At 36.4% G+C, this 72,089-nt stretch overlaps 2 protein-coding genes, 1 long non-coding RNA gene and 1 pseudogene across 4 annotated transcripts; 2 read left to right on the top strand and 2 right to left on the bottom strand.

Moving 5' to 3' along the window:
• Positions 1 to 33,420: 33,420 nt before the first annotated feature.
• LOC149222917 (cysteine-rich receptor-like protein kinase 44) lies at positions 33,421 to 36,246 on the bottom strand (annotated as a pseudogene). Its single transcript, XR_016248937.1, has 7 exons — positions 35,311 to 36,246; positions 35,023 to 35,169; positions 34,727 to 34,866; positions 34,424 to 34,634; positions 34,095 to 34,329; positions 33,804 to 33,954; positions 33,421 to 33,668 (listed from the first exon to the last, which is right to left on the bottom strand). The product of XR_016248937.1 is annotated as a cysteine-rich receptor-like protein kinase 44 (transcript).
• Positions 35,607 to 36,083, bottom strand: LOC149222918 (cysteine-rich repeat secretory protein 55-like). The gene has a single exon (XM_089387719.1). The coding sequence runs from the start codon at positions 36,081 to 36,083 to the stop codon at positions 35,607 to 35,609; it is 477 nt and encodes a 158-aa protein (XP_089243845.1).
• A 3,181-nt stretch (positions 36,247 to 39,427) lies between the features above and the next one.
• LOC149222916 (uncharacterized) lies at positions 39,428 to 40,399 on the top strand. The gene is made up of 2 exons (XR_016248936.1): positions 39,428 to 39,939; positions 40,199 to 40,399. It is a non-coding gene; the product is annotated as an uncharacterized LOC149222916 (long non-coding RNA).
• Positions 40,400 to 62,737: 22,338 nt separating this feature from the next.
• LOC149222915 (cysteine-rich receptor-like protein kinase 25) lies at positions 62,738 to 65,922 on the top strand. Its single transcript, XM_089383191.1, has 7 exons — positions 62,738 to 63,675; positions 63,816 to 63,962; positions 64,120 to 64,259; positions 64,352 to 64,562; positions 64,656 to 64,890; positions 65,031 to 65,181; positions 65,316 to 65,922. Exons 1-7 carry the CDS (start codon positions 62,895 to 62,897, stop codon positions 65,637 to 65,639), a joined length of 1,989 nt encoding a protein of 662 aa, XP_089239317.1. The 5' UTR covers positions 62,738 to 62,894; the 3' UTR covers positions 65,640 to 65,922.
• Positions 65,923 to 72,089: the final 6,167 nt, after the last annotated feature.

The raw sequence follows: 72,089 nt of genomic DNA, 5'->3' as shown, positions 1-72,089 counted from the left end.
GCTGTGTAATAGATGTGTATTCTGTGAGTGAGAAATAGAGAGGTGAGACTGTGAGAGAAAACAGAGGATATTACAACGGATCTATTGTAGGTTGTGTCTCTTCATTTTGCTAGATAATAGAAAGGAAGGACTAGCTGTTCAGGGTGGACGTAGCCCAAACTGGGTGAGCCACGTATATATGTGTCTCTCTTGTTTTATTCGTTTTCTGTGTTTATATTTCTGTAATATTTTATGTGTTCCATTGCTCCGTAATATATAATTTTCTAACAAATGGTATCATAGCCGAAGGTCTATTTGGCTGAGAAACTCGCAGGAAAGAAGGGTTCCTCGTTCGCGTGGGAGCAATGGCAGAAGATGGTAAGTTTAGGGTCGAGAAATTTAATGGCCAAAACTTCTCACTGTGGAAGATGCAGATGGAAGATTATTTTTATCAAAAATTCTATACCTACCATTGGGCGGAAAATCAAAGATGCCGACGAGTATGAAAGATGAAGAATGGAACCTTCTCGATAGAAAGGCACTCGGAACAATACGGTTGTGCCTTGCGGCGTCGGTTGCCTTCAACATTTCGAAGGAAACAACGATAGAGGGTTTGATTAAGGCATTGGAGAAACTATATGAAAAACCATCGGCCTCAAACAAGGTATTTCTTATGAAACGATTATTTAATATGAAGATGTCGGAAGGTGGATCTGTTGCAGATCATTTAAATGATTTTAATACTGTTACAAGTCAGTTATGTTCTGAAGGGGTAAACTTTGATGATGAAGTTAGAGCTCTGTTATTCTTGTGCTCATTGCCAGAAAGTTGGAATGGTTTAGTAATGGCCATTAGTAACTCTGTGTCTAGATCTAGTACTTTAAAGTTTGATGATGTTGTCAGTGCTATCCTTAGCGAGGAAATGTGACGGAACAGCTCCGGTGAGACATCGGGTAATGATTTGAGTGCAAAGTCTAGGGGAAGGAAAATGGAAAGAGGAAAGAGCTCAAGATATTGCAGTAAATCAAGGAAAGGCAGATCCAAGTCCAGATCGGGGATAGTGTGCTGGAAATGCGGAAAGAAAGGACACCTAAATAAAGATTGTAGATCTCGAAAGGGAAAAGAAGGAGATTCACAGCAAGAAAACAATCATGAAGCAAATGTGAAAGGTAAGGTGTTACAAGATGCTTTGATTCTTTCTTTCGAAAATATTACTCATTCCTGGGTGGTAGATTCAGGGGCCTCATTCCATGCCACACCTAATAAGAAATACTTTCATGACTATGTTCAAGGAGATTTTGGACAAGTTCATTTGGGTGATGATAAACCCTGTAAAATTGTTGGAATGGGTAAGGTTCTTGTAAAACAGCAAAATGGAAACCAATGGCTACTAAAGGAGGTAAGGCATGTTCCAGATCTAAAGGAAAATCTAATTTCAACAGGGCAGTTAGGCAGGGAAGGTTATGTGACAACTTTCACAGATAAAGCTTGGAAGGTCACCAAAGGAGCCCTGGTAATAGCAAAAGGCGAAAAGGTTGGTACATTGTATTTATGCAATGGTATTTCTAACTCTATTAATGCTTTATCTTCCAAAGGAGCAAATGCAGAATTCTGGCATCATAGGCTCGGACACATAAGCGAAAAGGGGATGAAGATTCTTCACTCGAGGAATTTGTTGCCAGGTTTGAAGAATGTTGATTTGGACTTCTGTGAGAATTGCATTTATGGAAAACAGAAGAGAGTTAGATTTCTCAAAGTTGGGAAAGAAAAGAAGAGCGAAAAATTAGAGCTTGTGCATACAAATGTATGGGGACCTGCTCAGGTATCATCTCTCGGTGGCTCTCGTTATATGTTACCTTTATTGATGATGCAACTAGAAAAACTTGGATTTATTGTATTAAGAATAAATCTGATGTATTTGATACTTCCAAGAAATGGAAAGCTTTAGTTGAGATTGAGACAGGAAAGAAATTAAAGTGTCTTAGATCAGACAATGGAGGTGAATATTGCAGCAAAGAGTTTGATAGATACTATTCACAGCATGGAATTCGCAAAGAGAAGACAGTTCCAAGAACACCACAAGAAAATGGTGTGTTAGAAAGGATGAACAGAACAATCATGGACTGTGCAAGGTGCATGAGATTGCATGCAAGATTGCCTTTACAGTTTTGGGCAAATGCTGTAGATACTGTTGTTTATCTAATAAACAAAGGGCCTTCAAGTTCCTTGGATGGTGGTGTTCTAGAGGAAGCATGGATGGGTAAAAAGGTAAACTACTCCTTTTTAAAGCCTTTTGGTTGTGAGGCCTTTGTCCATATTGATAAAGAAAATAGATCAAAGCTTGAGGCAAAGTCAAAGAAATGTACTTTTATTGGATATGGTGTCAATGATTTTGGTTATCGCTTATATGATTACGAAAATCACAAAATCATTAGGAGTAGAGATGTAATATTCAATGAAAAGGTCTTGTATAAGAATCACTTGCTCGAAAAGAAGAAAGAAAAAGAAAACAAGGAATATGCAGTTCTTGATGAAATCACTGAAAAAGTAAAGGTGCCTGAAAATAATAATAATCAACAACCACAACAACAGCAACCACCACAACAGCAACAGGCACCTCAAACACCTGAAAGTGGTGTTAGAAGATCTACTAGGATAAGTAGACCCCCTGAACGATACTCTCCTTCATTATATTATTTATTGTTGACTAATTCTGGTGAACCCGAATGTTATGAAGAAGCAATGCAGGTTGAAAGCAGGAAGAAGTGGGAGGTAGCCATGGAAGAAGAGATGGACTCCTTAATGCATAACCAGACATGGGACTTAGTCAGGTTTCCTGCAGGAAAAACTACATTGAAGAATAAATGGTTTTACAGGCTGAAGGAAGAAGATGGAGGAAAATAGAGGTACAAAGCTAGACTTGTGGAGAAGGGGTTTGCACAGAAGAAAGGTATTGATTTTGATGAAATATTTTCTCCTATTGTTAAAATGACTTCAATCAGAACTATTTTAAGTCTAGTAGCGGCTGAAGGTTTGCATCTTCAGCAGTTAGATGTAAAGACAGCCTTTCTCCATGGGGATTTGGAGGAAGAGATATATATGTAGCAACCACAAGGATATGAGGTGAAAGGGAAGGAGAAACTAGTGTGCAGGTTGAAGAAGAGCTTGTATGGCTTAAAACAGGCTCCAAGGCAATGGTATCTAAAATTTTACAAGTTTATGTCTGAACAAGGTTATACTAGATGTCACTCTGATCATTGTGTTTATCTGGAAAAGCAAAATGATGGCAGTTATATTATATTGTTATTGTATGTGGATGACATGCTTGTTGCAGGGTCTAAGATGCAGGAAATAAATGTGCTCAAAAGAAAATTGGCAAATTCATTTGCAATGAAGGATTTGGGAGCTGCAAAACAAATCATTGGTATGATAATCACTAGAGACAGGAAAAATCGCAAATTAACATTGTCTCAGAATGAGTACATAAAAAAGGTGTTTAAAAGATTTAATATGCACAATGAAAAATCAATTAGTACACCTTTTTCTAGCCATTTCAAACTTAGTAAGGAAATGTGCCCAAAGACCTAGGAAGACATGGATTATATGTCTAAAGTTCCATATGCATCAGTAGTTGGAAGCTTAATGTATGCAATGGTCTTGCACAATGCCTGATATTGCACATGCAGTGGGAGTTGTAAGCAGGTCCATGAATAATCCAGGAAAGGAACATTGGATGGCAGTGAAATGGATTCTCAGATATTTGAAAGGTACCAAAAATCAAGCATTATGCTTTGGTGGTTCAAACATTTCCATATAGGGATATGTTGATGTAGATATGGCAGGTGACAGAGATAAGAGGAGGAGCACTACAGGATATGTATTTACTATTAGTGGAACAACTGTCAGTTGGGTTTCAAAAATCCAAAGTGTTGTTTCACTTTCAACAACAGAAGCAAATTATGTTGTTGCCACAGAGGCTAGTAAAGAAATGGTTTGGTTACAAAGGTTTATGGGTGAATTGGTTAAGGAGCATGATATGGGCACGTTATATAGTGATAGCCAAAGTGCCATTCATCTTGCAAAGAACTCAACATTTCATTCTGGGAATAAACACATACAGCTCAAGTACCATTTCATACGATCAGTGTTGGAAGATGGAGAGTTGAAGCTGGAAAAGATACACACTAGCCAGAATCCTGCAGATATGCTCACAAAATTTGTAACCAGAGAGAAACTGGGAACATGCTCAGTTTCAATTGGTCTTCAAGGATGACGTTGAAGATGAGAAACAACCAGGTCCACAGAGGAGTCATTGTCCAGCAAATGAAGCAGTGGTGGAGTTGCTACAATCATTCTCCAAGTGGGAGATTGTTGTGTGTGGAGCATGATTGTTTATAGGTCTTTGTTTCAGCCGGATGTATACCCCAGGAAGTTTGTACACCCCTCCACGCGGGAGGGTGCGGGGGGGACTTGTGCCCCTCGTGGGGGTCCGGGGGGGCCGATCGTCCCCCAGCTGGGAGGTTCGGGGGCCAGCGGTCCCCCGGCGGGGGCTTGGGGGCAGCGCCCCCGAAGCTAAAAATAGATATAAAATTTCCTTGTAAAAGTATAGTAATTTCTAGTCAATCTGGGCCGTTCATTAGGCGGATGATCTGACGGTAGAACTTATGTTTAGTTTAGGTTTTTTTCCCTAGAAGGCAACCCCTCTCTTTGTATGAGGGCATTTGTATTTGACGTTGTGTAATAGATGTGTATTCTGTGAGCGAGAAATAGAGAGGTGAGACTGTGAGAGAAAACAGAGGATATTACAGTGGATCTGCTGTAGGTTGTGTCTCTTCATTTTGCTGGATAATAGAAAGGAAGGACGGGCTATTCGGGGTGGACGTAGCCCAAACTGGGTGAACCACATATATCTGTGTCTCTCCTGTTTTATGTGTTTTCTATGTTTATATTTCTGCATATTTTATGTGTTCCATTGCTTCATAATATATAATTTTCTAACAACTAGTATCATAGCTGAAGGTCTATTTGGCTGATAAACTCGCAGGAAAGAAGGGTTCCTTGTTTGAGTGGGAGCAATGGCGAAAGATGGTAAGTTTAGGGTCGAGAAATTTAATGGCCAAAACTTCTCACTTTGGAAGATGCAGATGGAAGATTATCGGTATCAGAAAGATCTATAACTACCATTGGGTGGAAAAGAAAAGATGTCGACGGGTATGAAATATGAAGAATGGAACCTTATCGATAGAAAGGCACTCAAAACAATACAGTTGTGCCTCGCAGCGTCGGTCGCCTTCAACATTTCGAAGGAAACAACGACAAAGGGTTTGATTAAGGCGTTGGAGAAACTATATGAAAAACCCTCGGCCTCAAACAAGATATTTCTTATGAAACGGTTATTTAATATGAAGATGTTGGAAGGTGGATCTGTTGCAGATCATTTAAATGATTTCAATACTGTTACAAGTCAGTTATGTTCTGTGGCGGTAACTTTGATGATGAAGTTAGAGCTCTGTTATTCTTGTGCTCATTGCCAGAAAATTGGAATGGTTTAGTAATGGCCATTATTAACTCTGTCTGGATCTAGTACTTTAAAGTTTGATGATGTTGTCGGTGCTATCCTTAGCGAGGAAATGCAACGGAAAAGCTCCGGTGAGACATCGAGTAATGCTTTGAGTGAAGAGTCTAGGGGAAGGAAAATGGAAAGAGGAAAGAGCTTACGATATCGCAGTAAATCAAGGAAAGGCAGATCCAAGTCCAGATCGGGGATAGTGTGCTAGAAATGCGGAAAGAAAGGACACCTAAAGAAAGACTGTAGGTCTCGAAAGGGAAAAGAAGGAGATGCATAGCAAGAAAGCAATCATGAAGAAAATGTGACAGGTAAGGTGTTACAAGATGCTTTGATTCTTTCTTTTGAAAATATTATTGATTCCTGGGTGGTAGATTCAAGGGCCTCATTCCATGTCACACCTAATAAGAAATACTTTCATGACTATGTTCAACGAGATTTTGGACAAGTTCGTTTGGGTGATGATAAACCATGTAAAATTGTTGGAATGGGTAAGGTTCTTGTAAAATAGCAGAATGGAAACCAATGGCTACTAAAGGAGGTAAGGCATGTTCCAGATCTAAAGAAAAATCTGATTTCAACAGGGCAGTTAGGCGGTGAAGGTTGTGTGACAACTTTCACAGATAAAGCTTGGAAGGTCACCAAAGGAGCCCTGGTAATAGCAAAAGGCGAAAAGGTTGGTACATTGTATTTATGCAATGGTATTTCTAACTCTGTTAATGCTTTAACTTCCAAAGGAGAAAATGCAGCATTCTGGCATCATAGGCTCAGACACATGAGTGAAAAAGGGATCAAGATTCTTCACTCAAGGAATTTGTTGCCGGGTTTGAAGAATGTTGATTCAGACTTCTGTGAGAATTGAATTTATGGAAAACAGAAGAGAGTCAAATTTCTCAGAGTTGGGAAAGAAAAGAAGAGTGAAAAATTAGAGCTTGTGCATACAGATGTATGGGGTCCTGCTCAGGTATCATCTCTCGGTGGCTCTCGTTATTATGTTACCTTTATTGATTATGCAACTAGAAAAACTTGGATTTATTGTATTAAGAATGAATCTGATGTATTTGATACTTTCAAGAAATGGAAAGCTTTGGTTGAGATTGAGACAGGAAATAAATTAAAGTGTCTTAGATCAGACAATGGAGGTGAATATTGCAGCAAATAGTTTGACAGGTATTTTTCAGAACATGGAATTTGTAGAGAGAAGACAGTTCCAAGAACGCCACAAGAAAATGGTGTGTCAGAAAGGATGAACAGAACAATCATGGAGCGTGCAAGGTGCATGAGATTGCATGCAGGATTTCCTTTACAGTTTTGGGCAGATGCTATAGATACTATTGTTTATCTAATAAACAAAGGGCCTCCAAGTTCCTTGGATGGTGGTGTTCCAGAGGAAGCATGGATAGGTAAAAAGGTAAACTACTCCTTTTTAAAGCCTTTTGGTTGTGAGGCCTTTGTCCATATTGATAAAGAAAATAGAACAAAGCTTGAGGCAAAGTCAAAGAAATGTACCTTTATTGGATATGGTGTCAATGATTTTAGTTATCACTTATATGATTACGAAAATCACAAAATCATTAGGAGTAGAGATGTAATATTCAATGAAAAGGTCTTGTATAAGAATCAGTTGCAGGGAAAGAAGCAAGAAAAAGAAAACAAGGAATATGCAGTTCTTGAAGAAATCACTGAAAAAGTAAAGGTGATTAAAAATAATGATAATCAACAACCACAAAAACACCAACCACCACAATAGAAACAGGCAGCCCAAACACCTGAAAGTGGTGTTGGAGGATCTACCAGGATAATTAGACCCCCTGAACGATACTCTCCTTCATTATATTATTTATTGTTGACTGATTCTGGTGAACCCGAATGTTATGAAGAAGAAATGCAAGTTGAAAGAAGGAAGAAGTGGGAGGTAGCCATGGAAGAAGAGATGGACTCCTTAATGCATAACCAGACTTGGGACTTAGTCAGGCTGCCTGCAGGAAAAACTACATTGAAGAATAAATGGGTTTACAGACTGAAGGAAGAAGATGGAGGAAAACAGAGGTACAAAGCTAGACTTGTGGTGAAGGGGTTTGCACAGAAGAAAGGTATTGATTTTGATGAAATATTTTCTCCTATTGTTAAAATGACTTCAATCAGAACAATTTTAAGTCTAGTAGGAGCTGAAGATTTGCATCTTGAGCAGTTAGATGTAAAGACAACCTTTCTCCATGGGGATTTGGAGGAAGATATATATATGCAACAACCACAAGGATATGAGGTGAAAGGGAAGGAGAAACTAGTGTGCAGGTTGAAGAAGAGCTTGTATGGCTTAAAACAGGCTCCAAGGCAGTGGTATCTAAAATCTTACAAGTTTATGTCTAAACAAGGTTATACTAGATGTCAGTCTTATCATTGTGTTTACCTGAAAAATTAAAATGATGGCAGCTATATTATATTGTTATTGTATGTGGATGACATGCTTATTGCAGGGTCTAACATGCAGGAAATAAATGTGCTTAAAAGAAAATTGGCAAATTCATTTGCAATGAAGGATTTGGGAGCTGCAAAACAAATCCTTGGTATGAGAATCACTAGAGACAGGAAAAATCGCAAATTAACATTGTCTCAGAATGAGTACATACAAAAGGTGTTGAAAATATTTAATATGCACAATGCAAAATCAGTTAGTACACCTTTTGCTAGGCATTTCAAACTTAGTAAGGAAATGTGCCCAAAGACCTAAGAAGACATGGATTATATGTCTAAAGTTCCATATGCATCAGCAGTTGGAAGCTTAATGTATGCAATGGTCTGCACAAGGCCTGATATTGCACATGCAGTCGGAGTTGTAAGCAGGTACATGAACAATCCAGGAAAGGAACATTGGATGGTAGTGAAATGGATTCTCAAATATTTGAAAGGTACCAAAAATCAAGCATTATGCTTTGGTGGTTCAAACATTTCCCTACAAGGATATGTTGATACAGATATGGCAGGTGACAGAGATAAGGGGAGTAGAACTACAGGATATGTATTTACTGTTGGTGGAACAACTGTCAGTTGGGTTTCAAAAATCCAAAGTGTTGTTGCACTTTCAACAACAAAAGTAGAGTATGTTGCTGCCACAGAGGCTAGTAAAGAAATGGTTGGTTAGAAAGGTTTATGGGTGAATTGGGTAAGGAGAATGATATGGGCACGTTATACAGTGATAGCCAAAGTGCCATTCATCTTGCAAAGAACTCAGCATTTCATTCTAGGACTAAACACATACAGCTCAAGTACCATTTCATACGATCAGTGTTGGAAGATGGAGAGTTGAAGCTGGAAAAGATACACACTAGCCAGAATCCTGCAGATATGCTGAAAAAAGTTGTAACTAGGGAGAAACTTAGAACATGCTCAGTTTCAATTAGTCTTCAAGGATGACGATGAAGATGAGAAACATCCAAGTCCAAAGAGGAGTCATTGTCCAGCAAATGAAGCAGTGGTGGAGTTGCTACAATCATTCTCCAAGTGGGAGATTTTTGTGTGTGGAGCATGATTGTTCAGAGATCTTTGTTTCAGCCGGATGTATACCCTAGGAAGTTTTTACACCCCTCCATGCGGGAGGGTGAAGGGGGGACTTGTGCCCCCCGTGGGGGTCCGGGGGGACCGATTCCCCCTGGCTGGGGGGTCTGAGGGCCAGCGGTCCCCTGGCGGGGGCTTGTGGGCAGCGCCCCCGAAGCTAAAAATAGATGTAAAATTGCCTTGTAAAAGTATAGTAATTTCTATTCAATCTGGGTCGTTCATTAGGCGGATGATCTGACGGTAGAACTTATGTTTAGTTTAGGGTTTTTTGCCCTTGGAGGCAACCCCTCTCTTTGTATGAGGGCATTTGTATTTGAGGCTGTGTAATAGATGTGTATTCTGTGAGCGAGAAATAGAGAGGTGAGACTGTGAGAGAAAACACAGGATATTACAGCGGATATGTTGTAGGTTGTGTCTCTTCATTTTGCTAGATAATAGAAAGGAAGGACTGGCTGTTCGGGGTGGATGTAGCCCAAACTGGGTGAACCACGTATATCTTTGTCTCTCTTGTTTTATGTGTTTTCTGTGTTTATATTTCTGCAATATTTTATGTGTTCCATTGCTCCGTAATATATAATTTTCTAAAAACTAGTATCATAGCCGAAGGTCTATTTGGCTGATAAACTCGCAAGAAACAAGGTTTCCTCGTTCGAGTGGGAGAAATGGCAGAAGATGGTAAGTTTAGGGTCGAGAAATTTAATGGCCAAAACTTCTCACTGTGGAGGATGCAGATGGAAGATTATCTGTATCACAAAGATCTATACCTACCATTGGGTGGAAAAGCAAAGATGCCGACGGGTATGAAAGATGAAGAATGAAACCTTCTCGATAGAAAGGCACTCGAAACAATACGGTTGTGCCTCGCAGCGTCAATCGCCTTCAACATTTCGAAGGAAAAACGACAGAGGGTTTGATTAAGGCGCTGGAGAAACTATATGAAAAACCCTCAGCCTCAAACAAGGTATTTCGTATGAAATGGTTATTTAATATGAAGATGTCGGAAGGTGGATCCGTTGCAGATCATTTAAATGATTTTAATAATGTTACAAGTCAGTTATGTTCTGTAGGGGTAAACTTTGATGATGAAGTTAGACCTTTGTTATTCCTGTGCTCATTGCTAGAAAGTTGGAATGGTTTAGTAATGGCCATTAGTAACACTATGTCTGGATCTAGTACTTCAAATTTTGATGATGTTGTCGATGCTATCCTTAGTGAGGAAATGCAATGGAAAAGCTCTGGTGAGACATCGGGTAATGCTTTGAGTGCAAAGTCTAGGGGAAGGAAAATGGAAAGAGGAAACAGCTCAAGATATCGCAGTAAATCAAGGAAAGGCAGATCCAAGTCCAGATCGGGGATAGTGTGATGGAAATGCGGAAAGAAAGGACACCTAAAGAAAGACTGTAGATCTCGGAAGGGAAAAGAAGGATATGCACAACAAGAAAATAATCATGAAGCAAATGTGACAGGTAAGGTGTTATAAGATGCTTTGATTCTTTCTTTTGAAAATATTACTGATTCCTGGGTGGTAGATTCAGGGGCCTCATTCCATGCCACACCTGATAAGAAATACTTTCATGACTATGTTCAACAAGATTTTGGACAAGTTCGTTTGGCTGATGATAAACCCTATAAAATTTGGAATGGTAAGGTTCTTGTAAAACAGCAGAATGGAAACCAATGGCTACTAAAGGAGGTAAGGCATGTTCCAGATCTAAAGAAAATTCTAATTTCAACAGGGCAGTTAGGCGGTGAAGGTTGTGTGACAACTTTCACAGATAAAGCTGGAAGGTCACCAAAGGAGCCCTGGTAATAGAAAAAGGCGAAAAGGTTGGTACATTGTATTTATGCAATGGTATTTCTAACTCTGTTAATGCTTTAACTTCCAAAGGAGCAGATGCAGCATTTGTGCATCATAGGCTTGGACACATGAGTGAAAAGGGGATGAAGATTCTTCACTCAAGGAATTTGTTGCCGGGTTTGAAGAATGTTGATTTGGACTTCTGTTATAATTGCATTTATGGAAAACAAAAGAGGGTCAGATTTCTCAGAGTTGGGAAAGAAAAGAAGAGCGAAAAAATAGAGCTTGTGCATACAGATGTATGGGGACCTGATCAGGTATCATCTCTCAGTGGCTCTCGTTATTATGTTACCTTTATTGATGATGCAACTAGAAAAACTTGGATTTATTGTATTAAGAATAAATCTGATGTATTTGATACTTTCAAGAAATGGAAACCTTTGGTTGAGATTGAGACAGGAAAGAAATTAAAGTGTCTTAGATCAGACAATGGAGGTGAATATTGCAGCAAAGAGTTTGATAGGTACTGTTCAGAGCATGGAATTCACAGAGAGAAGACAGTTCCAAGAACACCACAAGAAAATGGCATGTCAGAAAGGATGAACAGAACAATCATGGAGCGTGCAAGGTCCATGAAATTGCATGCACGATCGCCTTTATAGTTTTGGGCAGATTCTCTAGATACTGTTGTTTATCTAATAAACAGAGGGCCTTCAAGTTCCTTGGATGGTGGTGTTCCAGAGGAAGCATGGACAGGTAAAAAGGTAAACTACTCCTTTTTAAAGCCTTTTGGTTGTGAGGCCTTTTTCCATGTTGATAAAGAAAATAGAACAAAGCTTGAGGCAAAGTCAAAGAAATGTACCTTTATTGGATATGGTGTCAATTATTTTGCTTATCGCTTATATGATTACGAAAATCACAAAATCATTAAGAGTAGAGATGTAATATTCAATTAAAAGGTCTTATATAAGAATCAGTTGCAGGAAAAGAAGCAAGAAAAAGAAAACGAGGAATATGCAGTTCTTGACGAAATCACTAAAAAAGTAAAGGTGCTTGAAAATAATAATAATCAACAACAACAACCACCACAACAGCAACAGGCACCCCAAACACCTGAAAGTGGTGTTAGAATATCTACCAGGATAAGTAGACCCCCTGAACGATACTCTCCTTCATTATATTATTTATTGTTGACTGATTCTGGTGAACCTGAATGTTATGAAGAAGCAATGCAGGTTGAAAGCAGGAAGAAGTGGGAGGTAGCCATGGAAGAAAATATGGAATCCTTAATGCATAACCAGACTTGGGACTTAGTCAGGTTGCCTGCAGGAAAAACTACATTGAAGAATAAATGGGTTTGCAGGCTGAAGGAAGAAGATGGAGGAAAACAGATGTACAAAGCTAGACTTGTTGTGAAGGGGTTTGCACAGAAGAAAGGTATTGATTTTGATGAAATATTTTCTCCTATTGTTAAAATGACTTCAATCAGAACTATTTTAAGTCTAGTAGCAGCTAAAGATTTGCATCTTGAGAAGTTAGATGTAAAGACAGCCTTTCTCCATGGGGATTTGGAGGAAGAGATATATATGCAACAGCCACAATAATATGAGGTGAAAGGGAAGGAGAAACTAGTGTGCATGTTGAAGAAGAGCTTGTGTGGCTTAAAACAGGCTCCAAAGTAGTGGTATCTAAAATTTGACAAGTTTATGTCTGAACAAGGTTATACTAGATGTCACTCTGATCATTGTGTTTATCTGAAAAAGCAAAGTGATGGCAGCTATATTATATTGTTATTGTATGTGGATGACATGCTTGTTGCAGGGTCTAACATGCAGGAAATAAATGTGCTCAAAATAAAATTGGAAAATTCATTTGCAATGAAGGATTTGGGAGCTGCAAAACAAATCCTTGGTATGAGAATCACTAGAGACAGAAAAAATCGCAAATTAGCATTGTCTCAGAATGAGTACATACAAAAGGTGTTGAAAATATTTAATATGCACAATGAAGAATCAGTTAGTACACCTTTTGCTAGCCATTTCAAACTTAGTAAGGAAATGTGCCCAAAGACCCAAGAAGACATGGATTATATTACTAAAGTTCCATATGCATCAGCAGTAGAAGCTTAATGTATGCAATGGTCTGCACAAGGCCTGATATTGCACATGCAGTGGGAGTTGTAAGCAGGTACATGAACAATCCAGGAAAGGAACATTGGATGGCAGTGAAATGGATTCTCAGATATTTGAAAGGTACCAAAAATCAAGCATTATGCTTTGGTGGTTCAAACATTTCCCTACAGGGATATGTTGATGCAGATATGGCAGGTGACAGAGATAACAGGAGGAGCACTACAGGATATGTATTTATTGTTGGTGGAACAACTGTCAGTTGGGTTTCAAAAATCCAAAGTGTTGTTGCACTTTCAACAACAGAAGCAGAGTATGTTGCTACCACAGAGGCTAGTAAAGAAATGGTTTGGTTACAAAGGTTTATGGGTGAATTGGGTAAGGAGCATGATATGGGCACGTTATACAGTGATAGCCAAAGTGCCATTCATCTTGCAAAAAGCTCAACATTTCATTCCAAGACTAAACACATACAACTCAAGTACCATTTCATACGATCAGTGTTGGAAGATGGAGAGTTGAAGCTGGAAAAGATACACACTAGCCAGAATCTTGCAGATATGCTGACAAAAGTTGTAACCAGGGAGAAACTGATAACATGCTCAGTTTCAATTGGTCTTTAAGGATGACGATGAAGATGAGAAACAACGAGGTCCAAAGAGGAGTCATTGTCCAACAAATGAAGCAGTGGTGGAGTTGCTACAATCATTCTCGAAGTGGTAGATTGTTGTGTGTGGAGCATGTTTGTTCAGAGGTCTTTGTTTCAGCTATATGTATACCCCAGGAATTTTGTACACCCCTCCACGCAAGAGGGTGCGAGGGGTACTTGTGCCCCCCGTGGGGGTCCGGGGGGGGGGGGGGGGGGGGGCCGATCCCGCTTGGCTGGGGGGTCTGGGGGCCAACGGTCCCCTTCGGGGGCTCGAGGGTAGCGCCCCCGAATCTAAAAACAGATGTAAAATTTCCTTGTAAAAGTATAGTAATTTCTAGTCAATCTGGGCCGTTCATTAGGTGGATGATATGAAGGTAGAACTTATGTTTAGTTTAGGGTTTTTTGCCCTAGAAGAAAACCCCTCTCTTTGTATGAGGGCATTTGTATTTGAGGCTGTGTAATAGATGTGTATTATGTGAGAGAGAAATAGAGAGGTGAGACTGTGAGAGAAAACACAGGATATTACAGCGGATCTGCTGTAGGTTGTGTCTCTTCATTTTCTTGGATAATAGAAAGGAAGGACTGGCTGTTTGGGGTGGACGTAGCCCAAAATGGGTGAACCACATATATCTATGTCTCTCTTGTTTTATGTGTTTTATGTGTTTTTTGTGTTTATATTTCTGCAATATTTTATGTGTTCCATTGCTCCGTAATATATAATTTTCTAACACCTAAGTGCCTGAATCATCATTTAGGGTTGCATGAAGAACGATCATACACCTTTGCAGAGGATCTAACAGACGAAAGAGAAAGCACATCGATAAGCCCTAAAGGCTTATCGATCTATGCAAAGGAAGGGTTTAAGGTATAAAGTTGACATCACGACCATCTTAGGGTGTAGAAACTTGGTTCCTGCATCCCCCCATACTGCTTTGAGTGAGACTTCAATCCATACTCCATGAACTAATGTTGAAAGGGATAGTAGTGTAGGGATTTTCTTGGCTAACTAATGCTGAACCTGGGTCAGGGCCCATCAAGCCAACAAATGGTTATGTTGTTGGGACTAGGATCTACATAACGAGATGTGTGATGTCTCATCATTGAAATCCAACTAAAAAGGATATTAAAGACTGGTTAGCTAGGAAGATCCATGGATTCGCGGCACAAGAAAACAGGAATCTGCGATTAACAAAGGAATAGTGGTTAGACAAATACCTGTACATAGAGATTCACAAAATCTTCTTATGCTCCTTCTTGGTTGAATTGTACGAGTGGATCGTGAACTTGGCAAATGGTCAAGGAAGGTGGAGACTTGACAATCCGATTGTCTGGACCTCGGAGTAAGTGCGGAGATTGGAAGCCTTTGAAGATAAGATCATGCATGTTTTTGATCACTAGCTTGACCATATCACAGGAGGGTTCGTGATAGAATTCACGATTGATACTTCGGTCAGCAATAGTGAAGCAGAGCACCGCTTCTTAAAAGGACCGCATGGTAAGTATTTTAAATCACTGAATAATTGGATTAAGATGCTCTTGTGTGAAAAGTGGATCATGTATTTACCTTGATGTTTGGAGCTATGTGAAGTGGAAGGTCTTTCAGGGATGAAGGAAGAAAAGGTCCTGAGTATGGCCCGCTGATTAAGCCTCCTTTGAGTGATGATGAAGGAGAAGCACAAGCTTCCCCGCTAAGCGCTATTCAATTGATAAGACAAGGGTTCCCACGAATACCTACACTTCCTCCATCCTTATCCCATCCATCCACATCTCCCCCATCCTCACCTCCACAACTTACCCCATCCCCCACAACACTGCCACCTCCACAACTGTTCAACATGGTGAACTCCATAAAGCTACTCGTATTCAAGGGCGTAGGAAATGAAGATCCGGACTAGTTTTGGTTCGTCGTGAAGGTTGTATGGGAAGCTCAGGGTATCATAAACAATAAAATGAAAAGAGAAACCCTAGTTAGTGCTTTGCAGGACTGTGCACTAACATGGTACATTAAGTACAGTACAGATAACCCAACGTCCACATTGGCAGATATCGAAACTGTGCTGAATAGGGAATTCAGTAGACCTAAGTCTCAAGTGCAACCAATTGTGGGATTCAAGGAGATCATGATGAAGCCTGGGGAGATGCCCTGGGATTTGGATCAAAGATTGAAATGTATGGTCTGATAAGCCAACACAAACCTAACTGATGGGCAGCACCGCAAATGGTTCGTGACCTTGCTCTTGCCCCACCTGAGGGTTGCGCTATCACAACAGAAGAATGGGACCCATGCAGTAGCTCTAGAAATCATGTTGAGACTGCATGAGACACCAATGTAGGATGCTAATCTGGGGGTTTAGCAGATTCATTCGCAGATGCAGAACCTTTGCCTTGAAATGAAACATTTGAAGAAATACAAAACAACTCGGCCGGAGGCGCGTGAAGAAGTTTGGTGCCTGAAATGCAAAGGTCATGGGCATGAAAAGGATAACTTCCTAGTCTTTGTGAACTACCTTGTAGCAGGGAGACCAATGCCTCTAAGACCAGAGGCTGCAACAGGGTCAAGTGCAAGGCCCACGCTATGATGCGCTATATTCCAGGTAGCTAGGAAACAAGCGACCGACAATTTCCATTTGTTGCAGAAATTCGTACAGACACCAAAACAACTCTTCTACAATTTCTGTCAATCAATAGGTCATGATGAACGCAATTTCCATAGATACAAATTAATGATGGATAGGACACCTACATAGAGCATGTAGGCAGAAACAGGGCCTCCTGACCAAGGCACTAGGGGAGCACGAGGTGAGTATCAGAGGCGCGGCTGAGGTTGAGGTGGAGGGGGACCTGGTAAAGGCCAAGGGAAGCTGATTTGTTACAGTTATGGAGGACCAAGACACTATGTGAGAGACTGTCCATATCTGACGTGACTGTCATGCCGCTATTGTACTCAGTTTGACCATGCAACTGAGGATTTCCCTATATTGTTGGCTAAGATTCGTGAAAAGGGGGCGCAGCATCCGCAGAACCTCCAGATGATGAGAGTTGAGCCTCATGAGGAAGACACTAAGGTAAACATTATGCTGTGAAGTGGAATGGTGACTTGTGAGGATAAAGGGAAGCAGCTTGCAGAAGGCCAGTGGGTTTGCAAAGCACCTGAAAAGAACATTGGGTTTGATCTGGAGCATGCAAAAGAAACCTTTATGGAAGCAAAGAAAAGCTTCATTGAGGCCTCTACCTCAGGAGGTTAGGAGAAACTAGTTGAAGAAATGGACCCATCCATGATTACCACGTTCTTAGAGACCTGCATGAAATTGCTCCGCAATAGTAAGGTCGTGAAGGGACTACACAAACTGATCAATCAGTGCACTGGAAAGGACAACGCTAGTAGCAAACTACGCGTAGTCGGAAAACTTGGTAAGCATAAGTCAAGGATTGGATGTGAGATGAGACTCACCGTGCAGAAAGGGAAATACGAAACGGACCAAGTTATCTTGGATCTAGGATCCGACAAGAATGTTTTACCAAAACAAACATGGGAAAGAATGGGGAGACCTCCAGTTTAGTGGTCTTCGATCTAGTTAAGGATGGTGAATCGATAGAAAATTATCCCAATGGGTAGGCTGCAGGGGGTAACAATTGACATTTACGGCAAAAGCGCACTAGTGGATTTTGAAGTAATAGAGATTGTGGATTATAGGAATCCATACCCCGTGCTCCTTGGGACGATTGGGCCACTAACATGAATGGGGTAATCAACATGAAGAAGTGAAACATGATATTTGAAAAGAAATCACTCCACGTAGTGGTGCCGCTGGATCCTACAGAAGGACTGCGCTATATAGAATCGGTCGGCGATTATAAAAGTGTTGACAATTTGGACCATATTTACAAGATAATTGAATGAGACCAGGATTGGGTAAATCCAACAGCAGAAAAATGTATTGCATGGGACTGCGAGAGCTCCTGCACATCAAATTTGGACAAATAACTAGAACATTGGCAGAACTGGTTGCATGAGGTATTTAAGCTACATTGTAATATGATGACCAATTCATCGTGTTGCATGTCCTCAAAAGTAAGGAATCTGCCTTCTTATGATGGGTTGATTGTTGTGGATATATTTTTGGATACATATGAAAGATAAGTGTCAGAGAAGCATCGCTTCTAGGCCTTAGATTGGGCATTGTGCGCTACGCCTGCAATATGGTGGGGTACGCACAAGGATAATTTTGGTGATTGGCACGAATATAGGAGGATGATGAGAATACATTTTGGATAGCCAAAAGTATGTATGACAGACAAGTATGATGGAAGGGATGATCCACGTGATCACCTAGCCAAATGGACTAAGGCTTATGGACGAAGCCATAACTTGAATGGGTGCATCCGTTTTGTCATACCCTGGATGTAATACCAATGAGTTAGTACTTGGAAATAGAGCTCTGCCATGGCACTGAAGAATGGGACATCTTGTACCAGGGGTTTATAATGACGTTCAACTTTGAGGATGGGTTTCACTGTATTGACATGATGCTACAAAAGGTTAAAGCAGCAATCTTTAGGATATCAGAGGATCCTTTAGACCTGATTCAACCTGATTAGACTACCCAGTTGAGCCACGCATTGGAATGCTATAATGTGACTGCTAAAGAAGAAGATGAGGATCCTGGAAGGATTAATATTCCAGAAACCGAGGGTCACCACAAGGTTGAAGGACCGCGATAGAGAATCTAGACATAACCGTGCCGCTAAAAACTAGACAGGTCAACATTGGCACAGAGGCGGACCTAAAATTTGCGAAGATTGGGGACTATTGGGACAACACGACAGTATATAAGCTTGTTGAGCTCCTCCGCGAATATCAAGATTTTTCCCCACGAATTTTTTTGATCTTAAGGGAATAATAGGAGACCTAGATGTCATGAAGATCACCCTGAAACCGGACTTGAAACCTGTGAAACAAAGACCTTACCGCCTTAATCCGAAGTATAAGGAAAGGGTGAATGATGCTTGTTTGCATGATCCTTTCCCAACCCCGTTCACTGACGAGGTCTTGAATAATGTAGGCAGCCAAGAAGCATACTCTTTCACTGATGGGTTCTTTGGGTACCATCAGATCAAAATTGCGCCTGAGGATAGAAGAAAGATGACCTTCACGACTAAATGGGGATGTTTTCAATACAATGTAATGCCTTTTGGGATGAAGAATGCACCAACAATCTTTTCTTGCGTAGTCATTGTAGCATTCAAAGACTTCATTCATAAATTTATAGAAGTATACTTTGACGATTGGACAATGTTTGGATTGGTCAAGCGCCATGTGGAAAGTCTGTACTTGATGTTAGATACATGTAGGAGATACCATATCGTGCTCAATCTGAAGAAGTGTCTGTTTTGTGTCCCTTTTGGGATCTTACTGGGTCGTGTGGTATGCAGACAAGGATTAATGGTAGACCCTACAAAGATTGCGGTGACAATCAACTTCAAGATGTCGAGGAATGTGAAACATCTTCGTGAAACTCTAGGAAATACCAGATACTATAGGGAGTTCATCAAGAGCTATGCCCAAATCGCCATGCCTATGGAGAAATTGTTAAAAAAGGATGCTACGTTTTGTTGAATGATGAATGTCAGAAGAGCTTGGATGTACTGAAGGAGAAAATGGTCACCACGCTTATCCTAATCTTCTTGGACTGGAAGAAAGAATTTCATGTGCACGTGGACACATCATGTATTGCACTAGGGACCATACTGACACAGGCCGGTGAGGGAGAACTGGATCATCCTATAGCATTCACAAGTAGGAATCTGTCTAAAGCATATAAAAAATATTCCACAATAGAGCGTGAAGGATTAGCTATGGTGTACGCGCTCTAGAAGTTCAGGCACTATTTGTTGGGTGAACACTTTAAGATGTATACAGATCATTCCGCGTTGAACTACCTAGTCAATAAGCTTGTGTTGGGTGGAAAAATATTGTTGTTGTTCCAGGAGTATGACTACGAAGTTATTATGAATCCAGGATGAATGAATGCAAGACCTGATCATTTGTCGCACATTGAAACTGGAGAGGAGACTACTAATTTGGAGGAAGGACTACCTGACACACATCTCTTTGCAGTACGTGTCGTGGACAGTCACTTTGAAGATATTATCCACTTCCTTGTTAGGATATTCTAACACATAGGAAATAGTTAAGTATAACATGGTCTAGTGTAGAGTTAGGTAAAGTTCGTTTCTTTACTATGTACATTTGTAACTTACAATCCGACGGTCACGATATGTTCTAGACATGAAGTGATCCACAATTCATTCTCTCTTCCATATTACCGACACCTGATCCATGGCTTAACACTCTATTTGTCCATGATCTCTATTTAAAGAGCATGGAGGGTCATTTGTAGGGTGACCATTCATGAGAGAAGCTTATGTAATTTTTCTTTCATTTATTAATAGATTGCTTGAAGTGGCTACGTTGGCTCAGGCCTTAGACTATTTCCCTATTTGAGGGTTTTAACCACGTCAAGAATATTGGCGTATTGATCTATGATATGTTTGTGAGAAGTGCCCTTTGGTGTTCTATTTGAGGAACATACCCTATAAATTCCTACATGGTATCAGAGCTATTTGAGGGCCGCATCCGTTAGTGATCCAAATCAAAAGCTGGTACAACTACATCCGAGTGTCGTTTCCTAGATCTGTTGTTTCTAACCTCTTTCGGGTTGAGAGGGTTGCTCTATTGTTTTAGGAGCATCTGTTCTAGTGAGGAAACCGTTTTGTTTCATGCGAAAAGGTTTCCAGTATCCCTAGCTACGTAATTTGTAAGATCTAGAGGTATACAGTCTTTATTTGTAGTTTTAACTATTTATCTCTCTATTTATTTTGGTTTATTTATCTCTTTGTTTTTTATTACCAGATCTATACCTTTCATTTCTACATATTCTCTTTGCCCTGCGACTCTGCGCGATATGGGAAAATCAGAAACATAAAGGAAGGATTTTTCTCACGCATATGCTCTTTTCCGCCGCACCTTAGTGTGATCTCAGAAAATCAGAAAAATTGAGGAAAACATTTAGTTTCCCACAAAAAGCTAACTTCAAGCCATAAGATTTGGTTTTTTTTGCATGTCTGTGTTGGGTTGTGTGGTTTTTTGTTTTATAGGAAAAAAGAGCTTTTTCAAGTAAGCATGCACCCCAAAGCTTCAATGACTAAAAAAAAACAAAAATGCCCCTTCCTCTTTTCTAAAAATTACTAACCTTTTAAACTATCTCACCTTGTCCAAAGTTACTTTATGAGAATAAAGGTCTTGGGTTCAAGTCTTTCTTTTTGTTGAGTTTGTTAGGTTCCTATACCAATAGGAGTCATAATTTTGAATGGCTAAAGTTAAGCCTTGTAATATGTACATACCTTTTCTTTCTGCAAATGTTTTCCATATTGAAAAAGCAAAAAATGAAAAGAGGGTATTTCCTAAAAGAAAAATCAAAGGACAAAAAAGAATAAGAAAAGGTCCAAAAAAGTGAAAAATATGAACCCCAAAAACAAAAGACCATGAAAGTGTGCAAGTCAAAATGCCACTACTATTTACTTTATGCATAATAATGACTGTGTGCAACCTGTTAATTATGCCACAATCCATGGTAATCAAATAATGTAATCTTGGTTATTCGATGCTTTGAATTTTATGTTTATAGTTAGAGAATAAAAGCTTACCAAACAGTATAATCTTAGCAAATCATAGTTAGGTAGAGAAAATAAAAGGAGCTCATAAGCTTAATCTGAGCCCTTGGATGATAGAATGTTAGAATTATATAGTTTACTTTGTAAAGAAAAGAAAAAAATTGATAAGGGTTTGCTAGCCTAAATGCACCCTAATAAAGTGAGGAAAAAATGGTAGGATGAGTAAGTGGGTAAGTAGTAGAAAGGTTGCAGAATTATCATGTGATTATATAAAAGCACTTATGTCATTGTTTCAAATGAATCTTTCAAATATGCATAAGTAGAGGACAAAGAAAAGGCTATGGTTCACAATGTGATTTATTTAACATCCCCTCATTCATTTTAACCCCTATGACACTCACTAACTTCCCTTTCACAATAAAAATATTAATACCTATAGTTCTTTAAGTCAAAGAGGCTCAAAGCATTTCTCTGACTTTTGGTGGGACTGAACCCTCAACTTGATGACTTAAGGAAGAAAGGTGTTAAATTCCCTTATAAATCATTCATTCCCCTCACAAAACCCCTTTTCCTAAGGTTAAGTTCTCTTGCCTAGGAAAACCCCTTTATAAACATGTTTTATGTGCAAAACCCACCAAATACATTTATCCTAAGTACTAAGTGTATGGAATGCGCATAAGATTTCACATACCTAAGTACAAACACCCCTTCTACTCATCTCACCCCATATTAACTTTTTTAATTAAATATATAAAAATCCCAAAAAACCCATTTGCCCGTATATATTTAACTCCCTTATATAAATTAACCCCACCCCTTAGTTTATTTATAAACTATATTACTACCCCATATCCCACAAAATACATTAAAACCCCGCCCTCAGTCCCTAATCCCTCATTACAGACTGGCCTGATCCCCTAACCCTGGATTAGTCCTTAAACTAATCTCGAAACCACCACAATTAAATCCCCGAGTCCCGCATTAATTCATGTCATTTACCCCCACGCAACTTCACCTCCCGATCACCGTTGATCATCCCCCCCTCCCCTCCCCCCACATCCAACGGCCCGTAATCATATCGATCGCGCCCGATGTCTGCCCTTTAACCACCCGATAGAATGGTTTTCCCCCTGACCCCCGATGCTACGCGTCATTCAATGAATGGAATAGAGTGACCCCTCCCAAATACCACCAAGCCCACAAAAGAAGTGCGAAATAAACCACTTACTACCTTCTCGCTAAATGACAAAACCTTCTACTATTTACTTTGTGCCAAAATTCAAAAAAATCAAACCTTTACCCGTTTAAACACAAAAACCCCAGCTTTGCTCGTTTTTGCCTGTTTGTGCAGTAAAACCTTGTGTAACCCTTCTGTGCCGCCTGAAGCCTCTGCTAACCAATTCAAGCATGGTTTACCTCCCAAAAGGACTTTGGACTCACTCCATAAACCTATAGAGCTCGATAAAGCCATTAATGACCCTCCCTGTCAACCTAACGTTTTCCTAACAATTTGTTTTATTTTACAAACGATCAAAAGACTATAGCCTTAGATAAATAGTCTTATACTAGTCATAAGACCTATTTACTCTGAGATTGTTATCAAATATATTCAAACATAGATGGAAAATAAAACATACAGTTAAAAGACAAGCAGATGAAACATGGAATTAAATTATTTATTGTTGAAATAGATAGTAAAAAACCTAACATATACAGTGAAGGTAAAAGGACACAGTAAAGAATAGTCAAAGCATATCATGCTTGAAGAGTATCAGATTGAAGAACAAGTCAAGTAAAGCAACTAGCATGAAGACAAACAATAGGGAAGACAGTTACAAAGCATACAGATTCATGTCAAAGTGAAGATAGATAAAAAGAACAGAGCAGTAAAAGTAAATAGTAAACAGTAAAAGTAAACATGGAGGCAGTAAGGGTTAAACAGAGATGAAAACACTTTCACCAACAACAATGAATTTTATCCAAAGTAAAAGTGAAAAACAGTAAAAAGAAATATAAGGTTAAAAGATGAAATTAGAGTAGAAATGGTACATGCTTCAGAAATTTCCTGTTTAAGTTATATTTTTCAGAAACTAGTTCAGCCAATCCAAGATGAATTTTGCAAAAATCGAGGAGTTTTGTGTTCTTAAAAGGCCAATCTACAGAAATCTATCTCATGTTTTACATAGGTATTACCAAAAGTGATATAAGTGCATGTCTTCACAACCTATTGTTTGGACTGGCAAAGTCCTGTTTTTGACATATTTTTTCAGAGAATATTGTGAGCCGCTGGAGCTGAATTTTGGGAAACTGAGAGAGGTTTATCTCAAAAGCATACTTATCTACAATAACCTCTTTCACTCTTTACATATCTATCTCGGATTAAGATATACAAAGGTATAAATGGACCCTAGTTTTGCAGAATTGCTGGGGCAGAATGCCCAAAGAAAGGATGTAGTTAGTGATTTGGATGTCTCATTATCAATTAAGAGTTGCTATCAAATTCAAGTTTCTCTTATTTATCACCATAAATCCATAAAAATAGTGCCAAATGGATTCATTAGTTTTGAATTTCCTTTATTTAAGTTCTATTAATGTAAAACAGTTTGAAATATTTGTAAAACCAATCTTGATATTTTTTCAAGATATTTCAGTTTAGAATTTGTATAAATGCTTCTTCATTTGAAGTATTTTGGTGTGGATTCTAAGACATTTCCATAGACGTTTTCTCTCAAATCAAAGTTCTATTATATCAATGACTGGATTGGATTGATGGATCAAAGAATAAAGATCAGATATTTTACAGGATTCTTGTGTAAAGAGAAATACAAATAAGTATTCTCCCATGTTCAATGTTGGTTTTCCTTATGTTTTTTCCATAATCTTTTATGTAAATTTCTAAAATCTAAATGTATAGCAAGGAATGATATTTCAGAAATTGCTTGAATGCACTCTGTCTTGATTGCTTTAAATTCTTAATATTTTCTCCTAAACTATCTTAGCTAGGGAATTCTTAATTGCTCCTTAGCTTCCTTAGTTTCTCCTTTGATCTATAGCAAAGGATTCTTAATTTCCCTTTGTTCATGATCATCCTCTGTTCTTCATTCTAATCTCAATCCAAGGAGTCTTAAGTGCCCTTTCACCCTGGTTAGAATCACTTCACCCATTAGGCCTAAAGATTTGCATTTTACTTTGATAGCTTGCCCTGTGAACATTCCTTTAATGATCTGGTCCAATTATGCTATCCATTTGTTGAATCCAGAGCCCAAGGGCTTGAAGCCCTAGCTATATCCATCTGCTTCAAGAATTCCACCACCCAATCTTCAACACAAATCAAAACCCCCCTGAACTTTCATAACTAGTCTAATATCCCATCAAACAAATCTAAATCATATAGTGAGAGCCCTCTCTAGAATTAGGTTGGCTAGAGCCTAAGCCTAAAAGTTGGTTTGTGGTTACCCCGGTGATCTCTTTCATTAACCTTGGGAAATTACTGGGTGATAACATAGTGGTGACCATTCTGGGGAGAACTAACATTTTCTTCAGAAATCTTTTACAGGTTTAGATCTGGTCTATGATGGTGGACAATGATCAGACACACAAAGGTTAAAATCATCCACCTAGCGACTTCAAATCAATTCCACAATCAAGAATCCACTGGAGGAATGAAACTAAAAGAACTATATGAAAATATTAGGATTTTAATTTGGATTGTTATCCAAGACATTATGTTCTTTCTCATTGATAATTTTTTTCAATGTATATTGTATTTTAGAGAAGATTTTAGATTAATTTTTTATTATTTCCCTTTGAAAAATATAGATATAAATTCTCCTTGCACATTTGAACAACAGTCTTCTAACTCTTATGAAGATCATTTTCCCATTGAGGAGCATCAAACAATCAAGACTAATCATACAATCCACGTACATATTCCAGTACCTCATAAAATTCTTGATAGATATAAGCCACTCATATTACCTCCTACACTCCATGCTTTTCCTAACAATTATTACAAGTATCTCCCTAGGTTTGATGGAGAGAATGGTATCACTGCTCAAAAACATATTCAAGGTTTTGAGAATTATCTACACTTATTTGAAATTGATGAAGATGATGTTATTATCAGGATTTTGCTCTTTCTTTGCAAAATAGAGTAAAGAGTTGATTCAAAAATTTACCTATTGCAAGCATCTCAAATGTTCAACAGTTTGTCAAAATTTTCCTCGATAGATGGATAATCAAATTCAATCTTCTTGTAATCATAGAAGAATATAATCAGTTTAAAAAGAAATCTAGATGAAACAATACAACAATTTTCAGACATATTTAATCAAGCCTATTATTCAATTCCATCAAACATAAGACCTCCCCTTGGTTCGACTCTTTTGCATTACCCAAGAGCATTTGATCCAGAGATAGAATTTTAGCTAAGAGAAAGAAACCCCCCAACACTGGAACAGATGCAAAACATGGCAGTAGATGTAGAAGTTAATCTGCAAATTAGAAGAGAAAATTTGAAAGCAGAAGTAGAGGAAAACAACATTGTAGAGGTAAAACACGACATTTTGGTAAGAAAGACAGAGAAAAGGATACAGAATATCACCATGAAAGATAATTTTTTTGCTCAAAATCACCATGACACATTTATTTGACAAAAAGAAGAGGTTGATAGCCATGAACAAATTCCTGCTAATTCCAATTACCATAGATCAGAAAATAGATTTATAGAGCAATATGTGGAGAAGAAATCTATTGATCTAATGTTTATGTTTGATGACATTACTTCTTTTAATGATTTTCCTAAATATGATCAATATGATGATAATTATGTTCTTCAAATCTAAATTAACTTTACAGCGTAATCAGAAACTAGTTTGGAGAATAAAGGAATTTAGTTTCAACAACTTGAAAACAATGATCATCTTATTCATATCACCTATGAAAGTGAGAAAGAAAATGCAGAAAATTTGGAACTAAGTGAAGCTTCTTTGCCTCTTTGTTTTGCTTCATTTTAGTTCATCAGAGAAAACTTTAAAGCAATTAAAAATCAGCAATCTTTAGGTATTGACATTGACAACAAAGAAGACAATAAAATTCCTGATCAAGCTCCTTCAGTTTCACAATTACACTTGTCAAATTCCATTGAAACACCTTATCAAATAATACAAGAAAGTTCTATATCACTATGTTTTGAATCATTTCAATTTTTAAATGAAATGTGGTATGAAAACTCTAAAGAAAAAGATGAGAAGTTTGTATAAATCTATGAAGTTTCGTTCAAAACTATGAGTAATAATTTGCAACAATCCTTCCAAGTTCTTTATGATCCAGTAGTGGATAGGTTGGATGATAAATGCAATTAGAATTTTTGTCCATTAATAGACTATGAGAGTCAAAATCAAAATGATAAAGGTTTCTTCAGTCAAACATTTCAATTAGAAGAAATATCATGACAAAGCTTGTTTGAAAATATGCAGGGTGATAAAGATGAAAGTAATATTTCAGTTTCATGCCCTGGAGGCCATCCATAATAGATGTACAGTTGCTTAAATTAGTTCAAAAATAGTGTGTAAATTTTAGAAGATCCTTTTGTACAGTTTCTAGAGTCAACAAAGGAAATCAAGTATTTCCTTATCTTCTCATTTGTTGACAAGGTTATAACTGGCTTTAGAATCTCAGTTTTAATCACAAATAAGCACAAGAAACAAAATTCACCAATGTATATGATGTTGGAATGGTTTCATTGACTGTTTCATTTTACCTAACCAGCAGTTGGACAACTGATTAGAGTAAGTAGGTAGTATTTCAGTTTGAATAAATTAAGTTTTCAGTAGCAAATTTATGTTAGATCAGATTTCATTTTGCAGAAAAGGGTGTATTTTCAATTCAAAAGTTTTAGTCACAAAGATTATACAGCAGATCATATACATGTGTGGGATTGGCCCAATGGATCAGGCTACTAGTCGACGGTGTTCTTGACATTTCACAAGGAAATTCCATCCCTAAGTGGAGCCACTGTTAGGTTCTTATACTAATAGGAGTCATAATTTTGAATGGCTAAGGTTAAGCTTTGTAATATGTACATACCTTTGCTTTTTGCAAATGTTTTCCATATTGAAAAATCAAAAAATGAAAAGAGGGTATGTCCTAAAAGAAAAATCAAAGGACAAAAAAGAATAAAAAAATGTCCAAAAAAGTGAAAAATATGAACCCCAAAAACAAAAGACCATGAAAGTGTGCAAGTCAAAATGTCACTACTATTTACTTTTATGCATAGTAATGATTGTGTGCAGCCTGTTACTTATGCCACAATCCATGGTAATCAAATAATGTAATCTTGGTTAGTCCATGCTTTGAATTTTATGTTTATAGTCAGAGAATAAAATCTGACCAAACAGTATAATCTTGGCAGATCATAGTTAGGTAAAGAAAATAAAAAGAGCTCATAAGCTTAATCTAAGCCCTCGGATGATATAAGGTTAGAATTAGATAGTTTACTTTGTAAAGAAAATAAAAAGATTGATAAGGGTTTGCTAGCTTAAATGCACCCTAATAAAGTGAAGAAAAAATGGTAGGATGAGTAAGTGGGTAAGTAGTAGAAAGGTTGCAGAATTATCATGTGATTACATAAAAGCACTTATGTTATTGTTTGAAATGAATCTTTCCAATATGCATAAGTAGAGGATAAAGAAAAGGAAAGGGTTCACAATGTGATTTATTTAACATCCCCTCATTCATTTTAACCCCTACGACACTCACTAACTTCCCTTTTACAATAAAAATATTAATACCTATAATTTTTTAAGTCAAAGAGGCTCAGAGCATTTCTCTGACTTTTGGTAGGACTGGACCCTTGGCTTGATGACTTAAGGAGGAAAGGTGTTAAATTCCCTTATAAATCATTCATTCCTCTCACAAAACCCCTTTTCCTAAAGTTAAGTTCTCTTGCTAAGGAAAACCCCTTATAAACATGTTTTATGTGCAAAACCCACCAAATACATTTATCCTAAGTACTAAGTGTATGGAATGCGCATAAGATTTCACATACATAAGTACAAACACCCCTTCCACTCATCTCACCCCATATTAACTTTTTTAATTAAATATATAAAAATCCCAAAAAACCCATTTGCTCGTATATATTTAAGTCTCTTATATAAATTAACCCCACCCCTTATTTTATTTATAAACTATATTACTACCCAATATCCCACAAAATACACTAAAACCCTGCCCTACGTCCCTAATCCCTCATTACAGACTGGCCCAATCCCCTAACCCTAGATTAGTCCTTAAACTAATCTTGAAACCACCGCAATTAAATCCCCGGGTCCCCCATTAATTCCTGTCATTTACCCCCACGCAGCTTCACCTCCCGATCACTGTTGATCCCCCCCCCCACATTCAGTGGCCCGTAATCATAACAATCGCGCCCAATGTCCGCCCTTTAACCGCCCGATAGAATGGTTTTCCCCCTGACCCCTGATGCTACATGTCATTCAATGAATGGAATTGAGAAACCCCTCCCGAATACCACCAAGCCCACAAAAGCGGTGCGAAATAAACCACTTACTACCCTCTCACTAAATGACAAAACCGTCTATTGTTCAGTTTGCACCAAAATTCAAAAAAATCAAACCTTTACCCATTTAAACACGAAAACCCCAATTTTGCTTGTTTTCGCTTGTTTGTGCAGTAAAACATTGTGTAACCCTTCTACGCCACCTGAAGCCTCTACTAACAAATTCAAGCATGGTTTACCTCCCAAAATCATTTGGACTCACTCCATAAACCTATAGAGATCGATAAAGATGTTAATGACCCTCCATGTCCACCCAACGTTTTCCTAACGATTTGTTTTATTTTACAGGCGATCAAAAGACTGCAGCCTTGGATAAACAGTCTTTATACTAGTCATAAGCCCTGTTTACTCCGAGATTGTTATCAAATCTATTCAAACAGAGATGGAAAATAAAACATACAATTAAAAGATAAGCAGAGGAAACATGGAATTAAATGATTTACTGTTGAAATAGACAATAAAAACCTAACATATACAGTGAAGGTAAAAGGTCATAGTAAAGAATAGTAAAAGCGTATCAAGCTTAAAGAGTATCAGATTGAAGACCAAGTCAAGTAAAGCAGCTAGCATGAAGACAAACAACAAGGAAGACAGTTACAAAGCATACAGATTCATGTCAAAGTGAAGATAGATAAAAAAACAAAGTGGTAAAGTAAACATTAAATAGTAAATAGTAAAAGTAAACATGGAGGCAGTAAGGGTTAAACAGAGATGAAAACACTTTCACTAGCAACAATGAAGTTTATCTAAAGTAAAAGTGAAAAACAGTTAAAAGAAATTTAAGGTTAAAAGATGAAATCAGAGCAGAAATAGTACATTCTTTAGAAATTTCATGTTTAAGTCATAGTTTTTTAGAAACTAGTTCGGTCAATCCAAGATTAATTTTTTGAAACTAGAGGGGGGTTTGTGTTCCTAAAACGCTAATCTACAAAAACCTATCTCACTTCTTACACAAGTATTACCCAAAGTGAGAAAAGTGCATGTCTGCACAGCCTAGTTTTTGGACTGTGCAAAGTCGTGTTTTTGACATCTTTTTAAGAGAATATTGTGAACCGCTGGAGCAGAATTTTTAGAAACGAAGAGAGGTTTATCTCAAACGCATACTTATCTACAATAACCTCTTTCACTTTTTACATCTCTATCTCGGATTGAGATATATAAAGGTATAAATGGACCCTAGTTTTGCACAATTGCTGGGGCAGAGTGCACAAAGAAAGGATGCAGTTAGTGACTTGGATGCCTCATAATCAATTAAGAGTTGCTATCAAACTCAAATTTCTCTTCTTTATTACCATAAATCCATAAAAATAGTTCCAAATAGATTCATTAGTTTTGAATGTCCTTTATCTAAGTTCTATCAATGTAAAACAGTTTGAGATATTTGTAAAACCAATCTTGATATTTTTTCAAGATATTTCAGTTTAGAATTTGTATAAATACTTCTTCATTTGAAGTATTTTGGTGTGGATTCTAAGACATTTCCATAGATGTTTTCTCTCAAATCAAAGTTCTATTGTATCAATGACTGGATTGGCTTGCTGGATCAAGGAATAAAGATCAGATATTTTACAGGATTCTTGTGTAAAGCGAAATACAAATAAGTATTCTCCCATGTTCAATGTTGGTTTTCCTTATATTTTTCCATAATATTTTATGTAAATTTCTAAAATCTAAATGTATAGCAAGTAATGATATTTCATAAATTGCTTTAATGCACTCTGTCTTGATTGCTTTGCATTCTTAATATTTTCTCCTAAACTATCTTAGCTAGGGTATTCGTAACTTCTCCTTAGCTTCCGTAGTTTCTCCTCTGATCTATAACAAAGGATTCTTAATTTCCCTTTGTTAATGATCATCCTCTATTCTTCATTCTGATCACAATCCAAGGATTCTTAAGTGCCCTTTTACCCTACTTAGAATCACTTCACCTTAGGCCTAAAGATTTGCATTTTGCTTTGCTAGCCTGCCTTGTGAACATTCCCTTTAATGATTTGGTCTAGTTATGTTATCAATTTGTTGACTCCATAGCCCAATGTCTTGAAGCCCTAGCTCTATCCATCTGCTCCAATAATTCCACCCCGCAATCTTCAACACAAATCAAAACCCCCCTGAACTTTCATAACTATCCTAATATCCCATCAAAAAAAGCTAAATCATATAAAGATATCCCTCTCTGGACTTAAGTTGGCTAGAGCCTAAGCCTAAAATTTGGTTTGTGGTTACCCCGGTGATCTCTTTCCTTAACCTTGGGAAATTACTAGGTGATAACAGAGTTAATTTTTCAAAAAGCACATGTAACTTATCTGTTAGAGTTATTTGATGTAAAAGTGTTCTCGCCCATTATAAAAAGCGAGTCACTTATAATTATAAAGTCTCTTTATCTTTTATTTAAGTTACAATTTAGTGGGTAGCTCATAAAGTACCATTGTAAAAGTGACTTTCACTTATTTATAAAAGTGAGTCACATTTTTATTTATTTTTTAAGTGAGCTAATTATATTAAGTTTGGAAAGGGGAGGGGGAATTTAAAATATAACATTATCATTCATTTCCACACATTCACGCACTTTGTCGCATCTTTAACAACTTTTCTTCAAAAATCCATAACTTCTTCATCTGGAAGCTGTTTTAAGAGTCGTTTTTTTAATCAACCTAATTTTTCGAGATCTTTCCATTGGAACACTTAGTTTCAACATCTACATCTTTAGTTTCTATTAAAATGAAAAGCCCGTGCCAAGTTATTCTTCACAGCACCAACTACTTCCAATGGTGGTCCTACATTGTGAATTTACTTAAAAGTAAAGGTCTTTATAGAATAGCCTCAGGCCGAGAAACTAAACCTAAAGATGAAGATAAGGCAGTCAAATGGGAAAATATACAAGATCAAGCACTTGGGTTGATAGGGATGTCTATTTCTCCAGACCTTAGATTCCATATCGCAGAACTTGATACCCCTAATGAAGCAATGAAACAACTCACTAAATTTTTTGGAATTAAAAATGAAATTAGAGCACATCAACTTGGAAATGAGTTGCTTACGTTAGACCCCAATAATTTTTCTTGCATTGAATACTTTTTTTCCAAATTCAAGACCCGTATACTTCTATTGGAAAGTGTTAAGGTTAAGATTGAAGATGGTAGCCTTATCTATTCCATTCTTACTAAGTTGAGACCAACCTACTTTGTGTTTGTTTCCACCTTTCATTCTACTAGAGAAGAATTTATTTCTCAAGGACAAGACTACAAGTCCCCCTCTATTGATGTCCTTTTTGATTCTTTAATAAAAGAACAAGAAAAAATATTGCATGTTGGTCTTCTTGGTCTTGGAAACTCTTTTAAGAAAGCCTTAGCCACCTAATAGCAACAAAATTCAAAGAATCCTAAGAAGCAGTGTCCTAGAAAGAATGGTCCTAAATCAAACAAGGGTCGTAAGCAATTTCAGTCTCAAAATGAAGATTGATTTCAACAAAATGATAAAGAAAATAAAAACAAATGGAAGAAAACTGATAGACATTGCAACTTGTGTAATTGAGATGGCCACTTAAAATCCAAATTCTTTAAGAAGATGGAATATTGTAATTTTAGGCCAGTGGATACCACATACATATATGTCTTACATTCTTGTCTTGGTTAACTTTCATTTTAAAATTATCAAATATATTATTGTATCTAATCATCATAATTTTAGATGAATATAAATTTTTAACTCTTTAGTTCACACTTATTCTAAAGTTAATGAATGTTTGAATAGACTTCATAGCCAATGAGGTACAAATTAATAATAAAAATAACATTTTTAACAATAACATATATTTTAATTTAGCTATATTTAAACTAAACAGCAGGGAATAGCTACTATATAATATTTGTTTCATAATAAAAGACAAATTCCACCTAATTACAAAAAAAATCATTATTTGAATTCCTCAAATCAGATTTAATAAATTATATATTTTATAATAATATTGAACATTAATCTTATACATACTATTAAATTGCAATTTTAGTGAAATGAATATTAAAAACCGTTAAAAGATTCATCAACAATTTCGCAAATGGAAACTTTATTTTAGTGTATAAAAAACTAGCATGAATTATTCTATAAAGACATCAACAGTGGTATTGCAAATGGAGAATTGTACTATGTGCAACTCTTATCTTTAAAACTCTGGTCTATGTTAACAATTGAGAAATTGCAGAGGCTATGTTGGATATAATTTTGGTCAAAGAGATTTAGAGAATTAGAGCTGTTGTAACATGAGATTGCTTTATGTTTATGGGGAATTCAATAATTAAATAAATAGTTTTTTTTAATGAAAAGCTTGAGATTGGATTCCAAAGGAACAATAAAATGATCAACACTATAAATTTTATTTTATGCTAAACAATTTACTAACAAAACTGATAAATTACTACAGTTTTCTTCTACCCAACATGCTTTTTCAACATTTTGTGAGAACTTTTTTGTATCTCCATGCATTCATTCTTATCTCAAACGGCAATTAAATGTACAGAGACTCTTTTGATATTTGTAGTTGTAGATATTCTATATGGCAATATGTGTATCAGTTTTTGTATCAGAACAACATCAGGCATTGCTGGGCGATTTGATACATCAGCCTGTACGCACAGAAGACCCACATGAACGCATCTCAATGCTTGTTCCTGCGGGAAGCATCCAACCATAGTCGCATCGATCATATCCAGCAGATTTCCCTCATCGCACAATCTCCATCCCTGCATTTAAGATAAATTTAGAAATATAAGATTACAGTCCCAATTTAATTTGTTCCCTCCCAAAATTTATAACTAATTTTCTGTGATGCTGGTTGAAGCCAAACCAAGGGATTTGAAATAAATATGGCAGCTCACCCATTCTAAAAGGATTTGCATTTCCTCAGGAAGGCGGATATCAATAATTCTTCTCCCACTCACAATCTCGAGAAGAATAACACCGAAACTGTAAACATCTGCTTTTACAGATAGTTGCCCAAACATTGCATACTATGGCGCCATATAACCTCTGATTGATGTAAGAAATCAGAAAAATCATATGAGAACTGCGCCTAACGGTAATATATCTGATTTCCCTAACATCTATGCAATAAATGACCTCCAATTTTCTTTCTAATTATTCAAAGAGTAACCAAAACAGTTGCTTACTATGTCCCAACAACTCTGGTTTGAACATGAGTCTCATCACCAGGAAAAAGTCTGGCCAATCCAAAGTCTGCTATCTTGGGATTCAGCCTGTCGTCCAGCAGAATGTTCTTTACTTTAATATCTCGATGAATAATACGCAGTTGTGAATCCTCATGAAGATAGAGGAGGCCGCGTGCTATTCCAATTATGATGTTATAGCGTTTTTGCCAATCAAGAACTCTGCTTTTTTCTGGGTCTGTAAAACAACCAACCATCCAAATGTCAACATCATTACAGTCCAAAATATAGACAGTCATTTAAACAGAAAAAGGAATTTAAGGATTACTTACTGAAGAGGAAGGTGTCAAGGCTTTTATTGGGCAAGTACTCGTAAACAAGCAACCTTTCTGGTCCATTGACGCAACAGCGAAGTAGCTGTACAAGATTTCGATGCTGAATTTTGGCTACAAGTTTTACTTCATTTATAAATTCCCGTGTTCCTTGGGAGGATCTTAAAGACAGCTTCTTCACTGCTATTTCTGTCCCATCTGAAGTTATACCCTGAAACCCAGAATAAATACATCATTGGAAACTTCAACATTCCAACATAAATTACAGACCCTATACAATTCTAAAGCACTGTGCATACATACCTTGTATACAGTACCAAAGCCTCCCTCTCCAAGCTTATTATCTTCATGAAAATTCCCTGCTGCTTCTATCAATGTGTCCAAGGTAAACACTATTTGGGGATTGAACAATGATCCTGAGACGCCTTCACGCCTTCCCGAATCTAGTATTTTTTATATATGTAACGGAGAGAGCATAGAAGTAAGTAAAAATAGTCACCAGAAGTTAAAAACATGGCAAACAAAACAAATTTATTTACACGGAATTCAGTTAATGTATTTGAAAAAAAAAAACAGAAAAACTATTGAAAAAAATCTACCTTGCGTTTGTCTGATCATGACTGGTCTCGCCAGAGTCGCAGATCTCATTTGGTTTCGCCGTCTAAATATAAACAGGCATATAGCAAAGGCGAGCAATCCGCCTCCAGTAAATCCGCAGAGTATGGCCACGCTTCTCGAAGATTTGTCTGTAGCATAAACATTCATTTATCTTTCTGAGAAATCAGGGCACTGGAATTCTTGTCCAACTCAGAACTTCAACAATAAAGAAAAGGAAATCCAAAAGGAATAAAGTCTAATGAAGCTAGTTTAAGGGTTAGGCACATTACCCTGATGCACTGTAGGGTTGCTGGCAAATAAACTCGAGAAAGGGTATGTCTCAAACCGAATTCTGCAACTTCCTAACAACGCTTCGCTCCCTTCTTTTACCATAAAAGGATACAGCTTTTTGAGCGCTATTAACAAACATGATTTGCAGTTTTCTATGGGCAAATTTCTCCAGCATTCAACCAAACCGAAAACCCTGTGCGTATCAGAGGAAGAAGAGGTAGCGGATTCTGCAGCTAATCCCTTCCTTGCGAGATCAGAATTTTCACCAGTCAGAGGACGAAGCAGATCCATGACGTCATTCTGAAAACCAGCCTGATTGTCCTTCACTGTCTGCGGATTTTTGAGAATAGAAATGACATGGGCATCTAAGTCTGAAAAGAAACTGAAACACACATCGAGCCACAACGAGCCACACTCGGCCGCCTATGTCATTCTCGCAAAGCTGTTGAAGTGTGATCGTCGCTTCCTGTGCACAGCTAGAGCATCCTTGTGGCGATGTGTCGTCTCTGCACTGGACGAGGCCATACACCTTCTCTTCTGCGTTCTCGCCATGCCAAGAGGTGTTAAACCCCGTCTTTGCTGCATTGTTAGCCAGATCATACATAACTCTGTTCAAATTGCTCTCATACCTACTTCCAATAGCATAACCGGTACCGTTCTTGCAATCGGAAGTTCGTAAATCCGAGATTCCAAAAGGAAAACTAATGAATAGCAAGCAGATTAAGAAATTGGACTGTAATGATATCGTATTGTAACCATTAAATCCCCCCATATTATGAAATACGGGGATTCTTTCAAAGCCAACCCCCCTGATTAGAGAATTTCGCCGATTACCGCAAATGAAGTATTCCGTTAATATTTGCGAGAGATGCTGAATGAAGCGCTGTACACCGTGGGTAGGTCGTCCTCATGCATACTTCTGCACAATATTTCAAATCGTGAGAGGTTCGAAATTTCATAGCTTAACGCGTCCACAAACTCTCTATTTTAATTCATTGGTGATGTTTACTTTAGAGACTCTTGGCATTCGTTCTGGCTCCCCCATCTGGCTCTGTTTCAAAAAGGTTCTCCCCTTCTTCAGGAAACACCTCAAATGGACTCTTTCTACTGGCTCCTCTATCCTTATCGGCATTGACCCCACCCTCTACAACCTGGAATCTATGATCCCCCCTTCTCTTCTCCTTTTCTTCCATTCCAGGGGCTTATTCACGTGGAACTCCCTCATTGACTCCTGGTCATCCCTTAATCCCAATTGGAAAACTGACCTCCAACTTGCCATCCCTCCCCCTCTCCGCCCCCTATGGCTCTCTTTCACCTCCCATTTCTCTCACCAGGGGATAGTCCAACACGGCAATACAGACTCCCTTATCTGGTCCACCGACTCCAATATCCATCATGTCTCTGTCAGAAAAATTTACTCCTCCTCCATTGCTGACCTCCCCCCTGCTAAGCTCTGGAAGGCCCCTTGCCCTCTAAAAACCATCCTTTTCTCTTGGCTACTCTTCTTCGACAAAAACCTCTCCTGGGATGTTTTACAGAGGAAAGGCTGGCACGGGCCTGGTAGATGTGTTCTCTGCCTTCAGGAGAATGAATCCAACTTACATATGTTTCTTCAATGCCCTGCTGCTCAAGCAATCTGGTATGATCTCTCCACTCTTCTCAGTTTACCTCACTGTTCATTCTCCTCCGTTCAGGATGCCTTTTTATGGTGGGCGGACCAAAGCTCCGCCAGACAAGCTCTCTTCTGCCTCACTTGCTGGAATATTTGGACATGGCGCAACCGATGCATTTTTCAGGCCTCCTGCCTGCCGTTGCTCTCTATTCTGCCCCTTATCATGGGATCCATGCCCTCTCAGGCTGACTGAACGACGCTTCTTGCCCATGCGCGCACAGGTTTATGCATATTTGTATATGTCTCACACATGCCATCTATATGGCGGTTATAGTTTTTGTTTTCCTCATGTTTCTCCATGGTTCTGCTGCGTCAGACGCTATATATCACTTTGACTACAGGTCGACACATATGCTCTCATTTCTCTCTGCTTTATGCATAGCTTCTGCTCTCCTCTATTATACTCTCATGTCGCCCCATATGCAGTCTTTTTCTATATCAGGCACTCATTCTGTTACTATCAGTTACAACTACATACGCGCTCATCCGGATCTCCAAGCATATGATCCACAATGTAACATGATCAATATATCTTACTCAATATATAACATGCCGATTTTTTCCTTCTGAAAAAAAAATGTTTACTTTAGAGAAATATGTTAACAAAGTAATTTTTTATTCTTAATAGAAATGAATATATATATTTTCAACTAAGTTGAATTGAGGTTAAATGTTCCAAAAATTGTATAAGATTGAGTTAAACCTGCAAACGCCAGCCAAACAGGTTTATCCCCATTTTAATTTATGTATGAATATATATATATTTTCAACTAAGTTGAATTGAAGTTAAATGTTCCAAAAATTGTATGAGATTGAGTTAAACCTGCAAACGCCAGCCAAACAGGTTTATCCCCATTTTAATTTAAGTTATATGTTCTAAAAATTGTAGAAGATTAGTTTTAACCTGCAAGCGCAAATTCGATGATAAATTAAAATAGATGATAAATCAATTTCAGGAATCCCAAATTCAATGATAAATTACGAATATTTAATTTCAAGAAATACAAAATCAATGATAAATTAAAGTAAATGATAAATCAATTTCAGGATACTCAAATTCAGTGATAAATTGACGAACATTTAATTTCAAGAAATACAAATTCAATGATAAATTAAAGGAGATGATAAATCAATTTCAGGACACCCAAATTCAATGATAAATTGACGAACATGTAATTTCAAGAAATACAAATTCAATGATAAATTAAAGTAGATGATAAATTCAGGACTAGAAATATTATTTGACTACTTAACTAGATGATTTAACAAACTACAAATATGAATGTGGGTATTGTCACTGCGGATTATTTTTATTAAGCAACAACCAGCTAAACTAAGCAAAAGTAGCTATGAAATATTTGTGTGAACGGTAAAAAAGATCAGTGTAAATCTGGACTACATCAATGTAAATTAGCTATGGAATATTTGTATTAAGGGTAAAAAGGATCATCGTAAATCCAGACGACATCAATGTTTTGGTTGACAAAGCAACTGAAACAATTTCTAAATTTTTTGGACAGCTTTAAGTTATTAAAGTTGCTAACTAAATTGGGGAAAATTATTAATTAAATCTTGGTACACAGATTGTTGTGTTCCCGTTAATGGCGTGTAGAAGGATAATCCAACAGGTGTTTCATGGCATGTGCTTAAAAATCTAGTGATGTGTCCGTTTACTATTACAGCCAAAAGTCTCGAGTTCGAAACACACCTTAAATCTAACCTGCAGGTTTTAGTGTAACAGCAATCGTGACACTAACACAGAGAGCCTTGAATTATAAATTAAAAACCAAATACAAAATTATGTCATATTTTTAAACCATATGTAATAATGGCATGAGACATATAAATTAATAGGTTAAAAATTATGTATAAATTATGTATAATTTGAGAGAGTTGACATAATAACATGACGAGAAAGTGAAGTTTATACACCCATTGTGAAGGATAAGACAAGAAAATTTTGAAGCCTAGGAGATTGGTAATTCTCAAGAATTTTCTTTTAACTTATTTCCAACTTAATTGCCTTGTGATAAGATTCCAGTTATTTTTAGGTCGATAGGCCTTCCTATGCATCAACTTCTTCGTCAACTTTATTCTGATCTGTTGACTTTTATTCTGATGCATAGATCAGATGAGACACTTTCAACCGTTGATCTGAACCAGAAAACGAAACAACGGAAAATCAAAAAAGCTCAAAAACTCACAAGAAAAGATTCTATGCAGAAAATCAAGAAAGCACGATAAAACTCATAAAAAACAAAGATTGAAACAAAAATGAACAGAAAAAGCAAAGATTTTAAATACAAGAAAACGCAAAAGCTAATGAGCTTGCGTGTGCACAGCTCATACAACCCCTGCAATTTCTTGTATGGGTTCAATGCATTCTTAAAATTCCAGGATCGTTTGACAACGCGCTTATTTAAACCTAGAGACATTATCACTATCTTGACCGAAACCACGAGTCACCCACTTTGCTAAGGTTTTCACACACAATTCAAAGTTATTGTAAACACGCCATGGAAAATCTACAGTGGAACCCACACCAATAATGATAGATTCCTGTCCTGGTTCATCCAAGTCAAGCTTGTGGGTCTAAACATGACGTGCGCGCTAGGCTTTATCGAGTTCAGAAGATGCTCTGCACTTCCCATCCCACAAATCGGATTTCCAAGATAGGAAGGCTGCGACCACCTGCCGGCTTCGTCACTTTCGAGGAGGGCTCTTCGGCACGCTTCCCGAGGCCTAGATTCCATATTTCCCATGAGTGACTCGCCGGCAAAGAGCATCAACAAATTTTCGCGCCCATGGCATGGGCGACCAGAGACTAAGAAGCCAAGGGAGCATTGGAGAACTTAGAACTTCAGAAGTGTAAGTAATCTGTTTTTCTGATTTTTGTTATTGCAGACATGTCAAGGGATTGCGGAAATTGCGACAGCGCTGACAAAAGCCAGTGCAGGTATGTTGCCTACCTTTTTCATCCCAATTTATTTCATTCGCTTTCCCAATTTCATTCACTTGGTCATGTGTTCGAATCTAAGTCGAGAAAGAAAAACCAACAACTTTATATGAGATGGGTTTTAGGATGAAGGTTGTCTGATGTTTGGATTGTTTTGGTCTGAGATGGGGTACCATTTTGTTCAGAGTAGTTGTTATTAATTTTATTTCATGGTTTTAGAGCGAAAAATTTTCCAAATATTTGAATTCGCTGTAAACAGATATGGTGCAGATGTATCTCTGGAAAATGATTGCAAGTGCGGGCCCAACTGCCAGTGTGGTACTTATACCTGCCGCACCTGATTTGGTCTCTTCAATAGTCATATGATATGTATATTTCATCAGACCCAATGTATGGTCATGTACTGTCATAGAGACTACTGTACATGGTACTCCTAAATAAAAATTATAGTTTTTACAAACTTGGGGTTTGCAGTATGGTTTGTATTGTTCATGGCATGTTAATTACTGTGCTGCTCTGCAGATTAAGCTATTTCTTATTTCTATAGACTTTAGACATTTGGTTTTGAGTGGTTTCTTCAGTTTTGTTAAAAATTAGATCTGCCATTTTTAGATCTCAAGATCTAATCATCACAACGATCCCAAGATTTGATCACCAATTTACAGTTTTAACAATCAATGAATTAGCCGTCACACTTAAATTTAGAATTTAATCTCCACTATAAACCTTGTAACTTTCAGCTGCATATAATCGATCCACTATAAACCTTGTAAATCTCAGCTGCATATAATCGATCTCACAAACCTGTAACTCATCGTTATAAAAGAAAGGGTGGTCATGGAGATATTTATGTAAATGTCTATCTGCAAGATAGCGATCCTATTTTAAAGAAGAAAACCTTGCTCTAAGCCAAGATCATATATGTGTGTATTAGGGAGGAATTAGATTCTGTTGTTTGGGAATCTATATCGCAGTTTTATTGTTTAACTTGAACTTAGTATATTGGATCTCTTCAAAGAACACTGAATAATATGTGAGTTTTATGGTTTAACTTTAACTTGTTATATTTTCCTTTCACGCCCAAGATCAGTGGTTCCAGGAAAAGAAATTGAAGTGGACATTGATCATCACATTAAATGTTTTTTTTTAATTTCCTTTTTCTGTTAATGTGTTTTTCCTAGTCTCATATGCAAGTAAGTCTCATATGTTATGTTTTTAGAATTTGTTTTTCGTAGTCTCACATGCAAGTAACTCTCATATGTTTGCAAATTTTTTTTTTTAATATGTTGAAATCGGTTAGAGATTTGTTTTAATTGTGACAAATATTATTTAAATAATTTGATTATTTTAGTATTGAATTCATATATATAATCTAAAAATGATTTTAAATATTTTTATTTTATATAATAAAATTTATAATAATTTTAAAAATAACTAATTTATGTAATTAACTTGTTTATGATAAGTAAATAGAATATATTTATACATTGTTTAAATAAACATTAATCACAAGTCTTCATTACTAAAAACAAAAAGTTTGTGGCAATTGTGGTTTTACATTGATTTGGTAAATGTCACTATGAATCGAGATGAGTTTAATGTCACAGTTTATTATGTAATTCTTTTATGAGGTGTTTCTAATGTAAACGAAATAATATGTCAATTTAGTTTTTTTATTGTTGTAAATTTTTAAAGTATAAAAAAGTCCCACTAGACTACACGCTAGCTTCACGCCACTCACAACTTCCTGGCCACTCACAACTTCCCGGCTCACTCCCGCTCCCCAGTTTTCCATTGGATTCAAACCGAGAATCTCGACGAGCATCAAGAAGATGGGCATCGCCCTCATTTCAAATATGCCATCAGAGAATAGACGGAGTATCAAATAAACCAAGAAATTAGGCAAAATTGGCGTCAAGAAGCCGAGGATGACATTGCCTGCTCAAGCCAAGCTCAACACTCTCTTGAATTTCAAATGAATCACTATCACGATGTGAGTTTAATAAACAACGAGTCATCTCCATAGCGAGTGTTTGGACATTTTAGAGTTTTTAAATCAAATATCAATTTCATTTTATTTAGTTTTTTTTCGTGATTTTTTTAAATAAAACATAAAAATAATATATTCTTGATTTTTATTATTATTATTTTTTTAAATCTATTATACAATAATTTCGGAAATATAACCCATTGCAATTTGCAATACTAATAGTGTGATTTCAGAATTATAACCCCCATTGCAATTAGCAATACCAATAGTGTGGTGACATGCATTAATAATAGTGCGGTGACAGAATTTAGCAATACTCACCACTATAACCCCCATTTAAATGTCACCACGCTATTATTAAATTCTATGATTAATGGAAGAAGATATATATTGTTTGGCTATTTCCCTGCTGCAATTTTTTGGATGAATGCATGTTTGTTGCTCTTTTACCTTTGCTGTTATGGATGCCTGATTTATATTGTTAGTTCCTTTTATGCTGTTATGAGGCAATTTGTGAAGGCCTTGCATATGGCAATTAAAACACTGTTATCTTTTGTCTTTTCTGTTCATAAGGCATGCTTTCCTGCATAGTATCCTAATCCGTATACTGCAACTCTTATTTGGAGTGGAGTAAGGATTATGCTTGTCCCAAGCAGGTCTAAGCCTTTCAACTTTTTTGGCTTATTTGCTTATATCAAACATTTGTGCAGGGTTTCAACCGATTAACATTTCATTGAGTATGTATTTACAAATCAATGATTTTGGGATCAAATCCCACAAAGCAATTCTATACCTGCTCTTCAAATTCCTTCAACCTTTTGAAAGTAAAACCAATGAATTATCAATATAATTTTACCATAATAAAAAACAAATAGAAAGCCTTTAGGCAGCTCAAATTGCTCATCCGTTAGGCTTGAACCAACATCTCTTCTAGAAAAATTCAACACATCTCTTCTAGAAAAATTCAACAATTCCAATTTAATAATCCTATCGACCTCTCTTTGTACCTTTTGGGACAATTGTTAGTTATAAATTCCCAAAATCTGCTTACTTGTCAAGACGGGTCCACCTTTTCGTCTCGATTAACATAGACGGATGTTGTACTGAAACCTTTATGGACGGAATTATTCCATAATCATGTTGCCATGTTTCAAATTAGTTTTATTAAAGCAATATTTTGTTAATCATATATGAAATTTTAAAATATAAAATTAAAATAATGAATATAAAAGTGTATAATTCATTAATCTAAATTTAAATAAAATTGATTTTTCTTTATTATTTTAAATTTTAAGAAACTTGTCATGGTGCTTTGGATCAATGGTGAATGGGTGCATTGTTAAGGCACTCCATGTGATAGGTCACTGGTTCAAATCCCCCATGGGTCTTACCTACCAAAAAAAAAATTAAGAAACTTAATTTTTTAATGAATATAAATTTGTCATAATGAATTTGATATTTTGTCTATTATTTTAAATTTTAAGAAAATGATTTTTGTTTATTAGTCTAAGTTTTAAGAAATCTAAACTTTTCAAATGAGCAATGAGAAACTGAAATTAATCATGTAGAGGGACATTTTGGGATTAAGCTAATTATATACCCAAAGGATTTTTTGTTTTTATAATCTAATCATGTATTCAAATGATTTCTTTTATAATCTAATAAGATTGCTAAAAAAATTTAGACATGATAGTAGTTTTATTATGATGCAAGTTTTATTATAAAGAATTGACATTTTTCCTAACCAAAATTTAAGGGAATACAAACTTTAAATCCATAAAATCTCTAACTTCTAATAAGGAAAATCCATCCACCATAACATTACAAACCTTAAATCCATGAAATCTCTAACTTCTAATAAGGAAAACACATTTAACATAACATTCACGATTTAGATCTTTCTTTGTGCATATTCTTCCATTAAAAATTAAAATATAGCTTACTCCTTTATTAAAAATCAATCATAAAATCACTCAATTATATATATATATATATATATATATATATATATATTATAATGATGATATGTTATAATATTTATAAATAATTATTGATAATTATCTTTTTTATTATTTAATCAATTTCAAATAGCTATTGATACTTAGTCCAACATAGAAGACCTCTATCATAATTTTACTACAACCCTCTCCTATTCTATTAACAAGTTTTCAATTGAAGTTTCAAGTAATAAAAGAAACAACAAAATCAACCCATGGTATGACAAGGATTGCAAAAGTGCGAGGAGAGCAATTAAGGAAATTGTTGATGAATCTCTTAAAATTGGCAAGATAAAAATATACAAAGCCCTAACTAAAAGAAGAAAAATGTAGTATATTCGTAAAAGAAAAGAGAATCTCTTACACTCTCTAAGGTATCTCATAAGAAATTTTGGAGGCAGTTTCTAACGAGGAAAACTAAAAATAATAATAAAATTGCTTTACACGACTGGAATTCCTATCTTATAAAGATTTATGAATCTCCAAATGTCATGGACAAATTTAAAACCCTGCTCACAACGAAAGAAGTTTTGTCATTAGAAGACATTGATTTTGAGGTTAAACGACTAGAAAATGGGAAAGCCAAGGACATTGAAGGTTACCAGGCGGAAATCTTAAAAATTGGAGGTCTTGTCCTCATTCCCCACATCCACAAGCTCTTCAATCAAGTGGTCAAGAAAGGGTTACCTAAGCCTTGGACTCGGAGCCTCATTATCCCTATTTTTAAAAGTGGGGATACAAATAACCCCTCTAATTATCAGGCAATTATGACCTGCCCTCTCTTAGCCAAGTTACATGGCATTATTTTGGAAAAGAATTTGAGCATATGGCTTGTAAGTGAAGGTAAGCGGGCTAAAGGCCAAGTAGGTTTTAGAAGGCAACACTCAACAACAGACCACCTTGTTACACTTAGGATCATTGTGGAGGAATGTCGCAATGATAAATCCAATCTTTTTTGTTGCTTTGTGGACTTTAGAAAGGCTTTCGATATGGTTCCTAGAAACAACCTACAGAATAGATTAGAAGAGCTAAAGATTCCTTTCGAGCTGAGAGTTGTCACTATAAGGTTATACGAGAATGTAATTGCCAAATTAAAGAGCAATGAGGAGTGGTCGAAAGATATTAAGTGTAATATCGGAATTAAACAAGGTTGCCCCTCTCCCCTACCCTATTTGGCATTTACATCGACAAGCTAGAAGGTTGTTTAGAAGAAGCAGGTTGTGCTGGCACGATTTTAGCTGGGATAGTCATCATCCTTCTTCTCTATGCTGACGATATTGTTCTTCTCACAAGATGCCCATCTGATCTTGATAAGCAACTTAGACTTCTTAAGGATTTATGCTCTACCATGGGTATGATTGTTAGCACTGACAAAACAAAAGCTATGATAATCAAATCCAAGAAGGACACATACGGTAATTGTATGTATGACAATAGTAACTTGGAGGAAGAGTCTTCTTACAAGTACTTAGGAATTGATATTCATCACAAGCTCAACTGGAACTATAGCATTGAGAAAAGGATTATTGGGGGGTGGAAAGATTATTTTGGTCTTGAAAATAAGTGTAAAACGACAAACCTCGTAATGTGGGATAGAAAGAAGTTCCTCTTTGAAACTTTAGTCACCCCTGTTATCTTATATGGATGTGAGGTTTGGGGTTGCAGCATCTCTAACGAATCATGGAGAAAGATTCGCTAAAGCAATACACCATATCCTATTCTTATTAGAGAAGTGGGTCTTTCCCCTGTCGAGAGCCTAGCTATGACTAGGGTTCTGTTGTACAAGCACAAACTCAACAACAAAGGAGACCACAGACTTCCTAAGCTAGCTTTAAATTCCATCCAAAACCACCGAAGGCTCAAATGGGGTTGGTATAAAGACACGAGTGCCTGGTTAAACCATTGGGAGATCGACGAGAATGTTGCATTGCAAAACATTAATAATATTAAAAATATTGTTACTTCTAAGTTCAAAGAAAAAGTGTGGTGTGAGAAAGATTTAGCAGCTAAAAGAAAATTAAGATATTATAAGGAGGTCATCAACCCCACCTTAGAAGATCAAAACTATCTCTCGGTTTTAACTAGCTTAAAGAAGAAAATTAATATAGCCAAGATTAGAATGAACTCTCATGAGCTCCATAGTGAAACGGGTTGTTGGGCAGTTCCTAAAACACCATGGATGGAAAGAATTTGCCATCTATGTGATAATATGAACATCGAGGATGAAAATCACTTCCTCTTAGAGTGCCCCACATACAACCACATTAGATCTCAGTTTCATAATATTTGTTGCAATACTAACCTTCCTAGCCTTTTACGATGTCAAAATTATAGTGAGCTCGGGAGGCTTCTCTCCAAGTTTTTTGAGCATATGAATAAAATCGTAAATCAAACTAAATAATTCGTTTTCTTTAGGTCTGATACACCAAAATTTGGTCTCAGTGGACATTAACCATCATCATCATCAAAAAACATTGCATAATAATTTAATATTTTATAATTTTTCATTGTAATAAATTTTATTCACTTCAAAAAATATCCTAACAAAAATTGTATTATTTTTTAATTTTTTATTATATTTTTATATTTAATACAATATTTTTAGATTAAAAAAAATTCTTTAAAACTTTATATCATTTATTAATTTAATATTGAAATTTTATTTAATAATTTTAATAAAAATTAACTAAAATGTTTTAAAATTAATTTTTAAAAAGCTATTTTTTATTAATTTTTTATTTAATATAATTTCACATTTATTTAGTAAATTATAAAAGAATAATTAATTTCTTAATAAATTTATTTTTATTTTTAATTGTTAAATGAAATATTAGTGAGAATAGGTGAAGAATTTTAGGAATTCTTATGAACTCTTAATGTTGCACTAAGTATCAATAGCTATTTGAAACTAATTTGTAGGCATAATGGAGGCTATGCTTACACCATCTTTTAACTCTCTTCATGCCACTGTCGTGGCTAATGGCTTTGTTTCAATCAAAGTGTGCATGCCATGGAGTGGAAAAAGGAAACAAGGCCATCGTTCGCTCATAGTCTGGTTTCAACCATTGACTCTAAATGTAGGGGATGTATCTCTCCCTGGCTTCACGGTTTGCTTGACCTCAAAGGGAACTCGTGAGCATATTATCTGTTGGTATCAGCCCCATTTTGATTTCCAGCATTGTATATCTTTGTGTTTTTTAATAAAAGTGTGTAGCAGTTATGTTCAAAAGAATGAGTGTTTTTTCAACGAGATTTATTTCTGCCCTTATCCAATTTTTCTTATTCTTGCATGCATGTTATATATCAAACACAACAAAGAACGGGGGGAGTTATGGAGCATGTGCACGCTTTGGAGGACCTTGTCATGGGGCTCCTCTCCTTTTGCCTCAATTCAAGGCTCCAAAATCACTGACAAAGAATAATTTGAAACTTTCTTTTCAATTTTATTAAAAACGCCTACATGAAAACGTCAGAGTTTTGGGTTAGACAAACATTTTCTATCTCTTCTCTCAAACTGCTTATTCATGGAAGATGAGGCACGCCTGCATATTTGCAGCGTTTACAATTTGAAGGGAAGGTTCTGCAATATCCCCTTCAGCGTAAAGATTATAGTATTATAGGAAACTCAACTTTCATTCTAAACTTAAGGTTGCGTGGGGGTGATAATGGAGTTAGGGCTTCAAAAGGAACCTTTGTCTCTTTCAAAGATGCAATCCAAGGGAATACCTCTACTCCAAAAAATCATAACCAAAATATTTGAGGCCTCTATATTGTAGAACAAATGGAGAAAGCTCCAACCATGGATGTAAACCTCCCTGCGGTATCTTCGATTTTCTCTATTCTTCAATCAAAAGAAGTTATTTGTAGATTCAATGGCTTAGGGCCTAAACCTAAAGCTTTATTTTAGTGGATTTTATCCTTATGGATTCTGAACTGTGACATATACCTTTCCTCAAATGTTTTTTTCATAGTCCAATTTGAGACAAAGAAGGATCTGGATTATGCTCCAAATGAAGGGCCTTACTTTTGGAGTAGAGTGAGGCCATTCATTACTCCATGGTTCCCTGAGTTTGATGTCAACACTATGGTCGTCTCCACTATGTTAATTTGGGTGAGGCTTTCAAACCTCCCCCTTCCTTTTTGGCATTATAAAGTACTTGAAGATATAGGAAAATAATTTGGAAAACTTCAAAAAAATAGATCCAAAAAGAATAGAAAATGGCCTCTTCACATATGTTGTTGGGTCCCTATAATACTAGTGATTACCCCATTACTATTGTAGTTATACCCCCTATTTATATTGTTGTGCCCCTATTACCCCCATATTGTTATTTCTGTGCCCCATAGAATCCCTCTATTGTTATTTTTGTGGCTTTATATTATTATTGTTAGGTCGGCTGGATTATATTGTGACTCCTTAGACTCCTATTTATAGAAAGGAGGTTTTGTCATTTGTATCATCCAAGAATTGTTCATTTATGTAATGTAAAGGAGGTTTCCCCCTCGAAGAGGTTGAATTCTAAGGCGTGGATCTCTCTTTTCTATCTTTTTGTGAGCTGGTTTCATAACATTTGGTATCAGAGCTTTGGATTCTAGGGTTTCGCTGCTCCAAACAGGTCATCGTGGCATTTTCGCTATAACCTTTTTTCTGTGACGTTTCATAAGTCGAAAAAAAAACCCATTTGATAAGAAATCACGCTGAACCTTGGGTCCGAATTTCAGAGCGTTTTGCGTGATATTTGCGGAGATATGATCTGAGGAAGTTGGTCTTTTTGCAGACTCCTGAATTACATTAAAAACAGGTGACCTGGGGAAAATCGTCATAACTTTCTCTCTGGGGATCGGATTGAAATTTCGTAAGAAGGTACAGAAAGAGGACGGACTGTAGTTTTTGTATGTGTGTTCTAGATTCAAAGGTTGAAACAGGGACTCGTGGCACGTCGTACAAGTTCGCTCTACTGAACCAGTCTAAAAGCAAGTCACTGTGGGAGATTTCACATAACTCTTCCTTGGGGAATCTAATTTGGCTCAGACTTGTGGCATTGGAAAGAGGACGCAGAAGGCTACTACAGGTAGCAATTTCAGAATTGGATGATCTGAAATTACAGAGATACATCAGATTCAATATCAGGCTTCTATAAAGTGAAAAAAGGTGTGTAGTTTTTTTTTTAATTTTTGTGTAAGCTTGGTTTAACGGAATTCAAAGGGCATAGTAAAGCATTATTATCGGTAACTGATGCCCCGAGGAAAGAAAATGCAAACACCTAGTAAGGAACCTGAAAGCTCTAGCATGACTCATGAAGAAGAGGAAGAAATGCTACATGATATATCAAAATTACAAGAACAAGTGCAACAAATGTCACGCTCACAAAAGCTAACAGAAGCTAAGGTAAATGGCGTGGAATCTAAGATAAAGGGCATGGAAGCTAAGATGGAGGATTCGATGGCAAATTTGAAGATAGATTTGAAGACAGACATGGAAGAATTGAAGAAGTTGCTACAAGAAAGGGTCACTAATGGTGAAAAGGTAATAAAGGAAACTCATGATGAGAACAAAAGAAATGTCAATCATGATTCCATAGACTCTAATGTTGGATCGAAGACTCACCATGTTCCAAAAATCGATATGATGAAGTTTGATGGCAAGGATCCCGCCACATGGATATTACAGATGGAGCAATTCTTCGATCTCAATAATGTGCAAAACACACAAAAGGTACGTATGGCAACTTTATATTTGGAACCAAATCAGTTTGTATGGTATCAATGGCTTTGTTCTCGTAAACAATTTATCACTAGGGCAATTTTTACGGAAGAATTGATAGCACATTATGAGGATACAAAAAGCAACACTTTTTTTAGCCAATTGATAAGTCTCAAACAAAAGGGTTCAATAATGGAGCACATTGAGGAGTTCCAAAAATTGAACATAAGGGTAAAAGATATTCCAGAGGAGCATAGGATTGATGTGTTCATAGGGTCTTTAAAGGATAATATCCAACATGATGTGCGCCTTTGGGAACCTGATTCATTAGAGAAGGCATTCAGGTTAGCAAGAAAAATGGAAAGCAAAATTATGGCAAGTAGGAAGCATACCATTCACAACTATAAAGACGGAAGTGTTGTTGCCCATAGTCTTCCACAACCTACAAGGTTGACACCACAACAATTGGAAGAAAAAAGAGCAAAAGGGCTTTGTTACAATTGTGATAGCAAATACACAAAAGGTCATAAGTGTGCTGAGAAGAAATTATTCTACATAGATTGTGAAGAGGAAGAAGAAAAGGATCAAGAAAGGTCAAAAGAAGAGGATATATTCCAGGAACAAAGCCTAGATGAAGAAAAAATAAATCCGACCATATCTTGTAATGCATTGGCGGGAATTACCACTCCTCAAACCATCAAGATAGAAGGACAAATCAAGAAGAAAAAGGTAATAGTGTTGATTGATTCAGGAAGCACCCACAATTTTATTCATTGTAGGGTAGCAAAAGAATTGAATTGCTTCCTATATCCAGCACCAGAGTGTCAAGTGATGATTGCAAATGGAGGAACAATAAATTGTTCTGGAAAGTGCCATAATATCAAGCTATCCATGGGAGAATATGTATTGACTAGCCCAATGCTTTCCATTCCAATGGGAGGTGCTGATGTTGTACTAGGAGTCCAATGGCTACAATCCTTGGGTACAATAGCTTTTAATTTTCAAGAACTTTTCATGAAATTTTCTGTGGAAGGAAAGGAAGTTGAATTAAGGGGTATTGCAGGGAAACCAGGAAAGATAATCAGCTCTAATGGCATGACAAAGCTTCTAAAAAAGGAGCAAAGAGGTGTAATTGCACAATTATGTTCACTAGATGTTTCCACATTGGAATCATCTATTTCTCCAAATCTCCAAAAAGTCCTGGACAATCATTCCAAGGTATTTGAGACTCCCAAAGGTCTCCCACCTATGCGTGATCATGATCATGCTATTCATCTGATTCCAGGAAGTGTTCCTCCAAACATCAGGCTGTACAGATATCCATATGTCCAAAAAAGTGAAATTGAACGTATGGTTGCAGAAATGCTAGAGGCTGGTATAATTCAACCGAGTCAAAGTTCTTTCTCAGCTCCAGTAGTATTGGTGCACAAGAAGGATGGATCATGGCGCATGTGTCCAGATTATAGGGAGCTCAACAAGCTCACTATTAAAGATAAGTTCCCCATTCCTGTTATTGATGAATTACTGGATGAATTGCATGGATCAATTTACTTCACCAAGTTGGATCTTCATTCGGGATATCATCAAATTAGAATGAAGATTGAAGACATTCCGAAAACGGCATTTAGAACTCATGAGGGTCATTATGAATTTTTGGTCATGCCTTTTGGCCTTACCAATGCACCTTCAACATTTCAAGGTTTGATGAATTCAATTTTCAAACCATTCCTTAGAAAATTTGTGTTAGTATTTTTTGATGATATACTAATCTACAGCAAGTCTTGGAAGGATCATGTTGAACATGTTGACAGGGTGTTACAACTATTGGAGGAGAAACAATTATATGCAAAAAGATCCAAATGTTTCTTTGGAGTCCAGGAGGTGGAATATTTGGGTCATATTGTATCTCATGAAGGAGTTAAGGTAGACCCTAGCAAAATTAAAGCCATTAAGGAATGGAAAATCCCCACATCCATAAAGCATCTGCGAGGATTTCTTGGGTTGACAGGGTATTATCGCAAGTTTGTTAAGAATTATGGGAGAATAGCAGCACCTCTAACAACATTATTGAAGAAAGATTCATTTTCATGGACTTCGGAAGCAACAAAGGCCTTTGAAGAGGCAATGTGCCAAGCACCGGTCTTAGCTACGCCGGACTTCACAAAAACCTTTATTGTGGAATGTGATGCTTCAGGAAATGGAATTGGTGCTGTTCTAATGCAAGATGAAAGACCCATTGCTTTTGAAAGTCGTCCAATCAAGGGAAAGTTTTTAAGCAAAGCTATTTATGAGAAGGAAATGTTGGCAATACTCCATGCACTTAAGAAATGGCGACCCTACCTAATGGGAAGACACTTCAAGGTAAAAACGGATCATGATAGCCTTAAATACTTTTTAGAACAAAGATTATCCTCTGAAGAGCAACAAAAGTGGGTCACAAAGATGTTGGGTTATGACTTTGAAATCATCTACAAAAAAGGGAAGCAAAATGTGGTGGCAGATGCACTCTCAAGAAAGGATGAGGATGTGGAAGCATTGTTGTGTGCCATTTCTATTATCCAACCAGATTGGATAAACGAAGCAAGGGAGGAATGGAAGAACGACGAAGAAGTGTGGGCACTTATTCAAAAGCTACAACAAGATTCCAGTACTTCTGATACATTTAGCTGGCAAAATGATTCGTTATGGTACAAAGATCGCTTATACCTCTGTAAGAATTCCTAGCTAAAACAAAAGATTCTTATGGAATTGCACACTTCTCCCTTAGGAGGGCACTCAGGATTTTTAAAAACTTACCACAAGGTTAAGAAGGAATTTTTTTGGGATGGCCTTAAATAAGATATTCAAAAGTTTGTGGCGGAATGTTTGGTTTGCCAGCAAAATAAAGTTGAAACAATTAAGACACCAGGTCTATTACAACCTTTATCCATTCCAAGCCAACGTTGGGAGGAGGTTTCAATGGATTTTATCACAGGTTTACCCAAGTCTGAGGGAAAGAGTGTCATCATGGTGGTAGTTGACAGACTTACCAAGTATGCACACTTTTGTGCATTATCACATCCATTTAAAGCCAGTACAGTTTCTACTGCATTTATGGAAACAGTTCAAAAGCTACATGGAAACCCAAAGATTATTGTAAGTGACAGAGATCCCATTTTCACTGGAAATTTTTGGACAGAATTATTTTCTTGTCTTGGTACTCAGTTAGCTCATAGCTCATCTTATCATCCTCAATCTGATGGGCAAACTGAGATAGTAAACAAATGTTTGGAAGGATATCTTCGTTGCTTTGTATCTGATAAACAGACACAATGGGTCAAATGGTTGCCTCTGGCTGAATGGTGGTATAACACTTCCTTCCATACAGCAACAAAAATGACCCCATTTATGGCACTTTATGGGTATCAACCACCATCCATCACATCATATTTAAGAGAAAATTCTAAGGTTCAGGCAGTGGAACATCACATCGAACATCAACAACAAGTCCTCCAACTCTTAAAGGATAACCTCGTGTTGGCACAAAATAGAATGAAACACAGGCAGATCAACATCGCAGTGAAAGAAGTTTTGATGTAGGTGATTGGATATTCCTACGGCTACAACCATATAAGAAAATGTCCCTAAAGCAAGCTAAGAAGGATAATAAATTATCACCAAAGTATTATGGTCCGTACAAGGTGTTGGAAAAGATTGGTACTATGGCATACAAATTGGAGCTTCCTGCAGCTTCTCGATTGCACCCAGTTTTCCATGTTTCATGTTTAAAGAAGGTTATAGGTGACAAGCCCCCAACTCAAACAATATTGCCAAAACTTGACGAGGAAGGAAAAATTATATTGGAACCGGAAGCAATCACAGAAACAAGAACTCGACAGCTACGAAATCGATCAATTTCAGAGTATCTTATCAAGTGGAAGAACTTATCCGCTGAAGATTCCACATGGGAGGATGAGAATTTTATGCAGAAGTATCCAGAACTGCTGAAGCGTTGAGGACAACACTTTTTTTGAAGGAGAGGGGCATGTTGGGTCCCTATAATACTAGTGATTACCCCATTACTATTGTAGTTATACCCCTATTTATATTGTTGTGCCCCTATTACCCCCATATTGTTATTTCTGTGCCCCATAGAATCCCTCTATTGTTATTTTTGTGGCTTTATATTATTATTGTTAGGTCGGCTGGATTATATTGTGACTCCTTAGACTCCTATATATAGAAAGGAGGTTTTGTCATTTGTATCACCCAAGAATTGTTCATTTATGTAATGTAAAGGAGGTTGCCCCCTCGAAGAGGCTGAATTCTAAGGCGTGGATCTCTCTTTTCTATCTTTTTGTGAGCTGGTTTCATAACATATGTCAAAATATGTGTGGAGATTTATCTTAGCAAAGGGCTCCTAGATCATATAAATTTGAAGCACAATAACTTTTACTAGTCACAATTTCTTAATTATAAGAACACAACATTCAAACGATGTGTATGATTTCAAATAGGTCATTTACAAAACTCATGTGAACAGGAAAAGAAGAATCATAAGAAGAAGAATAGATAGTCTAATAGACCAAAAGGGTGGCAGTTTTCAAAGCATCATCCTTGTGAGGATGAAGAAGAATATAACAAGGAAATTCAACCTAAAAAAGAAGAAACGAATGTTACATCCCAGTGGGGAGACAAACTGAATGGGGACACTATGGTTCATTTAGGAACGATCAACATTCAATAGAAAGGAATGGATCCTGAGGGCTCTCTGAAATTACGTGGAATTGGGAGCACAAAAAGAGCACATGTCTCAGAGAGCTTATATTTTGAAAAGGAAGTCCCATACGTGGGACAAAAATTAATTTTGGTTCTTGTTGAATAAAATTTCGATGGTTGGAAAAAAGTGCAAAAAAGGAAAGAAAATAAAGAAAAGATCAACACTAGATGTCAGCCATAATTTTATTTTCTCTTTTGTTGTTATTTCTTGGCACATGATCTATAGTTTGTAGTCATTCCAAGAACCCCCTTGTTCACTTGTGAGTTGAAACCTACCCTTTCTCCTTGTCTTTGTAAAAAGCCTGCTGCTTTATACACAAAACCAAGTTCTCCTCTTGGTTTTCTCTCTTCCTATGGACAATTCTCGCCACACTTTTGTGGAATTGTCTCGCAACCTCTACACAAATTTTTATATTGGAAGTTGTCCTCTTCCTTGGTCCTTTGCAGTAAGACCTTTCTCACACTCTTTCTTTAGCGTGCACCTTCTCATCAACTTCCCTATTTGTGTGGTTGTTGCAATTCTCATCTTGCTCACTTCTCCTTTGAGAACTATTCTTCCATTGTTTTCCTTTCCTTCTTTCTACAACACTAACTTCTATTGGTGATTCTTTGTCATGGTTCCTAGTTTATTTTCTACTCTTCTTTAGCCTTGCTGTCTAACTGATATCACCTCTTCTAGGGCTTTACTTCATTCTATAAAATTCTAGCTTCTACTTCTTTCTTGTCACTATTTTGATGGTTGTTTCTTGCTTTTTCGTTTCAACTGTTCACTGTGACACAATTTTCTTATGGCTAGCATACACATTCCAATATTTATGAAATCCTCTTCTTTTGAAATTTTTTATAACATGTTCAAGCTTTCTAAATGATGATTGGGATGTTAGTGCCACAATCATTAACTTCCTGTGTCCATCAACAAAATCTACAAATTCATATAGTTTTTAATAACTGGAAAGTGTCAACTTAATAGGCCCCAAATATGGCACATCAACGATTTCCAGAAAAATCACAAGAAATACAAGAATGGCAAGCTTTGTGACTACACCTTTCAATCTTGACAACAATATCATGTTTTTGATGCTTAGAAAACGTCTTGGAAACAAGAATTCACCTAGCTCCTCATTGGAAATTCAACGACCTTTTCTCATTTCCTTGACATTTTCGAATTCATTTCAATCGATCCAAACTTCAATGTAACCCTTCATCAACGATTAACATTGGACACTAAGAAACCTCAGGGATACCTTCACTCTATTTTTGAATTTATATGCTACAATTCCTAGTCCCAACACAAATTTTGATTCTAGAATTTCAAATCACAAAATTCCCATGCACTTCCACATGATTTCAATGAAAACTTTGTGATCCACTTACCTTAGATTTGGCTTAACTTCCATGGAAATTTCTGTAACAATGATCCTGTTGAAATGTGACAACAAAGTAATGTAAATAATGTAATTATGGGTAAATTTGGTTTATTACCAGTCTGTTAGTTGTATAACGAGAAGGAGTTATGTAACGAAGTAAGCCCATATTAATTAGGATTGCCCGAGAGGCTTGTATCATGGAGAATCATATTTGATTAATAAATATTTCCAATCCCTTCCTTCGTGGAGGTTTCCTTGACACACTGTCAAGGTTTTACCATATAAAATCACTTGTGTAAATGTGTGATTCAGTTTTTTCTGTTTTGCGTCTTTCTTGTTCAATTATTGAATACTTAATAACTCTGAAAATCAACAAGTGGTATCAGATCAAGGTGTGAGGGATGTGGTCGTGAAAGAGATGAGGGTTGTGGTCATCTGTCCACGCTGAATTAGAAAGGTTCGTGTTGCAAAGAAATAATCGAGAGCTCGAAGCCTACTGAGGAAACCAGAGAAGTGGTCCGAACAACAGCGAAAGCCTTGCGAAAAAGTCAAGAACTACTCGCTGAAGAAGTTCATTTTTTTTTAAGGGCCAAACACACCTGCCTACCCACTGGACGCTCAAAGAGTTGCCTTGATGTTCTATCAGGAGATTGATAGTCTATGCCGCCGTCAGAGAAGAAGGAAAAAAACCCGTTGTGGAGAATATAGGGTTTCTTCTGCCTATCTAGAGGGAGAGAGCATCACACCAAATTGGACATTGAGCTGATGTCTTAGAGACTGCCGATTTGAACGAAGAAAGCAACTGTCATTTTTATTTTAATATTGAAAGTGAGAAATTCATGCAAGACTGCGACTCTAACTGAAGAAAGACACACAACTGCCAAGAGCCGCTGGATAGTCTGCTGCCACTAGAGAAACTAGGTAAGTGGATGATGAGATGTTAGAGTAGACCCTTCCCACCACCGTGAAGAGGAAGAGGGGCATGCTATCAATTGTAAGAACCAAGAAACTATTTACCGTTTAAGTGAAGAGCCCAAGCTCTTGAGGAAACTATGGTCAAGGAGGTAAACGCTTCCATCAAGAAAAGCACAGACTTGTCTGTTGCTAAGAAAGCCAAAGGGAGTGTGTGTGGCTAAGAGCAGAACTACAAAGAAGAGTCGTTTGATTGAAACCGCATTCCTAAAGGAACATCCTGCTATCTGAAGGTTTGGTGAAAACAGAGCCATTGTTTGAACGGATCGGATATTTGTTTTTATATAGAAAAAAACTTGTTGAATGTAGAATTTATTTTTTAGTAGGGTTTCTTTGGTTGAAGAAAATAATTTTTTTTTATATACTCTGGAAAGGAGTAGAATTCTCAAACTGATTTTTTTTTAAGTAACTGAAAAATTGGAGTAGGTTTGAAGTTTTTTGTGGAAATTATGGAAATTTACTAAAGGGGAACAAAATCATTTTTTTTTTGTAAAAAATCAAACGAAATCAAATTCAAAGAAACCCTAGTTGAAAGAAGAAAGTGAACTGATAAACCCTAGAAATAAAATTCAAATAAACCCTAGTTGAAAGAATAAAGTGAACAGATAAATTCAGAGAAACCCTAGTTGAAAGAAGAAAGTGAATTGATAAATTGTTTTTGGTGTAGCAAGGTCCATCGAAAGTATGCAACATGGGTACTCCTTGGATGAAGAATTAAATTTTTCATCCAACGAGTACTCCCGCTCGAAATTTGAGTAAAACCTTACGGAGATAAGTTGAAAATACAACTTGAAAAAATAGTTTTATTATTTTATTATTTTTTTTATCTTTTTACATTTTTACTCCAAAAATGGTAAATCATCCCCCATGGTTCTTGAATCTTATTGGTTCTTATAAATTTTATTTTGGTTGTACATTTTTTTTATGAGGCCCATTTTAGACCTCAAAATTCCCCTAATGACTACTTCGCAAGTTAACTAATGATCCTCTTATGCTCTTGTGTGTATCTTTTAGGATAATACTGTTACTTTCCTTCTAGAGGCCCACTCCCTTTCTCCTTGTTGTGAAAGTACCTTATATATGTCGCAATTGTATGCTTCACAATATCGACTTGCTTATTTCAAATAATGTTTGTATAACATCTTATGTTAATAATGACAGCCAAGGAAAATCCCTAAGGATAATGATAGCCAAGGTAAATCCCTAAGGATAATAGAAACCAACCATATTTTTGGTTGGGGCTCCTTCTCCAAATGGTGTGAGGTCTAATTGGGACTTCATATCGGGGAGATCCCCTTGGTTGACATATTTCCAACACCGTCAACATTGCCCTAATCTATTCATCTTGTGTCAAACTTCAACCATGTGATCGAAAAGGGAAAATAATCATAAGCAAAACATATTGAACTTGAGATCCAACAAGATGAAGGAAATCTTATGATTTAGATTTCAAAAGGAAACATCAATGGAAAATAAAACATAACTAAATTGCGACAAAAATGCAATAGTGAACCGAAAAGAACAGGAAAAGATGCATTAGCGAAGAGAACGAAAACAATTCACATTGCCACCTAATATGCGGCATAAAAACGAAAAATGTGACTATTCATTATCCACGCTCTTAATTAAGTCTAACTACTATAACAAAAAAAAATATTCAAACTTTATCAAATTACAACCATCCAAACAATTTTTCATTTTTAAAGAATTAAAAGTTCGTATAGACCCATTCCTAAATAAACCAAACCTATTGACTTAAATATAAATGAAAACCATACATAAACATATACCATCAACCAAAAAATATAAAATAATATAATTCAATATCTAATAAATAAAATTAACTAAAAATATTTCAAATTTCAAAAAAAAATCATATGTCATCAAAATATATGTGATATCATTAAATTAAATTAGATTAAACAAGATGTTATTTACTTATTTCTTATAATTTACATGAGAATAATAAATATTTTAAACAAATGCCTTTTTCACAAAGGTCATCATTCTTTCCGGCTTAACAAAGAAAAAAAAAGGGTATAATCCGTCATTATGAAGAGTCAAGAATTAGATTGTACGGTGATATAAAGCCGATATAAGTTAAGACTCCTCATTGCATAGGCTTTTTATAAAAGCTTTTAAATTAATTAATTAAATATTAAATATTTATTAAATATTAAAATTAGATATTTTAAATTAAGTAAATATTTAGTTATAAATTAATAAATATTATATAATTTAAAAAATATAGAAATATTAATTTTTTTTGGCAAGTAAGCTTAGTCACATGATATTTTTTTTGTAGGCTGGGGTAGGACCATTTTTTTACATCAATCAATTTTTTTACATCTATCTCACAAATTTACAACAATCTCTCAATATACCATCACTCACCTGCCTCGGGCAGGATTCGATCCTGGGTGGGGGGTGCTACAGGCTACCGCCCTCACCATTACACCGCGCACCGAAGTGCTTATTCACATGATATTAATATTGGCAAAACAGTACATAATTTACATCCATGAGAGTATGATGTGCTTTTGTGCAAGCAAACAAGACATAAGTGCTAAAAGTTTTTGTCTCTGGAAGGAGAAATTAGAGCTCAAATTGTTTGCACATGACTTGATAGTTATCAAAATTGAAAGCAAAAAGCCTAGTGTCTTTGTGTCACTTATAGGTGAACAAAAAATGATGAGGAACCAAACCAAAATTGCAACTATGTGATAGTTGTTGATGAACCAAACTAGATTGCAGTTTACCAACCTGTGGGTCGCCATGGTATCTCGGAGATTAGTGCTTGCCACATTGAAATTACATTAATGCCATGCTGGAACCACACTGAACTTGAGCACTGTAGTGGCCTGGAACGTTGCCGGAGTCGACCGAAATTTCCTCTAGGATGTAACAACCATGGGGAGTGGGAGGAGGAGGTGAAGGGAGGGGAGTGTCCACAGCCGGGAGGGACAGTGGTATTGAAGGACGGGGGAAGGGCCATCGGAGCACCGACGACAAGCGGAGGAGAAGAACCGACTCGAGGGGAGTGCACAGGAGAGGAGGGGGACAAAATGTTGGGGGGAATTTGATTTTGAGGTCTTTGGCCACGCGCTTGAGGGAGGAGAAAGAGTGGCTTTGGAAGGTAGAGAGTTATGATATCCATCCGTGGCTTTCGCCTGCTTCTGAGCACTCTCCTTGAGCTGGCGACTAAGGAGGTTCCAAAGGGCCTAGAGCGTTGGATGACCTCTACGAGTCTCGACCTCCTCCAGAGTGAGGACCTCTCTTCTGATGGGAGTTGGAATGCCATAGTAGAAAAGGGCAGTGACAAAGGCTTCATCAAAGGTTGTGGGGGGACATCAATGACTCCTGCGTTTGTTAGGGCATTGTCCCATGCGTTTGTCGTTGTTCATCATTGGGTGATAGAAGACCAACGTCGCAGAGTTGGAGTAGGAGGAGGTAGAGGGAACCATGAGGAGAATGATGAGGGGAAGAAACTACTTGGAGGCTATATTCCTTAGTCTTGTATTTCCATATTAGACAAGCACGAGAGCAAGGAACGGGACCTGTGGGTGTCAACAAGAGAATCTAAAGTTCAAGGCTGCCACTTGTTGGTAGACTTGCGCCACGTGGTGATGACCACCATCTAAGCTAGAGAGAAATGCCAATCCTCCCACGAGCACCCGGATTTGAGGGAATACATATACATACATATATATATATATATATATATATATATATATATATATATATATGTGTGTGTGTGTGTGTGTGTGTTAATTTTATTTTTTTAAGGTAATTAGAATTAATGATTGAATTTTTTTTATCTAAATGTAATTCCAGAAATAATATAATAAAATATAATAAACAAAAATATAGGAGTTGTCTTTGGTGTGACTTTTGGAGATTCCGGTGACGGAATCCGGCGGAAAAAATTGAGGTTAAATCTTGATTTGTATTATTTAAAATGGTTTTTTAACAACATATTTGGATTCAATGCCCTGAAAAACCCCTATGAGGCTTTGATTATGCAGAAATTAGCTATCAACTTGCGATTTCAATAAATTGCTGCCGGATTTTGACCGGAAAAACCCACCGGAAAAGCTTCCAAAAAATCTCTTTAAAGACAACTCCAAAAATATAGATACACATGAACCGAACCATTATTAAGTACAAAAGGAAAGTAAATGGATTTCATTCAATGATAGCATTTGATTTCAAATTATTCAAACGGTACTTATTAGTCCGTGACTTGCACGACTATTGAAATCGCTCGGTCATTGACCGGAAATTAAACCATTTTTTTGACTAATTTTTTTCCTCTTTATCACAATTTAACTATGTTGAAAATATCTATCTATTCACATTTTAATCATATTTTTGGAGTCAGCAGAGGAATTTAACCAAAGTTTACAAATTTTATGTTAGGAAATTTCTATTCTTTCACATTTTAATCAAAGTTTTTAGAGTATTAAGCGGAGAAATTGTCCGAACTGTAAAAAAAAAAATAACAGGAATCTTATCACAGGGCAATTAAGTTGGAAATAAGTTAAAAGGAAATACTCGAGAAATACCAGTCTCCTGTGCTTCAAAATTTTCTTGTCTTATCCTTAGAGAAAGATTCTCCGGCGAAAATCACATGGAATCTCATTTGTCGACACGTTTCGTCACATGGAACTTGTCCTGACGATGAACCACACTAGTTGGTTCGAAACGCGTCGACAAATGAGATTCCATGTGATTTTCGCCGAAGAATCTTTCTCTAACTTGATATGGATCACAGAAGCCTAAACTCTATTGTCTTATCCTTCACAATGAGTGGATAAACTTCACTTTCTCGTGATGTTATTATGTCAACTCTCTTTCAATGGCTCTACGGTATTTCCATTTGTCTATGCATATGGCTCCGTCTAATTGTTGCCCTGTTGTTGGTTCTAATTGTTTACATAACATACACAACATACATTTGATTACTGAAATTAGAGGATATATTGTGTTAGTGTCACGATTGCTGTTATACCAAAACCCGCAAGTGTTAGTAAACAGACACATTACTAGATTTAAGCACATGCCACAGACACATCGCTAGATTTAAGCACATGCCACAAAACACACTGGGAGCGTACACTGGGAGCGTTGGATTATCCTTCTACACCGCCATCCGCCATTAATGGGAGCACAACAATCTTCCCTCTCCCCCTCCCCCCAACGCGAGCCAGGTGTGTTTCGAACTTAAGACCTTTGGCTCTGATACCACTTGTTGGAGACACGATTGTCGTTACACCAAAACCCACAGGGGTTAGTAAACAGACACATCGCTAGATTTAAGCACATGCCACGAAACACATGAGGAGCATTGGATAGCACATGCCACGAAACACACGAGGAGCATTGGATTATCCTTCTACACCGCCATTAACGAGGAGCACAACACTTTGTATACCAGGGTTTAATTAATAATTTTCCCCAATTTAGTCAGCGACTTTGATAACTTAAAACTTTCCAAAAATTTCAGAAATTGTTTCCCCTACTTTGTCAACCAAAACATTGATGTCATTTGGATTTACAATGATCCTTTGTCAACCAAAACATTGATGTCATTTGGATTTACAATGATCCTTTTTACCCTTGATACAAATATTCCATAGCTAATTTACATTGATGTAGTCCAAATTTACAGTGATCCATTTTACCCTTAATACAAATATTTCATAGCTACTTTTGCTTAGTTCAGCTGGTTGTTGCTTAATAAAAATAATCCCCAGTGACAAGGTTATTTACCCACATTCATATTTGTAGTTTGTTAACTCATCTAGTCAAGTAGACAAAGAATATTTCTAGTCCTGAATTTATCATTTACTTTAATTTATCATTGAATTTGTATTTCTTGAAATTATATGTTCGTCAATTTATCATTGAATTTGGGTGTCCTGAAATTGCTTTATCATCTCCTTTAATTTATCATTGACTCTGTATTTCTTGAAATTAAATGTTCGTCAATTTATCTTTCAATTTGGGTATCCTGAAATTTCGAACCTGTCACGATTAGAAATATCGTGCAGAAGTATGGATGAGGACGACCTCCCCAAATATCAACGGAATACTCCATTTGCGGTAATCGGCGAAATTCTCTAATCAGGGGGGTTGGCTTTGAAAGAATCCCCGTACATCATAATATGGGGAGATTTAATGGTCACAATACGATATCATTACAGTCCAATTTCTTAATCTGCTTGCTATTCATTAGTTTTCATTTTGGAATCTCGGATTTACGAACTTCCGATTGCAAGAACGATACCGGTTATGCTCATGGAAGTAGGTATGAGAGCAATTTGAACAAAGTTATGTATGATCTGGCTAACAATGCGGCAAAGACGGGGTTTAACACCTCTTGGCATGGCGAGAACGCAGAAGAGAAGGTGTATGGCCTCGTCCAGTGCAGAGACGACACATCGCCACAAGAATGCTCTAGCTGTGCACAGGAAGCGACGATCACACTTCAACAGCTTTGCGAGAATGGCATAGGCGGCCGAGTGTGGTTCGATGTGTGTTTCTTGCGTTATGATAATTTCAGTTTCTTTTCAGACTTAGATGCCCATGTCATTTCTATTCTCAAAAATCCGCAGACAGTGAAGGACAATCAGGCTGGTTTTCAAAATGACGTCATGGATCTGCTTCGTCCTCTGACTGGTGAAAATTCTGATCTCGCAAGGAAGGGATTAGCTGCAGAATCCGCTACCTCTTCTTCCTCTGATACGCACAGGGTTTTCGGTTTGGTTGAATGCTGGAGAAATTTGCCGATAGAAAACTGCAAATCATGTTTGTTAATAGCGCTCAAAAACCTCTATCCTTCTATGGTAAAAGAAGGGGGCGAAGCGTTGTTAGGAAGTTGCAGAATTCGGTTTGAGACATACCCTTTCTCGAGTTTATTTGCCAGCAACCCTACAGTGCATCAGGGTAATGTGCCTTACCTTAAACTAGTTTCATTAAACTTTATTCCTTTTGGATTTCCTTTTCTTTATTGTTGAAGTTCTGAGTTGGACAAGAATTCCAGTGCCCTGATTTCTCAGAAAGATAAATGAATGTTTATGCTACAGGCAAATCTTCGAAAAGCGTGGCCATACTCTGCGGATTTACTGGAGGCGGATTGCTCGCCTTTGCTATATGCTTGTTTATATTTAGACGGCGAAACCAAATGAGATCTGCGACTCTGGCGAGACCAGTCATGATCACACAAACGCAAGGTAGATTTTTTTGAATAGTCTTTCTGTTTTTTTTTTTTCAAATACATTAATTGAATTCCGTGTAAATAAATTTGTTTTGTTTGCCATGTTTTTAACTTCTGGTGACTAATTTTCCTTACTTCTATGCTCTCTCCGTTACATATATAAAAAATACCAGATTCGGGAAGGCGTGAAGGCGTCTCAGGATCATTGTTCAATCCCCAAATAGTGTTTACCTTGGACACATTGATAGAAGCAACAGGGAATTTTCATGAAGATAATAAGCTTGGAGAGGGAGGCTTTGGTACTGTATACAAGGTATGTATGCGCAGTGCTTTAGAATTGTATAGGGTCTGTAATTTACGTAGGAATGTCGAAGTTTCCAATGATGTATTTATTCTGGGTTTCAGGGTATAACTTCAGATGGGACAGAAATAGCAGTGAAGAAGCTGTCTTTAAGATCCTCCCAAGGAACACGGGAATTTATAAATGAAGTAAAACTTGTAGCCAAAATTCAGCATCGAAATCTTGTACAGCTACTTGGCTGTTGCGTCAATGGACCAGAAAGATTGCTTGTTTATGATTACTTGCCCAATAAAAGCCTTGACACCTTCCTCTTCAGTAAGTAATCCTTAAATTCCTTTTTCTGTTTAAATGACTGTCTATATTTTGGATTGTAATGATGTTGACATTTGGATGGTTGGTTGTTTACAGACCCAGAAAAAAACAGAGTTCTTGATTGGCAAAAACGCTATAACATCATAATCGGAATAGCACGCGGCCTCCTCTATCTTCATGAGGATTCACAACTGCGTATTATTCATCGAGATATTAAAGTAAACAACATTCTGCTGGACGACAGGCTGAATCCCAAGATAGCAGACTTTGGATTGGCCAGAATTTTTCCTGTTGATGAGACTCATGTTCAAACCAGAGTTGCTGGGACATAGTAAGCAACTGTTTTGGTTACTCTTTGAATAATTAGAAAGAAAATTGGAGGTCATTTATTGCATAGATGTTAGGGAAATCAGATATATTACCATTAGGCGCATTTCTCATATGATTTTTCTGATTTTCTTCATCAATCAGCGGTTATATGGCTCCAGAGTATGCAATGTTTGGGCAACTATCTGTAAAAGCAGATGTTTACAGTTTCGGTGTTGTTCTTCTCGAGATTGTGAGTGGGAGAAGAATTATTGATATCCGCCTTCCTCAGGAAATGCAAATCCTTTTAGAATGGGTGAGCTGCCATATTTATTTCAAATCCCTTGGTTTGGCTTCAACCAGCATCACAGAAAATTAGTTATGAATTTTGGGAGGGAACAAATTAAATTGGGACTGTAGTCTTATATTTCTGAATTATCTTAAATGCAGGGATGGAGATTGTGCGATGAGGGAAATCTGCTGGATATGATCGATGCGACTATGGTTGGATGTTTCCCGCAGGAACAAGCATTGAGATGCGTTCATGTGGGTCTTCTGTGCGTTCAGGCTGACGTATCAAATCGCCCAGCAATGCCTGATGTCGTTCTGATGCTGTCCACCAATTCAGTGGCCATACCGAATCCCACGAAGCCTGCTTTTGTTAGTCTTGGGTTTGTATATCCAAAAGATGGAGCTCTTTCCAGGTCATCTGCCGCTTCACAAATCCCACTATCAGACTCAAATTTCTCTGGATGCAATTCTTCCGGAAGCTAGATAGAATATTGTCAGCTAGTTATAGTACACTAAAGTACAAATTCTTCCTTTTTTTTTCCGGGAAAAACCGTAATTTCCACAAGAATGTGTTCAAAAAGAGAGGCCATACAACTATACAAAAACTGATACATATATTGCCCTACAGAATATCTACAACAAAACTGAGTACAAATATCAAAAGAGTCTATGTACATTTAATTGCCCTTTGAGATAAGAATGAATGCATGAAGATATAAAAAAGTTCTCACAAAATGTTGATAAAGCATGTTGGCTAAAAGAAAACTGTCAAAATTGATCAGTTCTATTAATAAATTGTCTAGCATAAAATAAAATTTGCAGGGTTGATTATTTTGTTGTTTTTTAGTCAACCAGGTCTAAAGATTGGAATCTAATCTCAAGCTTTCCTTAAAAAAACTATTTGTTTAATTATTGAATTCTCCTTAAACATGAAACACTAAAACAATACTTTCATGTTATCACAGCTATAAATCTCTTTGACCCCATTTATAACCAACATAGAGTCTACAATTTCTCAATTCTTTACCTAAACCAGAGAGTCTACAATTTCTCAATTCTTTACCTAAACCAGAATTTTAAAGATAAAAGTTGCATATAGTACAAATCTCCATCTGCAATACTACGGTTGATATCTTTATACCAGAATTTTAAAGATAAAAGTTGCATATAGTACAAATCTCCATCTGCAATACTACGGTTGATATCTTTATAGAATATTGTCATGCTAGTTTCTTTATACACTAAAATAAAGTTTCCATTTGCGAAATTGTTGATGAATCTGATTCATTTCACCAGAATTGCAATTTAATAGCATGTATGAGTTTTTTTTATTTTAAAATGGGAGGGGTTAGTTCCTTTTACAAGCATTATGGGCTTTGAATCTGATTCATTTCACCAGAATTGCAATTTAATAGCATGTATGAGTTTTTTTTATTTTAAAATGGGAGGGGCTAGTTCCTTTTACAAGCATTGTGGGCTTTCTTTTTTTTGTACATATGTGTATGTGTCAGAATAAACTGACATCTGTCACATCATAACATTCACATTATAGCCAATATACGCCACATATGCTGCAGCATCCGTGCAGCGCCACAGGAATCTAACGCGGCCCGGGCCGCCCCGACCGCTACATCATGCATTTGTATGCAACATGTATGAGATTAATGTTAAACATTATTACAAAATATATAATTTATTAAATTCCTCATCCGATTTGAGGAATTTAAGTAATGATTTCTGGTAATTAGTAGAATTTGTCTTTTATTATAAAATAAGAGCTAAATTCTTTCATTAAATTTAAGGAAACCAAAAAGCCAATTGTCAAATTTGAAAGTCCAAAAAAACACACTGAAAACAACTTCTATCTTAATTATAAATTCCCAAAATCTGCTTACTTCTCCGGTCCGGTACACCTTTCCGTCTCATTAACATAGACGGACGTTGTATTGAAACCTTTATTGACGGAAATATTCGAGAATCATGTTGCCATATTTGAAATTAGTTTTATTAAAACAATATTTTGCTAATCATATATGAAATTTTAAAAAATAAAATTAAAATAATGAATATAAAAGTGTATGATTCATTAATCTAAATTTTAAAAATTGATTTTTGTTTATTATTTTGAATTTGAGGAAATTTAATTTTTTAAATATAAATTTGTTATAATGAATTTGATATTTGGTCTATTTGTTTAAATTTGAATTTTAAGAAAATGATTTTTGTTTATTAATTTAAATTTTTAGAAATCTAAACTTTTCAAGTAAGTAATGAGAAAAGTTGAAATTAATTATGTAGAGGGATATTTAAGCTAATTATATACATAAATGATTTTTTGTTTTTATAATCTAATTTAAAGGTTTTTTTTTATTATCTAATAAGATTGCTTAAAATTTTTAGACATGATAGTAGTTTTATTATGATGCAAGTTTTATTATAATGATGATAAGTTATCATATTTATAAATAATTATTGATAATTATCTTTTTTTATTATTTAATCAATTTCAAATAGCTATTGATACTTTGTTTAACATAGAAGACCTCTATCATAATTTTACTACAACCTTCTCATATTCTATTAACATGTTCTCAATTGAAGTTTCAAGTAATAAAAGAACCAACAAAACCAACCCATGGTATGACAAAGATTGTAAAAGTGTGAGGAGAGCAATTAAGGAAGTTGTTGATGAATCTCTTAAAATTGGCAAGATAAAAATATACAAAGCCCTAACTAAAAGGAAAAAAAAACATTATATTCGTAAAAGACAATAGAATCTCTTACACCTCTCTAATGTAGCTCCTAAGAAATTCTGGAGGTAGATTCTAACTAGGAAAACTAAAAATAATAATAAAATTGCTTTACACGATTGGAATTCCTATCTTAAAAAGCTTTATGAATCTCCAAATGTCATGGACAACTTTGAAACCTTGCTCACAAGGAAATAAGTTTTCTCATTAGAAGACATTGATTTTGGGGTTAAACGCCTGGCAAATGGGAAGCTAAGGACATTGAAGGTTACCAGCCGGAAATATTAAAAATTGGAGGTCTTGACCTCATCCCCCACATCCACAAGCTTTTCAATCAAGCGGTCAAGCAAGGGTTCCCTAAGCCTTGGACTCAAAGCCTCATTATCCCTATTTTTAAAAGTGAGGATACAAATAACCCCTCTGATTATCGGGCAATTATGACCAGCCCTCTCTTAGCCAAGTTATATGGTATTATTTGGGAAAAGAAGTTGAGGATATGGCTTGAAAGTGAAGGTAAGTGGGCTAAAGGCCAAGCGGGTTTTAGAAGGCGGCACTCAACAACGGACCACCTCGTTACACTTAGGATCATTGTGGAGGAATGCCGCAATGATAAATCCAATCTCTTTTGTTTCTTTGTGGACTTTAGAAAGGCTTTCGATACGGTTCCTAGAAACAACCTATGGAATAGATTAGAAGAGCTAAAGGTTCCTTTCGAGTTGAGAGTTGCCGCTATAAGGTTATACGAGAATGTAATTACCAAGTTAAAGAGCAATGAGGGGTGGTCGAAAGATATTAAGTGTAATATCAGAGTTAAACAAGGTTTCCCCCTCTCCCCTACCCTATTTGGCATTTACATCGATAAGCTAGAAGGCTGTTTAGAAGAAGCAGGTTGTGCGAGCACGATCTTAGCTGGGATAGTCATCATCCTTCTTCTCTATGCTGATGATATTGTTCTTCTTGTAAGATGCCCATCTGATCTTAATAAGCAACTTAGACTTCTTAAGGATTTCTGCTCTACCATGGGTATGATTGTTAACACTGACAAAACAAAAGTTATGATTATCAAATCCAAGAAGGACACTTACGCTAATTTTATGTATGACAATAGTAACTTGGAGGAAGAGTCTTCTTACAAGTACCTAGGAATTGATATTCATCACAAGCTCAACTGGAACTACAACATTGAGAAAAGGATTAATGAGGGGTGGAAAGCTTATTTTGGTCTTGAAAATAATTGTAAAATGATAAACCTCGTAGTGTGGGATAGAAAGAAGTTCCTCTTTGAAACTTTAGTCACTCCTATTATCTTATATGGATGTGAGGTTTGGGGTTGCAACATCTCTAAAGAATCCTCAAGAAAGATTGAGCAAATCCAGAAGTGTTTTATAACGTATAACTCCAAAATTAAAAGCAATACACCCTATCTTATTCTCCTTATAGAAGTGGGTCTTTCCCCTATCGAGAGCCTAGCTATGACTAGGGTTCTGTTGTACAAGCACAAACTCAATAACATAGGAAACCATAGACTTCCTAAGCTAGCTTTAAATTCCATCCAAAACGACCTAAGGCTCAATCATGGTTGGTATAAAGACACCAGGGCTTGGTTAAACCATTGGAAGATCGACGAGAATGTTGCATTTCAAAACATTAATAACATTAAAAATATTGTTACTTCTAAGTTCAAAGAAAAAAATGTGGTGTGAGAAAGATTTAACAGCTAAAAGAAAATTAAGATATTGTAAGGAGGTCATCAACCACACCCTATAATATCAAAACTATCTCTCGGTTTTGACTAGCTCAAAGAAGAAAATTAATATAGCCAAGATTAGAACGAACTCTCATGAGCTCCATAGTGAAACAGGTCGTTGGGCAGTTCCTAAAACACCATGGATGGAAAGAATCTGCCATATGTGTGAGAATATGAACATCGAGGATGAAAATCACTTCCTCTTAGAGTGCCCCGCGTCCAACCACATTAGATCTCAGTTTCATAATATTTGTTGCAATATTAACCTTCCTAGCCTTTTACGATGTCAAAATTATAGTGAGCTCGGGACGCTTCTCTCCAAGTTTTTTGAGCATAGGAATAAAATCTTAAATCAAGCTAGATAATTCGTTTTCTTTAGGTCTGATAAACCAAAGTTTGGTCTCAGTGGATGTTAACCATCATCATCATCAAAAAAACATTACATAATAATTTAATATTCTATATTTTTTCATTGTAATAGCTTTTATTCTCTTCAAAAAATATCCTAACAACAATTGTATTATTTTTTATTTTTTATTATATTTTTATATTTAATATTTGATACAATATTTTTAAATTGAAAAAAAATGCTTTAAAAAATTATATCATTTATTAATTTACTATTGAAATTTTATTTAATTTTTTAATAAAAATTAACTAAAATGTTTTAAAAATAATTTTTATTAATTTTTAATTTAATATAATTTCATATTTATTTAGTAAATTATAAAAGAATATTTAATTTCTTAATAAATTTAATGTTATTTTTATTTGTTAAATGAAATATTAGGTAGAATAAGTGAAGAATTTTAGAAATTCCTATGAACTCTTAATGTTGGACTAAGTATCAATAGCTATTTGAAACTGATTTGTAGGCATAATGGAGGCTATGCTTACACAATTTTTTAACTCTCTTCATTCCATTGTCGTGGCTTATGGCTTTATTTCAATCAAAGTGTGCATGCCATGGAGTGGAATAGGGAAACAAGGCCTCGTTTGCTCATAGTCTGGTTTCAACCGTTGACTCTAAATGTAGGGGATGTATCTCTCACTGGCTTCACGATTTGTTTGACCTCAAAGGGAGCTCGCGAGCATATTATCTATTGGTATCATCTTCTTGTGATGGTATCAACCCCATTCTGATTTCCAGCATTGTATATCTTTGCGTTTTTTAATAAAAGTGTGTAGCAGTTACGTTCAAAAGAATGAGTGTTTTTTCAACGAGATTTCTTTATGCCCTTGTCTAATTTTTCTTATTCTTGCATGCATGTTATATATCGAGCATAACAAAGAAGGGGGGAGGTATGGAGCATGTGCGCCCTTTGGAGGACCTCGTCATGGGGCTTCTCTCCTTTTGCTTCAATTCAAGGCTCCAAAATCACTGACAAAGAATAATTTGAAGCTTTCTTTTCAATTTTTTATTAAAAACACCTGCGTGAAAATGTCAGAGTTTTGGGTTAGACAAACATTTTCTATCTCTTATCTCAAACTGTTTATTCATGGAAGATGAGGCATGCCTGCATATTTGCAGAGTTTACAATTTAAAGGGAACGTTCTGCAATATCCCCTTCAGCTTAAATATTATAATATTATAGTAAACTCAATTTTCATTCTAAACTTAAGGTTGCGTGGGGGTGATAATGGAGTTAGGGCTTCAAATGGAACCTTTGTCTCTTTCAAAGATGCAATCCAAGGGAAGACCTATACTCCAAAAAGTCATAACCAAAATATTTGAGGCCCCTATATTGTAGAACAAATGGAGAAAGCTCCAACCATGGATGTAAACCTCCCTGAAGTATCTTCGATTTTCTCTATTCTTCAATCAAAAGAAGTTATTTGTAGATTCAATGGCTTATGGCCTAAAACTAAAGCTTTATTTTAGTAGATTTTATCCTTATGGATTTTGAATTGTGACATATACCTTTACTCAAATGTTTCTTTCATAGTTCAATTTGAGACAAGGAAAGATCTGGATTATGCTCTAAATGAAGGGCCTTACTTCTGGAGTAGAGCGAGGCCATTCATTACTCCATGGTTCCCTGAGTTTGATTTCAACACTATGGTGGTCTCCACTATGTCAATTTGGGTGAGGCTTTCAAACGTCTCCCTTTCTTTTTGGCATTATAAATTACTTGAAGATATAGGAAAAGAATTTGGAAAAATTCAAAAAAATAGATCCAATAAGAAAAAAAAATGGCCTCTTCACATATGACAAAATATGTGTGGAGATTTATCTTAGCAAAGGGCTCCTATATCATATAAATTTGAAACACAATAACTTCTACTAGTCACAATTTATTAATTATAAGAACACAACATTCGAACGACGTGTATACTTTCAAATAGGTCATTTACAAAACTCATGTGAACAGGAAAAGAAGAATCACAAGAAGAAGAATAGATAGTCTAATAGACCAAAAGGGTGGCAGTTTTCAA

Source organism: Pinus tabuliformis, chromosome Q (assembly GCF_031772625.1).
Source record: "Pinus tabuliformis cultivar Carrire ecotype Pingquan chromosome Q, CPIR1, whole genome shotgun sequence".
NCBI classification, from domain to species: Eukaryota; Viridiplantae; Streptophyta; class Pinopsida; order Pinales; family Pinaceae; genus Pinus; species Pinus tabuliformis.
This window is presented reverse-complemented; position numbering and strand designations above follow the sequence as displayed.

Bases quoted from the DNA above. Each gene is read 5' to 3' on its own strand.
- LOC149222915 (XM_089383191.1), top strand. From the start codon at position 62,895: ATGGGGAGATTTAATGGTCACAATACGATATCATTACAGTCCAATTTC. The intron at 64,891-65,030 runs GTAAGCAACTGT...TTCATCAATCAG, and splicing joins ACCAGAGTTGCTGGGACATA to CGGTTATATGGCTCCAGAGT. The intron at 65,182-65,315 runs GTGAGCTGCCAT...TCTTAAATGCAG, and splicing joins TGCAAATCCTTTTAGAATGG to GGATGGAGATTGTGCGATGA.
- LOC149222918 (XM_089387719.1), bottom strand. From the start codon at position 36,083: ATGGGGGGATTTAATGGTTACAATACGATATCATTACAGTCCAATTTC.